General features: G+C 37.4%; 2 protein-coding genes across 2 annotated transcripts; one reads left to right on the top strand and one right to left on the bottom strand.

The window, feature by feature from the left end:
* Window positions 1-13,908: 13,908 nt before the first annotated feature.
* On the bottom strand, window positions 13,909-53,563 carry LOC141292131 (tripartite motif-containing protein 16-like). Its single transcript, XM_073824084.1, has 6 exons — window positions 53,334-53,563; window positions 49,344-49,495; window positions 17,623-19,525; window positions 15,314-15,379; window positions 15,081-15,223; window positions 13,909-14,256 (listed from the first exon to the last, which is right to left on the bottom strand). Exons 1-3 carry the CDS (start codon window positions 53,561-53,563, stop codon window positions 18,906-18,908), a joined length of 1,002 nt encoding a protein of 333 aa, XP_073680185.1. The 3' UTR covers window positions 13,909-14,256; window positions 15,081-15,223; window positions 15,314-15,379; window positions 17,623-18,905.
* LOC141292659 (uncharacterized) lies at window positions 37,840-48,112 on the top strand. The gene is made up of 26 exons (XM_073824693.1): window positions 37,840-38,496; window positions 40,573-40,725; window positions 40,870-40,995; window positions 41,096-41,122; window positions 41,214-42,230; window positions 42,352-42,491; window positions 42,604-42,805; window positions 42,932-43,048; window positions 43,217-43,419; window positions 43,537-43,684; window positions 43,816-44,499; window positions 44,600-44,733; window positions 44,833-44,994; window positions 45,148-45,192; window positions 45,315-45,407; window positions 45,497-45,577; window positions 45,736-45,824; window positions 45,925-46,027; window positions 46,177-46,293; window positions 46,399-46,487; window positions 46,570-46,728; window positions 46,817-46,880; window positions 47,096-47,224; window positions 47,432-47,527; window positions 47,639-47,721; window positions 47,845-48,112. Exons 1-26 carry the CDS (start codon window positions 38,490-38,492, stop codon window positions 47,876-47,878), a joined length of 4,302 nt encoding a protein of 1,433 aa, XP_073680794.1. The 5' UTR covers window positions 37,840-38,489; the 3' UTR covers window positions 47,879-48,112.
* Window positions 53,564-59,266: the final 5,703 nt, after the last annotated feature.

Raw genomic sequence — 59,266 nt, 5'->3', positions numbered from 1 at the left:
GTGACCGCTCTCTCTTTTCCGGATGCGGCGGTGACCGCTCTCTCTGTTCCGGACGCGGCGGTGACCGCTCTCTCTGTTCCGGACGCGGCGGTGACCGCGCTCTCTGTTCCGGACGCGGCGGTGACCGCTCTCTCTGTTCCGGACGCGGCGGTGACCGCGCTCTCTGTTCCGGACGCGGCGGTGACCGCGCTCTCTGTTCCGGACGCGGCGGTGACCGCGCTCTCTGTTCCTGACGCGGCGGTGACCGCGCTCTCTGTTCCTGACGCGGCGGTGACCGCGCTCTCTGTTCCGGACGCGGCGGTGACCGCGCTCTCTGTTCCGGACGCGGCGGTGACCGCGCTCTCTGTTCCTGACGCGGCGGTGACCGCGCTCTCTGTTCCGGACGCGGCGGTGACCGCGCTCTCTGTTCCGGACGCGGCGGTGACCGCGCTCTCTGTTCCGGACGCGGCGGTGACCACTCTCTCTTTTCCGGACGCGGCGGTGACCGCTCTCTCTTTTCCGGACGCGGCGGTGACCGCGCTCTCTGTTCCTGACGCGGCGGTGACCGCTGACGTTCCTCTGGCGGCGAGGCCAGTTCGCGTTCCTCTGGCTGCGGTGCCCACGGACGTTCCACTGGCGGCGAGGCCAGCTCACGTTCCACTCGCGGCGAGGCCAGCTCACGTTCCTCTGGCGGCGGTGTCCGCTCACGTTCCTCCGCTGCACGGGCCTGGCCCGCCATCCCTCCCCCTGATGCACCTTCCACCGTTCCTCCTCCCTCCAGAATTTTTGTTTTGGGAACGTCTGGTAGCCGTTCCCTAGAGAGGGGGTACTGTCATGATCGGGGCTGTGGGTTTTCCCTCAGCCACCTGAGGTCGCTGTTTGCACTGCACTCTGATTCTTCACGTCTGTTTTGTCATTTGCACTGATTACACTCACATCTGTTCACTATTATCCGGTCTTTAAATACTCTCACATTTCTCTCCTGCTTCATGTCTGCATTGTCTTTTGTCCTGGATGTTATTTTGTGTGTTGCTGATCCTGACCTAGACCTTGTTTCTTGTTTTGTTCAGTTTATGTTTTAGTTTATGTTGGATTGTGCCGTGTTGGCCTTTTGGTTTTGTTTTGTTTTGTTTGTTATTATATCATTAAAAATACTTACCTGCATCTGGACCCAGACCTCCATTATTCACGTGACAAAAACGAAGTTTTTATAGATAAATTCAGGAATTATGAATATGACAAAATAATATTATTTTATATATATTTATTGTATAGCTATAATAGTTGTATCAAATGAATAAGGAAATTATAGTGCCTTGAATTTATTAAGTAATGTTTAATTTCGTTCGTTTCGCTCTCTGGAAATGTAAAGAAAAAAAATACAGTTTTTACTTGGAATTCGTTTTTTTAATCCCTGGTTTTAAACAAGCATATACATGAGATCATTTATATGTTATTGCTTGAATAAACGTTTAAAATAGTGCTAGAAATTTTATAATTAAGGAAATTAAACAGACCTAGGCATTTGAAAAGACATAGTGAAATGTGTCTAATAATTCCAAGAAAGAGAAGCATTGGACATAATCAAAATATTCGAGACATTAGGAATACCATTTTCTTAACAATTTAAGATGCTGCATCTGCATGTGTTTATCAGTCTAATCGAAGTGTGCGTCTCTCCTGCGACTTTCCAAACAAAAATCCCACCCCCTCTCAGAAAATACATAAAACTGACATTACTATATGCGTTTAAAAGTAGCCTATTAAAATGGTACAATGGCATTGATCAGTTCAACGTGTTGGGAAATCGGGCATTTTGTCCCGCGTCAGCATTTATTCAACAGTTAATAGCGCTCAACATTCAAAAGGTAAATATTATTCAGCCAATAAAGTGTAGGTCTATGTATTTCATAGAAATAGTCTAGTACTATACAAACTACAAAGGTTTAATTGTCATCTTTATTTCAAACAACCATTATTTTGGATGACTCGTAACTGGGGGTAACTGTTTTGGATTTTGGATCAACCCGCGCATCACTGATGTAAATGCCTGGCGACAGGGGCGTAGCAACTTTTAGAAACAGGTGATTCTGTCCCCGCACTTTTTTTTGACCTAGCGCCAATATTTCCGCCCCTGGTCTCTGATTTGTTACTTAGATTTGAGTGAAGTAACATTTAGCCAATCACGTGGCCGATTTGTCCAATCACAGACGAGTTAATGAACGTGACGTGGTCGTTCTGTCCAATCACAGACGAGGTCATGAATCAAAGAGCGGAATCCAAAACATTTAGATGAAGACCGAAATAAGGAAATCTCAGGTCAATGGAGAGTCAGTGGTGGCAGTTTTTCTGGACGTTGAGAAGGCATATGATATGATGTGGAGAGAGGGGTTGATGATTAAATTACATATGTTGGGAATAGGAGGTAGGGCCTTTAACTGGATAAAGGATTTCCTGAGTGGGCGCTCCATTCGAGTGAAAATTGGGAAAGAACTATCTAATAGCTATACTGTAGAAAATGGGACCCCGCAGGGTAGTGTCATCAGTCCCTTGCTCTTTAATGTCATGATAAATGATATATTTTCAGAAGTGGACATTGGAATTGGTAGATCGCTGTTTGCAGATGATGGGGCACTGTGGAAGAGGGGAAGGAACATAAAATACACCGTAAGTAAGGTCCAGGAAGCAATAAGACAGGTGGAACAATGGTCAATAAGATGGGGTTTTAGATTTTCAAAAGAAAAATCTCAAGTGGTTTGCTTTACTAGAAAAAGGGTGGGGGTAGAAATAAATCTTAAATTATATGGTCATGTATTAGAGAAGGTGGAGTCCTTTAAGTTTTTGGGAATGGTTTTGGACTCTAGGTTAACATGGGGAGATCACATAAAGAAAGTTGTAGGAAAAGTTAAAAAGGTTTTAAATGTGATGAGATGTCTGACAGGCGTGGACTGGGGGGGCGAGCAGGCAGTCACTGAAGGAGATATATGTCGCATTGATTAAATCTGTGATAGATTATGGCTGTATAGCTTATAGAGACGCGGCAAGAACAACCCTGGACAAGCTAGAAGTAGTGCAAACCCAAGCACTAAGAATTTGTAGTGGAGCTTTTCGGACATCTCCAGCAGTTGCATTGCAAGTAGAGATGGGTGAGATGCCACTATGTTTAAGGAGGGAACAGTTGACAGCAAACTATTGGGCTAACATGCAGGGGCATGATAGGTACCACCCTACTAGGAATGTAATGCAGGAATGCTGGGAACATGAAAGTAGTAAAAGCCAAAGTTTTGGATGGGTATGTAAAGATGTTGGGAGGGTGATGGGATTAGAGGGAATGGAATTTAGTCCGACAGTTCCGATGCCAGTCAGGCCTTTGTGGTTATTTGAACAACCTACTGTAGATTTGACGATATTAAATAGTCACTTAAAGGGGAGAGAGGAGATTAATCTATGTGAAGTGTTTTGTAAATATTTGAAGGAAGAATTTTTGGGGTGTCTAGTCATTTACACAGATGGGTCAAAGAACCCTCAAAATGGACAAACTGGGGTTGCATTTGGAGTACCAGATTTGGGAATCAAGGTACAAAAAAGACTGTCTGATTATTTATCTGTATTTACAGTAGAACTAACGGGTATATGGCTGGCCCTACAATGGGTAGAAGAATGTAGACCTGACAATGTTGTAATTTGTTCTGACTCTAGCGCTGTTCTAAAAAGTTTACAAACATTTAAATCTCAGTCAAGACAAGACTTGGTATATGAGGTACTTGAATGTTATACACGAATCTGTCAGTTGGGGGTGAAGGTAAAATTTACTTGGGTACCAGCACATGTTGGGGTTAAAGGAAATGAAATGGTAGATAATTTGGCAAAGCAAGCTAGTAATAAGGAATATGTTGACACAATAAGTAAAGCGGAAGCTAAATCAATAATTTGGTCAAAAGTTATGGGAAAATGGCAGGAAAATTGGGATGGAGGGAAGAAAGGGAGGCATTTATATAGTATTCAACAGAAGGTTGGAACAGGGAGGATTGCTGGAAGAAGTCGAAGAGAAGAAGTTATAACTAGGATAAGGATTGGACACTGTAGATTAAACAAGTACTTGCATATAATAGGTAAACATATATCTGGAAGATGTGAATTTTGTAATAGGGATGAAACTGTGGAACACGTGGTGCTTGAGTGTAAAAAATATGAGAGAGAAAGAATAAAGTTGAAAGAAAACTTGAGGGAAATGGGGGTGCAAGGGCACTCTCTTAAGGATATTCTGGGAAAATCATCAACAGACATTAATACACATTTACTGCACTTCCTAAAAGACACTGGTATAGCAAATAGAATATAGAGTGAGAATTCTGTAAAGTTAATTAAATAAATAAATAAAGTAGATTTAAAAATAAATAAATAAATAAATAAATAAAAAGGGTGAGGGAAGAAGGAAAGTATTACGGGGTACAGTAATTATCTCTGTCTAAATCCGGTCCACACTCCAGTACAGAAGGGGGCGGTAATGCACCATTAAAGTTGGATGCCAACCGCCGTTAAACACCAAAGAAGAAGAAGAAGAAGATTTAGATGAAGACGTTCTGCTTTCTTGTAATTTGCTTGCTGCTTTCATTTTTACGTCGCTGTTTAGATTTTATTCGCTGCTTACAATGGCGATATCAATACACAGCATAATGTCTCCCTGTTGAGCGCATTGCTGGACGATGTGTGTCAAATACATCCACGGTGAAATTAAGTAAAACAACAGAAAAAGTTACTATAGTCATGCCACTATGTACAGTGGTTGAGGTCTAAAATGTTCTAATATTTTTTAAGTGATCATTGCTTTATTATTTGTAAATTGTATACAATAAAAATATTTTTTGTTCTGTAATTTGCTTGGCCTGACTTGGCTTTCATTAATGAAAAGAAAATATAGTTGTTGGTATATTTGTCTAGAAAATATCAATATACCAACAACTATATTTTCTCTATATTTTCATCTATATATGTGTGCGTGCGTGTATATAAATAGATAGATGGATGAAAATAGAGAAAATATAGTTGTTATATATATCTAAATAGATATTTTTTAAAGTGCATATTAACATTTGTGTGTACTCATTTTGGTAAACAGCTAAAATAAGGAAAATCCACATTTGTACAAACTATTTTTATATACAGTTTGGTCTATAAAATTAGGCCATAGGCACATTTTGATATTTTAGCCATTTACCAAAATGTTTTCTAGTTAGATTTACAGGCTTAAAGTACACCCTTACAGCTTTATTTACAGGATTAAGATATGTATTTATTTAAGGACTAAGATATCAGGATTAAATGATATCTGTTTAAAAAACTGTTTAACATGAAAAATATAATTTTATTGCATGTCAACAAGTAAGCCAACTCTAGATCAGAGAGTCTCAAGCCACCCCCCTTCCCCTGGTTTGCTTTTGTATAGCTCCAGTAATCATTTACATATAAAAGCTACACCGAGGCCAAGGTGACATGAATCATGGGGGGTGTCAGGTTCTAAGCCTTCCACATCAATTTTTGGCAGTTCCCGACAATTATCTGTTCTAACTCCACATTCCTGTGAACAGCCGTAAACCTGAAACTTCTGCAACAATTCACAGTGTCGTTAACTGACGAAAACCCCCTTTTTCATGCAGTGGAGTCAGTGCACAGGGCCCAGAATTCCCAGCGACGCCCCTGGTGGCAAGCCTCGTCTTTTCATTTTGCATCTTCCTACAAGTGTTGCTTACAAATAAATATAAACTTACCCTAATAGGTGACATAAGGATGATATTTGTCAGTTATATGTACAGTCATCTGAAGTCTTCACAAGTGAGGCTGGATGCAATCTGCAGCTGGCTCTAGTAATATCTCTAATAACCTTGGAATAGGCATCCTGAGACAGAAACAAGAAACTAAAAGGAGAATGTTTAGCATAGCTGCTGTTTATATTATTTCACACAAAAGATAATAACACTGGAGTGCAATGTGTTGTGTGTTTGTGTTAAACTTGGCTAAAAATATGTATTTTAATCTAATTTAAACCCGCATTTAAACCACACGGTCAGACAGAGCTCTCTTCTAACGAGCTGGTGATCTGAATCAGGTGTGTTAACTAAGAGAGACATGCAAAATATAGGACTGGAATTGACAACCGCTGGTAGTTCAGAGCGCATTGAGCGATCCAGTCATTATATAGATCAGTCACAGTGTGTCTGATTATTCCTCCTCTTGCACTGTTTGAACGCGCTCCTCCCGAACTCTGTAATAAAACATCATAAAGCGAGCGCCATACTTTGTCTGCTTTTACAAACCCCTTATCGGATTAGGAAGTGATTTCCTTGTGAAAAATCCTAGCGTGATTTTTTCACATCACTACAGTAACTTTTTTTAATGAAACTAACACTTTTAGTTGTTTCATGAAGATGTTCAGCTGATGTTTCATCTCATTCTTTCTTTCTTTTTTTTATTTACGTTAATGTTATTGATACACGCCCTCTTTTCACAAAAACGAAAGTAGATGTGAAGTTCTCACCAGCTTCAGTTCGTGTGGAGAACATGTGTGTGATGTGAACTGATCATCTGTCAGATAAACCGAGATCTGACTCCTTCTCTGGGTAAGAAACAACCATCTGAGTGTGTTCAGCTTTGCTTTGTTGTTTGATGTGAAACTTTACTGATAAAATATATTTATTTGAGACAGAATATGACATTATGGTGTCGATAGATATGAGCTGAGAACGTTTCATGTGTTAAATAAGTTAAAAGATTTAGACCAGTCATATCTATATCTATATATACGGCTGATGCAGATCAGTTCATTAGACTCAATAACCGGAAATGGGTGTGTCAGGCAAAGCAGGAAGGCAAATGTAAATGTAAGAGAACAAAAGCAAACAAATAAATCCACTTTTTAAATGTATTATCTCTTAATTCACACCTGGATTGTATTTTGTGTGTTTTTTTGTTGTTTCATTTATCTTTTTAATTCCATGTCCTGTATCCTTTGTCTCAAACTCATTGTCTGCTATGAAACCGTATGCTCATTTCTAGATGAAAACACAAAGGTGTCTTTTCACTGTGTTTGGGATTGTTGGTATGTTCAAAACCAAGAGAGGGATTACTGTATAATTGTTATAGCACATGACTTTGCTTTTATTAATCTTCATCAACACCAGTATCATAAAATACATAAATTATTAAACATTAAACACTTAAATGTACTAATCATAATAATCTCAATCAGTCTGTGATATTGGCGTGTTCACTGCATAACGCATACATTATTTTAACATTAACTTTAAGTTTTTTAAAGTTAAACACAAAGGACAAAACGGAAGCATTTAAACTAGTGCCCTAAGACCATTGGGTCTTAAACAGGTGAAGTGTTTGCTCTTTGCTCTTTATTGACAGCATAAATCTGTATTTACTGATCCAGAGTTCTGCAGACATTGGTTTATAAGTAAGCAGAAACTGAAATCAATATGGTGTTCTTAAAATCATGTGATCATTTGTGTGGTATAGAACAAAGGGTACATTTCCTCTCCTCATTATCTGCTCTCTGCAGGCATCATCTCAGAATGAAGTGCCCTAAATGCAACAGTGTGTCTCCAGAAACGGCTAAATTCTGCTGTGAGTGTGGCCAACCACTGTCATTTCTCTCAACAGAGACAGCAGCAGGTAGGTGTTTGAGTCTTCATAGATCACATTACTCTCCTTATGGTTTTCCATTTTGTTGTTAGTTCTTTTACTTGGTTCTAACAAATGTAACCCATGAGTTGGGATGCACACTGTCTAATTCTGAGCTACAGGTAAAAAGAAGTGAAAAATGTCAGTTTTGGTCGAATTTGAGGTTTTCACAAAAATGAGTTCATTAAGTCTTTTTCTAGCAACCCCAATGCTCCAAATAGTAATTAAACATCTAAAATGATCTATATTTGTGCTTCTTTCTGAGCTGTAAGTTTTTCTCTGCTTACTTCTGGACGACTGCTGCTGTTTCTCACCACAGGTCAGAGGTCAGGGTTCCTCAATATGGCCACATCTGGCCCGTGAGAGAAAAATATTTGGCCCGAGCTAATTTCAAATAATCTGGCATGAGAATTGACATGCAGTGTGTCAACGAGCTGCGCTGTGCGACGCGACAAAGTACAATAGACCCCGTTATAATCAGTGACGCTGCCAATAACGGATACGGCGTATGAAGTACTCTATTTCTGATGTACTGACACAAAGTTCAAATGCTTTGCAGCGGCCGCCTTGTCGCGTGTCCTAATCCTTCAAATATAAAAAAGTTTATAATCTGATAAATATTAAACATTTTTACCATTATTAAAACTACATACTGACTGATACCTTCTTTGTCATGGTAAACATCTTGAGTTCACAGTTTTAATGTAGGCTACATGCTTCCTTTAATTTATTTTCAAGATCTGATGTAAACTATCTGTTGCTGCTTTCAGTATGGCTATAAATGTCACGCAATATGATATTCAAACTCATATTAGACCAATTTAACAATAAATAAAGCACATGATCATTGCCATAGTTTGTATGTTGTTCCAGCCGTGACATTGCAGAATCCCTTTCGCTTGGTTGGGACAAAAACTATGCAGAAAAGATACCTTTTATCGCGTCAGGTCTGTTTGGGACACAGTGATACAGTTTGATCCCCCCAAAAATCTAGGTATAAAAATATTAATGCTGACAGATCTAATAACTGAACAGTTGATTTGGCCCAGAGGTTGCTTTAGACTTCAACGTTGTCCGTCATTTTGACAGGTATAGGGTCATACAAATTCCATCATAATCTATTATTATAATGCTCTGAAATGGTTCTTAATAGATTGCTGTAGTTAAATTACACTAGATCTACCTCAGTTTAATTGTGTAAAGTTATGGCGAGCCTCCAGATTTTTCCGTCATGGACTAAAGCTTTATGAATATTCATATCGAAATCTCAATGAGTCCAAACCAGTCAAATATGATTTCAAAACCCATGCTGAATGAAACAACACGATCGCACTGACTGACATTTGCAAATCACGTGCACAAGACGCGCCTCGCGAGAGTACATTGTTACAAAATATGTCTTAGTGGGATTCACACAAAAACAATCTTTAATGTCTTACAACTTTTAGTTAACGGTGGGGGGATAAAAATCTAATATAATTGTCTCAATGTTAATCAAACATTAAAAGAAAAGATGGAATCACTTGCTGCACTTTATCAAACTACTGTTTGTTTGCTTATTAGTTCTTTTTAATAACAAAGATACAATAAAAAAGCTATATTTACACACTTGGGATCCCAAACTAGGTGTGAAATTGGGTGTGCAGAATTTGCATAGATGGCTACGCCCCGGACAACCGGGTATAAAAAGACCAGTAGAGCATATTTCCTCCTAAAAGAGCAATTTCTCCGAAAGAGCTGACACTGATGGACTGTGTGTTTGCCAAATGACTTTCCTATGTTCTGCTCATGAGTTGTGTTCTTTTCAAAGAAGGCGTTGCTCACCTCTACTGCTTCCCATTCCGGTCCTTCTACTTTCCAGCATAGATGACTTACAACTGTACCTTCCTTTTTCAGTTTGATGATCATGTTAGTCTGAGGTAAAGGAATGGTTGTCAAATAATTTTCTACAATTAAATGAGGACCAAACAACAAGCATGGTTTTGTGATTCTAAAATGTGTTTTGATCGTCAGGTAAATAGTGTTGTGAAACCATCCTTCTTTCAGTTGAGGACGTTGTCTAAATTGAAACCTATCCTTTCAGCTAAGGATCTGAGTAGGGTTGCACCAGCCATTCGTAAGTTCTTGCTTAAATTGGAACGTAAAGTTCACTAGATGTTAATGGCGTTGAAATTCTGCAGCTAAGCGATGATATCTCAGATCATTATATAGTCTCTTGTATACTCCAGATATCTAAAACTGTTAATTCAACTCCTTGCTACAAGTACGGTACCACTAAACTATGGACTCTCTCTTTACTTGTCGTGCCGTGAATGTAACTTATCTTATAGAAAAACATTAAAACCTGCCAGATCGGATTACTTTTCGTCTCTCTTAGAAGAAAACAAACTTAACCCTAGGTATTTGTTCAATACTGTGGTTAAATTAACGAAAAATATAGCAGAAACAGGTGCAGACATTTCCCAACAGCACAGCAGTAATGACTTTATGAAGTACTTTACCTCCAAGATGGACGCTATTAGAGATAAAATTGTAACCATACAGCCGCCCGCTACAGTATCAGATAATGCGTTGTAGATCTCCTGAGGAACAATTCCACTCATTCTCTAACAGTGTACACATGGCTGTAAGTCCTTTCCCACCCCAGCTCTTATAAATGTGGTCACTAACGCTTGGTTTAAACTCATCGTCATATGTGAACCAACTCAGTAATTTGAATTCCCTCCCTAATTTGTGTTGTTTGATCAAATCGAACCAGATGTTTAGTGTGTGTAGAGTTATTGGGTCAATTGTGTCTTGTTTTGACTTCATTAATGTAGCATTACCAATCAAGGACTGTCTTCTCAATGTCTTTCCATCTCGCAGTATAGCCTCCGTCACACCACTTTATCGCTGGTCTAAGCTGTGCCGCACAGTAATAGTCTTTCAAATTAGGAAGTGCCATACCTCCTTTGTCTTTTCCTAATTGTAGGGTGCTATATCTTATCCGTGGTCTTCTTCCATTCCATATGAACCTAGAGAACATCTTATCCCAGGTTCTGAACATTTCTTGTGGAATCTTAATAGGTAGACACTGAAAATATAACAGTCTAGGGAGAATGTTAATTTGAATTACTTCAATTCTGGAATTCAGCCCATCTTTCTATGTCTCTACTGCTTTGAAGATGGATCCGATCATAATTTACTTTGTAGAGGTGAGTGATCTGTTTTGTTAGGGTCACACCGAGAAATTTCATAGTTTTTGATCGCCATTTTAAATGATAGATTTTGGTGGGTGGGGTATAGTTAAAGGTTAAGATCTGCGTTTTGTTCACGTTTATTTTGTATCCTGAGTGTTCGCCGCATTTGTTTATAAGATGCATCAGTTGTGTAAGAGTCGTACTAGGGCTGTCTAAGTATATTATAATATCGTCCGCAAATAGGCTTATTATGTTTCTCTCCATTGATAGTAATCCCTTTTATTTCCTCACTCTGCCTTATGGCTTGTGCTAATGGCTCAATATATATGGCAAAGAGGAGCGGTGATAGGCAGCATCCCTGGCGCGTTCCTCTTCCTAATATTATTCTTTCTGTTAGGCTCCCATTAACTTTTATTCTGGCTATAGGGTTTTGATAGATCGTTTAGATACAATTGATGGAGTCTTTATTAAATCCAAATCGTTCTAATGCTAAATACAGGAAATTCCAATTTACACAATTGTCAAGCGCTTTTTCAGCATCGAGACTTAGCAGAGCAGCACTGTTTTTATTCATTTGTATTGTGTTAATTATCTGAATGGTTCTTCTAATGCTGTCTTGTGTCTGACGCCCTACAATGAAGCCGGTTTGGTCTTCGTCAATTAGCTCATCTATAGGTTTCTCGTATCTTTGTGCTATAAGAGATGTATATATTTTATAATCTACATTTAGTATTGATATTGGTCTAAAGTTATTACAATATTCTATGTCTTTACCTTCTTTCGGGATTATGGGAATGATCGCCTCTTTCCAGGATGGTGGTAAGTGGCCTTCTTTAAGAGTACAATTAAAAGAATCTGCAAGGAGAGGTACCAGTTCCTCTTTAAAATCGAGTGAGTTGAGAAACTGTCTTTTCGCCTCCTCACTTGATGAGGGCATTTGTGTATATAGGTTTTTATAGTAGTCTTTAAATATTTCTACATCATTGTATTTTAGTTGGTCTGACTGAGGATCTCTTATTGTATATATTGTGTTTAATGCCTGTTGTTTTTTAATACGTCTTGCCAGTAATCTGGTAGCTATAGGGCCAGTTTCATAATATTCCTGGTTTGCAAACCTAAACCTTTTCTCTATCTCTTCCTCCAGGATTTTGTTTATTCCCTCTTTTATAGTCTTCATTTCCTGCAGGAGTTGAGTTTTTTTGGGTGTTTTGGTATTTTATTTCTAAGTTTTTTAGTTTTTCTGTCAGGTCTAGATAAGCCGCTTGATTTAGTTTCTCTTGGTTTGATGTGATAGCTATTAATTTTCCTCTAATTACGGCCCTTAAGGTATCCCATATAATGGTCGGGCTTAATTCATCCGTAGCATTTCCTTCGATGTATCTTTTTATTTCTATCTTAATTTGTTCAACTATTATTTTATTGTTCATTTTGCCACAGTTAAGTCTCCAAGTTGTATTTTTGTGTCTATTATTAATATGCATGGTTAAGTGCATTGTGTTGTGATCTGAAATATCAGCTATTCCAATTTTACATTCTTTAACGTTGTGTATATCCTAATTCTTCATAAATATTTAGTCTATTCTGGAGTAAGTGTTGTGGGTTTTGGAGTAGTGTGTCTAGTCATTCTCTGCTGGTGGAGTTCTCTCCATACATCTATCATGCCCTGTTCCTTTAGTGCTATATTCATCAATTTTGATAAGTGGGTCTTGTTTCTTTTTTTGCTTGTCGTATCTATTCTATGGTTCAAAATTACATTAAAATCCCCAGCACACATCATAGTACCTTCTGATTCTGCTGCTATAATTGTAAATAGGGTTTTAAAGAAATGTTTGTCACTTTCTGGCGGGGCGTATACATTGATTAGTGTGACTATTTCGTTCTCTAATTTTCCTTTAACAAGAATAAATCGTCCCTCTTCATCGTTAACTTCTTTCAGACACTCAAATTTGATTGCATTTTGTATCATTATCACAACCCCTCTTTTGCGACTATGTTTACGTGTGCTATAGAATGTGTTTCTATAACCAAATCTCTTCAGTTTCTCATGCTCTTCTTGGACAAATATAATTTGTGCTTTTAGTTTCCTCATTTTCAGAATCATCGTACTTCTCTTAATTGGATGATTCAGCCCGTTTACATTTAATGACGCCAGTGAAATGTTATTCATTTTGTTTTTGTAGAAGCTTGTACTTTTCTTTGATTTGTATCGTGTCCATGGTAACCAGCAATAACATTGTAAGAACACAAAACAGGAAACAATTTAACTTCCAAAAAAGGGCACGTGTCCATGTGTGTGCCACCCACGTTACCTCCGTGGGTTGAGGGGGAAATCCCGTAATATATGGGGGCCCCTCTCTAGGGAGGTTTGGTCTAATTGTCCAATACAGTCTCTGTATTAACCTCCTAGTATGAGGTAGGCTCTTAGTTACCGATCAGATATAACAAAAAAAGACAATCAATTAGACTCCATTTCACGGAGTGCATTTACTTTTGATCCGTTCGTTCATGTCCTTGTTTGAGTCTTTTGAATGCACTCACATACCTCTATGTTCATCATTTCCTTTGATATTCCTGGAGCCTCAGCTTTGCTCGTACAGCTGTATCTTCTGCACTGTAAAACATTTACTGTAAAAATTAAAGCAAGTTACTGGCAACTTTGGTTGCCAGCAATACTGTAAATTTTTACAAGTGCACTGTAAATATATAATATACAAGCAACGATATATAAATTTTTTTAGAGCTGCTACTGTGAAATTGCAGCAATAGTTTGCAATTTTACAAGTGCACTGGAAATCATTAAATAACATTTCACTGTTAAAATACTGTACTACTTTAATTTTTGTATTTATTTGCAGTATTTATTTTCCAGATTGCTGAATAATAATGACTAGCAATTTAAACAATATTAACTGCATAAGCTTTAAACAATATTTAACTGCATAAAGTGTTGTATAGTATGAAACTCAGTGCACCTATTATTTAATTAAAACAAAAATAATAATTTGACACATCTTAATCTTGAAAAACACATCCAATTTTATTGAACAACTCTCGTATTTAATAACTCTCAAATTTGCATTAAAGAGATGTCATAGAACAGTGTATTTAGTATTATTCTGAATTCCACAATAAATTGGGCATGAAAATATTTACTTGAAACATATATTACCCTGCTAAATTTAAAGGTTAACCAATATTTAGCCAAAGTTTAACCAACATCAAGTTAACCAACAGGGTCATAATTAAATGGTTCGAAATACCACAAAGACAGTGATGAATTTGCACAACTTCACGAACAGTCCAACATGGCCAAACAACAAGGCCTCAAGTGAGTCCAACAAAACTTCTGATCGGAAAAGGAGAACAGTTCAGCTCCAGATGCTGTTCCATCCCAGGATGCAAAGAGTGGCTAAAAAATATAGAAAAGAACAAAAAGGGCAATACATTAGATATCTTACAAATCAATGATACAGTCAGATACAGACAGAGGGATGACAGACACAGTCAAAGGCAGAGAGACTGATGATGATTGTAACAGATCAGTATGATATTAAACAGTAAAACTGTGAACAATTATTACAAGTTTTATATTTTACTATACTTTCAAATATAATGTATGTCTGAGATGCAAAGCTGCATGTTCAGTATCATTACACCAGTGTTACATGATCTTTCAGAGATCATTCTCATTAATTATCAATATCCTGATTTATTGTCGTTGTTATTGTCAATGTTGTCAGTGTATGTTTTGGAGCCTTTGATACTTTTTCAGGATTCTTTGATGAATAAATTTAAAAGATACATTTTGTATATAAGTCTTTACAATCAATTTCAATGTAACATTGAAATCCATGAAAGAATCCTGAAAAAAGTATCACAGGTTATTAAAAACATTAAGCAGCACAATTGCTTCTAACATTGATAATAAATCAGCATATAATTTCTAAAGGATCATGTGACACTGGAGTAATCAGAAGACTAGAGTATTGATGCTGAAAATTAAGAAATAAAGCATATATTTAAGTATATTAAAATGGATAAAACATTTTACATTTTAATACTATTTCACATATTTTTTTCTGTACTTTTGATCAATTAAATGCAGCCTTGATGAGCAGAAGATACTTATTTCAAAACATAAAACCTACTGATCACAAACCTTTGAACGCTAGTGTAGATAAAGGATAAAATAACATAATAAAAGGAAAAAGATCTTGGTGTATGTGTACTTACATGTCAGTAATTCTGCTGAAAATCCTTCACATTGCAAAGAAGACTGGTAACTTGGGCTCACTTGAACTGGTTTCTTCTGTGTCCTGTCGTTTTAGATGGGTCTTTGCCTTTCAACTTCTTTGTTTCTCTCTCAGGATAAATATCTACAAATCAGTCAGGAAGCAGACAATATGTAATTCACATTAGTTTTAGCTTTTGTACATCTGAATTATTCTCCCTAAAAAAACTTTTACCTCTGAATGAACTCCAAAGCTCCGTCTGTCTCCTCTTGATAACGTTAGTCCAGAATATGTTAAATGCTGCAAATAGGACAGGACAAAGGGCTGTATTAACTCATTATTTAAATCAAAGTTAGCAAACAGCATTAACGTTACATTCAAATAATAAGCGAATAAGCAAGTTATCAAAAGGTCCTAGCAGGGCTGGACTGGGACAAAAAATCGGGCCGGGCATTTTGACTAGAGACCGGCCCACTAGGTATTGTTGCCCAAGCAAGGGGGCGGGGTCATCCGACCTCCTCGGCTGTAATTGGTCCAGCCCAGAGTCGATCATGACCAATTGGCCAATCCACCACCTTTTAATATTTTATACCAGGGCTATTCAATTAGATTCATTTGACAGCCGGATCGAACTGAAAATTTGAAGGGGGCCAAGGGGGTGGGGGCCGTCCCGATCTCTTTCTGGGGGAGCCTATACAATTAAATTGAAATGCATATTCACTAAATTGAACTAATATTACCAACACCAACATCTATAAAAGGTTAACATTAGTGCTGTCTGTCAATCAATTAAAATTTTTTTTTTTTGAAAAAAATCACACATTTTTCCGTAATTAATCATGATTAATCGCATATTTACATATACATATTGTCATAATTTCACACTGAACCTCCAAATTAAGGTAGAAACAACAAAGTATATTTTAAATATGTCACCTTTTTTTTTTTTACCAAGTAACCTATTATTAATAAAATATTGATATCAATACTGCTACTAGTGTCTCTATTAAATGAATTTGACATATTATGTCAATTCAACATTACAGTAGTATTGAAAGCCAATATTTTCACCATTTTAATAGGCTCTGAAATATATAACAACTTTTAATTTAGGTGATTTTAAAACAATCTTCACATAAACTACAAATTGTATATGCATAAACTATATAGATTATGATTGCCATACACTGATTATAATTGTGATTTGATGTATTTTTAATTTTACACAAGTCTTTGTTTACCACAAAGTATATTTTGGCCATCAAAATAACATTCAAATTGGATTATAAGAGCTTTAAAGTGCTAGAAATGTTTGTGCAAAATGCTTGAATATCATTGAAAAGTGCTTGAATTTCTCTCTCAAAAGGTTGTACAAACCCTGAAATGAATACTGTATTAAGTTGGCGTTGGCGTCTGACATAGCCTATCTCAGCGAGGTTTATAACAGACTTCTGAGCAGAATTGAGCTGAATGATTCTCACTGGATCTCGCAGCAACCTTAATTCATTCTGTGCGGATTTAAACACTTCTCACTGGATCTCGAAGCACTGTACAGTAATAGTGTCACAAAATTAACTTTGGTTCCCGAGTAATGGCTGTTCTGAGCTCGGACAAGTGTGTTTGCATTGCGCTCCGAGCTGATAAACGTTTGGTTTCTCTTTCGTTTTGTTTGCCGTTTTATTTTTCTCATATGAAATAGAAATAACAGCGCTTATGAGTTGAGTATCTCAGTGGCAGCGCCAGTGCAACCCCTCACAAAATTTAGTCGCACCGGCAGAAAAAATGCGACCATTTGGTCACAGTCTGGAGCCTTACAAGCGCTTGTCAAATCTCCCGTCTATTGATGTTGCGGTCTCCGGTAGATTGTTGATGTTTTTAGCTCTCTTGCTTTTCTTTTTTGGCTGGCCCGGGCCAGTGTCGCCGCCTAGTGGACAAACTAATTAATCCAAAAACAATTCAAGCCACCTGCGCGTTCTTCTCCCTCGGGCCGGACGAAGATGATTGGCGGGCCGCCAATTGAATAGCCCTGGTTTATACCGTTTAAAAAAAAAAAACATCGGCCCACAAAATCACCATCGGCCCACCGGGAAAATGCCCGGTATGCCCGATGGCCAGTCCAGCCATGGGTCCTAGTACATCTCACTGCTTACGTTAACCGCTTTAACAGCACCGTTAATAGTTTACGTGACACACATATCCTCCGTGAGCGGCTGACCGCGAATGAATCACAAGCCCTAAATATAGATTTGTTTTACAGCATAAAATAATCAGGAGAAAGTGTGCTGATCAGCACGACGTCGCCGTGAATCACATCTTTTGCTAATGAAGCTTGTAATTTTTAACGTAGGAACCCAGAGATGTTACGCCTATAGCCGATATAAGGCTGGGGAATGTGTGAAATCCTCCCGATCCCGCACAAGTCTCTCTCGTGCTCCGCGGACGGAGGATTCATTAATCTGCGGTTACCGCCAATGTTTATGACACCTTAATATACTAATACAGTTAGGAAATATGAGAAAATAAAACAGAAATAAGACACTTACCACAGTTGTGAATCGTTCTTCTTGCTGGTCCCGATCGTCGACCGTTGAAGATAATCCCACCTCTTAGATTTGAAATTTACCAGAATGCATTGCGGTTTACAGCAGTATGTTGTATTATAAGAACCCACTGCTGTGAAAGATTGCTGTCATTTTTACAGCAATTCGTTAGTGTGTGTGTTTCCGACTCGTTGTCATTGTAATGCCCGTTGGAGTCGTTCTTCTATTCCGCTCCTAAATGCGCCTCCGCCTGATACTTCTGCGGTGGTTCAGCTCTTTCGCAGCCTCTTGTGCGCTCTCGTACGAATGTGGGCCAGCTTCCCAATGAATCCTGATTTTCGTTAGGGGTGTCTGGAAACGTATTCCTCTCTCCTTCAGGGCCTTTCTCATACTATTGTATTCTTTTCTTTTCTGGTTAACTTCAGTGGCGTAGTCATGATCAAAGAAGAGTGCGCGGTTTTGATAGTGGATTTTTTCCCCCAGGCTTCCCTCAGCACCGTCTCTTTCACTGTGTATTGTTGAAGTTCACCACAATAGATCTCGGGGGTTTACCAGCGCCTGGCTTCGGCAGTAAAGCTCGGTGTGCCCGTTGTGTTTGTAGATCCATGTTTGTTGGTAGGGGTAGCTCATTTCAGAAGTTGTTCAATGAATCGTGTTGCTCCCTCTTTTAAGCCGAAGATCCGGATATTATTCCGTCGGCTTCTTCCTTCTTGATCTGTCAGCTTGTCCTGTAGTATTCTCTGCTGCTTAATAGATTGGAGCAGAGCTTATTTTGCCTCTATGTTCCAGTTTTCTAGCTCCTCAAATCTCTGTTCAGTTTCTGTGATTCTCGCATTTTGCGTGGCTAGTTCTGTCGTTGTTTCTGTTAGCCGCTGGTTAATGTCTTCCTCGAGTTCTTTTTTAAAATCCTTTTTAATTTCCCTGAACGTAGTAAATTCCGCTTTTAGTTGGGTTTTGAAGTCCTGGATTTCTTTAACAATATCTTCCAGTCCCATACGGATCGCCACGGCTGCCTCGGCCTCCAGGGGTTCGTCTTCACCCTCTATTTTATCCGCTACTTCGCCTTCGTCTTCATCGCTCAGTTCTGGTTGTTTCTTCGAGTTTTTTTGGTTTATTTGTCTTCTTGATTTTCCTCCCCTTTCCATCTCTGCTGCAGTTGTAATTATTTCTATCAAAACTATCGAATTCGGGGTTTTTTATCGAGTACTGATCGGGAACCAAACACCTATGCTGCCATCTTGGGTTGCGTCAGCCGAAAGTCCTCCTCATCAGTCTATTCTGATTCATCAACACAGTTTGACTGATGATTTATAACTAACCCCAAACCCAGGATAGAGCGTCTGAGTGAATGTGGTGTGTTCTGTGTGGATGAGGCTCATTGTGTCAGAGACGCTGTAGAAGGACAGACTTCCTGCTCCGTGATCCACATACACTCCTACTCTATAGACACCATCCTCAACATCATCATCAATCTCTCCTAGTCTATAGACATTATCCTCATCATCATCCTCATCATCATCAATCACTCCTGTTCTACAGCTGATGGGCTTCACAGGGCGAACAGTCTCTATGTTATTGTGTCTGAATGTGTAACTGGAGGAAGAGCAGTTCAAACTCCAGGACTGATCATTACATCCAAACCCACACTCATTACCCGATCCATTCCTGCTGATGCTCTTATATGACACTGATACAGACACATCATAATCACGTCCACTCCACTCCAGCTCCCAGTAACAGCGTCCACACACACTCTCTCTACACAACACCTGAGAACGCACATCAAATCTGTCTGGATGATCAGGATAATGTTGATCTGTGCGAGTGTCAGTAATCACTCTGTTGTTCTCAGACAGACGGAGGTATTTATGTGCTGTGTTCGGATCCAGAGTGAGCCGCTGGGAATCTGATGGAGATAAAACACATCAGAATCAGGAATGAATTATAGACCTTTTTCACAGAAACCGGAAATACGCAATCGCAGGGTATGCAGACTTCCTGTGTAATGTCAACACAGCAGAAAGCCGGGTAATTTAAAATTAAAATGGAGAGAGTCTACACAACTTCCCTCGCTGGTTTGCCAAAAATAACTTTTGCCAACCTGATAAGAGTCGTGGAGGAAAACTCCGTCACAAAGAGGAACAAACTGGATAAAGGATATACATTTTTCCACTAAGAGTTTATCCGGGACGTTCTAAAACGCTTAACGTACGTAAAAAACGACCAGGAAACCCCAAATTTCTGTCATACCTTACTTGGAACAAACACTAACTACTATCAAAAGAACGAGCCCTTATCCCACAGATAAAGTGAATAATATCACGTTAAGCGTTTTCTCCCCCATGGACGCCCATTATAAGGAAACAGCTTGGTTTAACTTACCTTAACAGCGACCAGGGAAGACCAAACTTCTGTTAAATTTCACTTATAATAAACACTTTCTGCTGTCAAAAGAATGAGCTCTTATTCAGCATATAAAGTGAATAATATAAAGTGAATAATATCTCGCTTTTCTCCCTGTAGAACTCCATTATGGAAAAAGCTTAACATGGTTTGTTATAATGGACTTCTATGGGGGGCGATCACTTTATATGCTGAATAAGAGCTCGTTCTTTTGACAGCAGCAAGTATTTATTATAAAGTAAAATTTAACATAAGTTTGATTTTTCCCTGGTCGCTGTTGAGGTACGTAAACCACGTTAAGCTGTTTATAATGGGCTTCTATGGGGGAGAAAATGCTTAATGTGATATTATTCACTTTATCTGTGGAATAAGGGCTCGTTCTTTTGATAGTAGTTAATGTTTGTTCCACGTAAGGTTTGACAGAAACTTGGGGTTTCCTGGTCGTTTTTTACATACATTAAGCCACGTTAAGCGTTTTTCATGTTGTTTAACTACCGGCATACCGGGGCGGAAATAGGTTTACACACCAATTACGTATTTCCGGTGCAAAATACGGAAGTTGTGAGAAAGGTCTATTAAATCAGACACACAAACACATCCTCTTTAATACAAGAATATAAATCACTATGTAACCCACTAGAATGTAATTCTAGTATGTTGTGGGTTATATTGTGTTTTATTCTCTGTGTTTGTTTAATTTAGCCTCTAATTCAGAGCTAATATGTAAATGGAGTCTAACGCTTCATATTTCAGTCACAAAATATGTGTGCTTGTCCCTTTAAGAATACCGTGCTTTGTAGCAAGGTAGATGGGTGTGTACATGGGGAAAAACGTGGTTTTGCGCCACAAGTTAGGTTGTTTGTATTTTCATTGGGTTAATATTGTTAAGACCCTCCCTCCCGGGAAAACGGAGAATTTTGAGTGGTTAATAGGGAGGAGGAGAGTTCGGGTGCAAGAGAGAGAGAGAGAGAGAGAGAGAGAGAGAGAGAGAGAGAGAGAGAGAGAGAGAGAGAGAGAGAGAGAGCGCGCCGAGAGGAGAACGAGAGACTCATGGTGCGTTCACACCGGACGCGACTTGCGCGGAAAAAACGCGCTATTCGCGCGTAGTTGAACGCTTGAACATTTGAGTTTACTCGCGCCATTCGCGCGGTAAAATTCGCGTCATTCGCGCGTGACATTTTCTTCACAACAGACGCGAATTCGCGTCAAGGGAGGGGCTTCTGCCACTCGTCAGCGGGAAAGTAGTTGTGAAATAGGTGAATGAGCTCAATTTGCCAGCTTTAGCTTGCTTGTAGTCTCAATATGTATGTATATGTAGGTTAAATTGAGTAAAGAGCGTTTTTTAAAACTAACCAGATTGTCCGACCTCTTCACTCACTTTATTCCTAGCAAGATCCCTTTTATTTCTGTTTCTACAAAAGTCCAAAGATGTATCGTACAGCTCCGAGGAACCACAGACAGCAACGGTGATTTTGTCCGCCATTGTTGTTTCGGATTTCTGCCTCCGTCACTACTAGAGCAAGCTCCTGATTGGTTACCGCGGCGCGGAATTCCGCCGAAGTTCAGATTTTTGAACTCGCGCGTTTCGCGCGATTCGCGCGAATGGCGCGGCAGTCGCTTGAAACGCTCAATGCGCGCCGCGCCATTCGCGCTATTCGCGCGTTTCGCGCCGCCTCATTCGCGCGTTTCGCGCCGCAGGATGGCTATTCGCGTCTTTGCATTGACTTAACATGTAAATCACTCGCGCTTGCCGCTTCATTCGCGTCCGGTGTGAACGCACCATCAGAGCTGATCAGACCGATCTGAGCTAACGAATGCAGTAATTGGAGTTTATTAATCGATAAACCATGGTATTAATCATTTGAAGTGTATATAGTGTGTGTGTTAATACAGTTTGTTGAGTTTGTTACATCGTTCATTTTCGTATTCTATGTTTTTCCGTCACCGCGGTTACGTCATTTCGCTCGTAAACGGCCGAGTGGAGATTTCGTGTTTTCAAACGATCTGTGGTGAGGGATAACTCAGTTTTTGAAATGTAACCGCTATTTTGGTGTTTTTATTTTCAAGTGTTACTTGCTCATTTAATTGTGTTGACATTTTGGTCAACTAAGTATCTCAGACGTCTGTAACATTTTTCTGTTTGAGCTAAAATTTGTATCAATTTGATATTTATTTTATTGTTTAACTACTGCTTTATTTTGTTCATCCATTTTCACACTTTCCAAAACTTATATTCAAAATGTAAGTAAATTCTTTACATTTTCTATTTATTCTACGTGTTTTATTTACTCAAAAGAGTTTTATAAGAGACGGTAAAGGTGAAGTTTAGCCATTTATTCAGAGTAACATTTTATTATACATTAGTTCAGTCAGAGACTCCAGAGGGGCCCATAATCCAACATCTCTTAGGGCACTAGATTATTGAACCTGGTGCTGCCCCTTACTCATCTACTAAAAAAGGAGGTAGGGGGCGCCACAACTACATATACTCATATCACACAAACCTGCACTAACCATTAACCTGTCTGAACCTCACTGAACACATGTGTGTTTATACTCTTATATCTCTCATATGTGTGTTTGTAACCCACTCAAAGAATTGAGAATGGACTGATAGAAGATTTCTGTCAATATTTATGATAACTGAGATTAATCATTTCTTTATTCACATTTTTATTTTTACTTGATGGATAGCATGTTCTGGTATGTATCCCCAGCTTTGTCTTGTTACAGATTTCATAAAGAACATGTTGCAGTAGTTTTCACTGTCAAAAGTGATGCAGAAGTAACTATTGATATTAAAATATAGCTTACAAAACCTTCCAAAGAGTGTCCTGCATTACTGCCCCCTAGAGGAACATACTGCTGTATTGACTGAGTTTGACATTCAAACTATATTAATTTAAAATCAATACAGTCTTCTATCCTAACTTCAAAGAGTGTGTTTTGTTACTGGTTTCTAGAAAAACATACGGTAACACTTTCTATGAAGCCCATATTTATAATACATTATAAGGGTATTCTTAAGGCATTATAATTAATTTATGATGCATTATAAAAAACCTTATAATATGTTATATCATCTCATGAGTATTCATAAGAACAGTTTTAATGTATTATAATTTGTACTTTTTTGTGGTTAAAGCTTTTAAAAATATGATTACCTCCTCCATAGTTATAACATATTATAAGTCTCATATCTTGCCATGTTTCTCATGTCACTTTACTTAAAGCATACAAAGACCACTTATAAGTCATTATAATAATATTTCTCAAAGAGCCATAGGATCAGGTATTAGATGAGATAAATGTGTAATATGACACATTAGTATTATCAGTTTATTTTGATAGTCCCCTTTAGACAGCTTTTGATAAGTAACTCTGCAACTGCATGTCAGCTAGCAGTAATTATTATTAGTAGTGTGCTAAATATATGCTAACACTGTATTTCGATGGTTCCCCAAAAGACAAACTATTATATTATAAGTAACTTTGCAAGTACATGAACCTTCTACCGAGCCCAACCATAACCTAAGTCTACTGATACTCTAAGGAGAGTTAGTTGGCATGTAGTTGGAAAGTGTAAGCTTATAGTCAATAGACTAAGGGGACCATCAAAATAAAAGATAATGTAAAAAATAAATGTAATATGATATAGTCCATCATAAATTAGGTAGATTAAATATGCGTCCATTGTGTGTTATAAATAATCATAATTTTAAAAGTTACAACCTCAAATACTCAAGTGTTATAATGTCTTATAATTGTTGTGATGGGTATTCATGAAATGATATAACATATTATAAGGTTTATTATAATGCATTATGCAGTCATTATAATGCCTTAGAAATACCCTCATAATGTGTTATAAATAGGGGCTTCATAGAAAGTGTTACCCATTCGGGTTTTACTGTCATACCTCATTCAGGACACATGCTATTAACATAATTCAGCTATTACTTTGTGTTGTGGGCTATATGTAAACACCTTTGATGCAAAATGTCTTACTTTAGGACTTTAGAACAGTTCTAAACAATAAAATGCATTTTGTGTGATCTCTCTTATTTGGGTTCCACTCTGCAAGGGTGATGTAAACTTTTGACCACATCTGTGTACATTCATAGAACTGTCAGTCAGACTAAGTCCTAGTAGTGAAGTCAAATGAACCCTTTGTGCTCTACGACAGCCAGCATATGTTTATATTTATTTATTTTTACCAACTGTTACTTATAATCAAAAAAATGTAAATGTTACCCTCCAAAATAAAAATAAATAAATAGGCAAATAAATACATTAATTAATTAATTAATTTAAAAAAATCAGTAATTCTCATTTTTCACATTTGTCAGTTGCACTCATCAAATAATTGTAATTATTGAACATGATTTTTGCTGTTTAAATGCCTTCTGTAATGGCTTAGTATTATTATTATTATTATTATTAATTAATTTCTTAATATCAGTGTTTATTGAGCAGTATAATTTCCTGTTTGAATAAATTATCTATATTACATATTGAAAATAACATATTGGGACCATCCTCAATATTTTACTCAAAAGTATAGTAACTTTCAAAAAAAAAAAAAAAAATAGAATAATATACTGCGTCTGTTAAGAGTGCTAGACTGTACTATTTAGGTGGTGGTAATGCATAATGAAATATTTATGTATGTTTATTTATATCTAGAGCTACATTGTAATTTGTATTGTCCCATACTCATATGATAATTTATGTATTATGTATCAATAAAATAATATACTATATATGGACTTTTTTTTTTCAAACAGAAAGAAAAAGTGTTTTTAAGAAACAAAACAGACCCTTTTAGTTTAAACTAGGGCCGGGACTTTAACGCGTTAATTTAGATTAATTAATTACACAAAAATAACGCGTTAATTTTTTTTAACGCATTTTAATCGCACTTAATTTTGCCCCGCGGAACGTTTCTCACTGGATGAGTTTCAGCGGCGGACCGATTATACTGGAGCACCAACTAGCGTTCAGACAAAGGAATGCGCTTATCACCGCAGCACATCGAGCCTCAGGAATCACCTCAATGCTTTTACAGAAGGTCTACCTACCTATAGGGTACCTGAATTTCTGAAATGTAGGCTAGTATATTTCTAAATATCCCAGTGTTTCCCCTACCATTATCTTAGGGGGGCGCGTTTACAATGTCTCCTCCAAGAAAACACGGACTGGATCGCGGAATGCCACGTAAATTCGTCGATTTTTGGATTCATAAATCAAAGGTTGGTCTGTCACTTAATTCAAATCGCGATATGGACTAGTATCTGTGAAAACGGTGAAAACTGAAATGCAAAAAGACCGTTTTAATATGAATCCTGCATGTACCGTTTGCCTCTGTATGTTAGAATGGCAGAGACGCGTTTTTTTACACTGCACGCGTGTAACAAGATTAGCAACAAGATTACCCACTTAATTGTAGAAAAAAATACTATGATTATTATTATTATTTATTGATTTTAACAGCAAACCTCTGTTTGTTTGCCAAAAATTAAAAAGGTTTATTTTTCATTTGATTAAAAATAAATAAATGTTTATGCTTTCATTTGATTAAAAATTAAAACACAAGAATTTATATATTAAAAAAAAAAAAAAAAAAAATAGCAAAAGATTGTAAAGCCCTATTGTTCAAAATGTTAAAATAGAGAGTTTTGGATTTATTTTTTCACTGAAATAAATGTTTTCGTTATGGGAAACACTGTATCCTATTGCTACAGTTAATGGCAATATTGCACTGGTCTGTTGGACTTGGTTGAACAAAAATAAACAATATTTTGTTGCTTAAGTTTATGTATTCAGTCATTATTCAATGGTGTACTAAAAATCCATATGAAAAAACATACTTCTCACTGTTCTCAGGTCAAATATTTATATGCGATTAAAATGCGATTAATTTCGATTAATTAATTACAAAGCCTCTAATTAATTAGATTATTTTTTTTAATCGAGTCCCGGCCCTAGTTTAAACCCTTTTGTGCTCAATTTTCTTTTTTCTAATTGATGTATTGAATTGGGAATTCAGCTTCATTTGCATGTGTTCACTTATAATTCTGTGACTAAAACCAACATTAAAATATTATTCTAGAAACCAGTGACAAGCTTTTGAAGTTGTGATGAAAAACTGCATGCAATTAATAAATTAATAAATTTCCAAAATAGTTTGAATGTCAAACTCAGTCAAAACAGCAGCATGTTCCTCTAGGGGGCAGTAATACAGGACACTCTTTAGCTCTGCTAGCTACTTCTTAAATGACTTCTGCATCACTTTTGACAATGAAAACTACTGCAACGTGTTCTTTATCAAATCTGTAACACCATTACTGGTTTATCATACATGTATGCCATATGTACATCGACCTGACATACAGTAGTCAACACTAGTAAGATACTAAACATATTGCAGAAACCTAAATTTTCTGTTCAGCTGCTTTGCAACGATTTGTATCGTGAAAAGCGCTATACAAATAAACTTGGATTGAATTGAATAATCTGGAAATGTTTTCATTAGACTTTCATATATTTTAGATTCATTACACACAACTGAAGTAGTTCAAGCCTTTGGTTGTTTTAATACTGATGATTCCCGACCCAAAAACACTTGAGGCTGTAAAGCTGCTTCAACTATGGACTGAGTTAAGGGTGTGAATACTTATGCAATATACTTATTTCATTGTTTTATTTTTAATACATTTGTCAAATGTGCAAACCTGGTTTGTGCTTTGTCATTATTATGGTGTATGGAGTGTAAACTGATGTGGGGGAAAAACTAATTTAAAGCAGTTTAACACAATGCTGCAACAAAACGTGGAAAAAATGAAGGGGTGTGAATACTTTTGCAAGGCACTGTATATTTCTATTAGACTTCTCTCAGATTTGACTAGCTTTGAATTAGACTTAGATCTTTAATTTGACTTTGATTTTAATTCTATTTTGATTCTATTTAATTAGACTTGATTTGATCAGACTAACAAATGATTTAATCATTGACAACTTGGAATTGGGAATGAATGTTTATTTCTTTTAATCACAATTACATTCATGGAATTAACAGTCATTAATAATGTGATTCTTGTTATTCAGGGTTTCTGCAGATATGCACAAGTGAAATTTAAGACTTTTTAAGACCTTTTTAATACCACCTTATATGAAATTTAAGACCTAAACCTGTAATGGAAATAGATATTATATTACATGCATATATGTAATATTTAATGTGTTTAATGTAAAAAGTAAACGCAACTTAATGGCTGTCATAAATTAAATTTATTACTACGATATACAGTGAACTTTTCATATCAGCAGATACTATTCCACACAAAATATCCCCATAAAAGCACCACTAGAAATATCTGATGTAAAAAAAAATCTGACGCAATATTTTCATCAGTGCTCTATTAGCTTTTACATCTTAAATCTGCATATTTGATTTACCTTTATAAAGGCCTTTTTTTAACTTTTGAAATGTATGCATTACCTTTGAAATTTATTTTATGAATTTATCAATAAATTCTAAATGGCTGTTAGCAGTGAGATTACATCATTTACACTGCAAAATTAAAAGTGAGATTAATGTTTTAAATACATTTATTTATTTATAAATATATGCATTAGAAATGTTGGGTGTGGAGGCATACTTTTAAACACTAAACTACCAGCAGGTGGCGGTAAGTCTCTTCATGAGCGAGTTATTTCAACTGATTCCAGCAAACGCTGAATTATAGCAAAATGTTGCCAGGAGAATGCTTCTGCTAATGTTGCATATTGTCTAATAAGTAAGTAACTACTTGACTAACTACTTTTTTATTGAGCTAAAATTAATGTAACATTTGTAATTGTGAGAATTTTCAGCAAAAAGCTCACTTGGTATATTACTGAACTATATCATGTTATAAATAAACTATACATTTGAAATTTTTACCTCAGTGTGTTTCTTTAGAGTGCTGTTACATTCATTTGTTTTAAAGTATGTCACAAATAGACCAGAAATACACACATATCCATTATCAATTTCTGTTTACGTTGAATGTATTAAAATATGAATCTTTCTTGCCTTTCAATGCTTCGCTAGTGGTTTTTGTCACTTCAGTTTTAATCAGGCGGTTTGTTCGGTCGGGCAAGTAAAAAAAAAAAAAAAACATTTTAAAAGTATTTCGAAGGCTGGTGGTCAGCTAGCTCGACCTATATAACATTATATACAGAAAAAGGTCGTTTGACCTGTATTCTGCTACTTCGATTCTGACGCAGTAACTTCCACAGAGGGAGAAAAAAAATCCAGTTGTTAGCAACTGGCCTTAGCCAAGCCCTATATTCAGTTTTATTCAAGCCAAGTATCGCTAAACTTGCACTTCCTCATAGCTAAAAAGTTAAATCCATTTTGCTTCTGCGGTACAATCCGAGAGAGACTCGCGCCAATAACAGAAAGCTGATTGGCTATTGCATGCTGGTCTCTTTTGTAGTTTAAATACAGCAAATTATATTTGGAATAGTGAAATAAAGAACTACAACACCACGGAAACAACAAAAAGAGAATTTAAATGAGCTTTAGAGCTAGCGTTACATGGACATCGGAAAAATAAGACCTGTGTAAAATTATTTAAGACCTAGAACAGCGAATTTAAGACTTTTTAAGACTCTAAAATATCTTTTGAAAGCTTTAAATAAATTTATAACCTTTTTTGTTAATCATAATAGGGATATTAAAGGGGTCACGGATGCCCACTTTCCACAAGTGGATATGATTCTTTAGGGTCTTAATGCAAAGTCTATAACATACTTTGGTTAACTTTTCTCAATGGTACTGTGTAAAAACAACAACAACACCCTTTTTACCTTGTCAAAATCAGCCCTTTGAGTGACTGGTTCTGTTACATATTCCCTCATTAATGCTAATGAGCTCTGCTCGCCCCGCCCCTCTCTTCTGTGGGGTGATGACCCGTAATGTTTACTTTAGCCGCAAAACTGGCTAACTAGCCCATTATTAACCCTTTCACTGGTGAGTTTAAAATGTTCTAGCGGACCCCCCAGAGTGAGTTTTTGTAAAAGCGACTGTTATTTTAAAACGTTCCCCCTCATTGTTTCCATGGCGACGCGTCAAGCTTGTCACGTGACACAGCACAGTCACAGTAACACTGGCATGAACTATCAGATACTCCGATTCACAAATATTGAACATTTAAAACCCTATATAAATGATCTGGATCTGATCTGGTTTATGTGTATTTAAATGTCTGAAAATAAGCGTCATGTGGTTGAAACATAGTATAGCTGTGATTATATGACAAGCGCAGAGCTCGCCTGTCTCTGGCCCAGTTTGAATCTGGCAGTTGTGTGATGTTACAGAACGTTCTAAATCCCATATTTGCAAAGATGCATAAAAACCCTTCTTCTCTCTTCTGCTGTGGGTGAAGCTGGATCATGAAAGATTCACACCAACATAGACGCATATGTAGATCAGGATCGATAAATGACGACTGCTATGCTCATTATTAACAGAACACCTCAATCGCTCAACTAGAGTCATATCTACATACATCATGCATCTACAGAAGCTCTTATTGAGGTTGAACTTTGTAAAACACCACTAGGCTGCTCAGTGTAACTTTTAGTTGTGCTGTTAGTCAGATGAAGTGGTGTGAAACTGTGAATCAATGATCAGTCATTTACAGCAGTCTTTTCACAATATATACATCAAAGATTTTGACTACAGCATCAGAAGGACAAGAAGAACACACAGATACATCAACAATCCACAAATGAATCTCCACAATGGTGACGCTCAACTAAAAAGCTTTGATTAATCGTTATTTAAATGCATCGATTCGATATTGATTCTCAAAAGCCGCAAGTTGATCTTTTCCTGTTGGCCTATTTATTTAAGCAAACATTTAAAACAAGATCTGATTAATGTGAATCTTCTCCACTAGATGTCACTCTCTTATTTACCTTGAGCGAATACAACACAGAGCCTCTCATTCATTCAGTGCTTATGGTGGAGATACTGTCGACAAGAACCAAGGAGAATGTGTGATTTGCAATGCTCAGGTGAAATACAGACTATAGTAATACTACAAATCTGCAGAAGCATTTGACATCACGCTAAAGGTGTCATGATTTCCACAATGAATGAATGAATGAATGAACGAACGGTGGATAAGGCGACACACTGTTACACAGAAGTTACTAAAGCGTGGATGACAGATATCTCCAGCTGCTCTGAGAGTCACTTTATTACCATTTTACCATTTAATTTGAGAAAACTAAACGGTTCTTTGAATGTGTTGAACATGTTTATGGGACTGCTGGCTTCTCCTCTTAGGAGCATGCTTATGATAAATTGGTAAAGTGTGTAGAAGTGTTTATAGATGTTTGGGGGATAAATGAGGTTTTATGTTATGAGCTAATAAGGATGGGGATTTGTTGATTGCTTTCTAAAAAAAATATTTTTTGTATGGTTTAATTTTTTTTTAAGGTTTTTACTATGAGTGAAAATATAGTCCTGCAATAAAGGTACTTTGCACATTTAATTTTGCTCTTTTTCTAGATTGATAATTCAAATAAATGTGATTTTACCGCACTGTTTCATCTCTGTGTTTGATTTAAAGCGGGCAGAATGAGCTAAGGAGCCGTAACAGATGAAATAACCATCATTTATACTGTTCTAGTCAAATATTGTGCTGCAAACATCAGTAACAGCTTTAAGCTTGTTACTGCCGACAAAGAGGGATGCACAGATTGGCTGCTCGAACCTCATCTCTTATGAATGTAATAAAATAAAAAAATAAAATTTCTTCTAAACCATCGGGAAAAAAAAGTATGCCTATAGAAATAAATGATGCTATTGGGACGCTATTTAAAGCCTTACTTTCCACAAAATCCATTGAATGACTTTTAATGCTTTTTAACGCCCCGCAGGACCCTGGTTTAAGATCCAGGACTCTTTAATCACCTCAGTCTTGCTAAGGCAGTGTTTTGCCAGGTTTGTGTGATGTTTATGGTCATGTACCTGTATAATCACAACGGTCCCTGCTGTAAAATAAGTGTCCTCATAAACCAGACCGGTCCCTAAAAATCCCAGTCACGTCATGCACATTACTGTCTGATCAATATAGTCGCACACTATGGTCTTTTAGTTTCATTCTCTCTGAAAATCCTGCATCAAACTGTGTCTTGTTTAAAACAAATATGTGATAAAATGAAGCGAACAAACGACCAGATTCTTACAGACGCGGTCAGAAACTTTATTAAAGATAAAGCAGCTTGCCTTCAATATAAGCTGCTTTTAGACTCTGGGTTTTGAGAACGTTTCATTTCTTAAAAGTACAGTGACCTCTTATGTCAAAAGGTCAAGGAAATTTGATTTCTCAGCTCATATACCACCTGTTTTACTACTGGTTTGATCAGTCACTACAGTCCTTCTGAAGCAGAGTCAAAAGTGAGAGTGAGAGAGTGAGTGTGTGTGTGTGTGTGTGAGAGAGAGAGAGAGAGAGAGAGAGAGAGAGTGAGAGAGAGAGAGAGAGAGAGAGAGAGAGAGAGGTGGCCAAAAATTAAAGTGGGGAGCACGGTCTAGAAATGTACATAATCATATAGTAGACGCTTTTATCCAAAGCGACTCACACACATATAGGGTGAGTAATGTTCTTATTAAGTATTTATGTAAGTGTTTACAGTGGGACTACACGTTATATTTGGTTGACAATAAAAAAAGTATTTACGTAATTCCGTTTGTTACAGAAACGACACTATGCTTAAAATAACCAATCATAATCATGACGAATATTAGAAAAAAAATAATTATCTATGCCAGTATCTTGCGCATCAGATCAAAACAAGCATTGAACTCACACTAACATTAACATCCACTTGGTGGCGCTTGATAGCACGTCAAGCCCCGCCCACTAGATCCAGAGGGGCAGCTGGAGCTCTAGCTCCTCCCATTTGGCTCTGCCGCGAGCAGGGGTGGACCAGCCCACATTACCACACCGACACAGCATAGATATATTACACTATTGCCTGTAATAGAAGTCTATGTTCCACCCTAGCAAAGGATCAATTACATACTGTATGCATGCATTTAATGTTTTGCTTTAAAGACTAGCTATGTATTCAGAGTTCATTACAAATGCCTACAGTACTATGGCTAAAGCCAGGGGTGCCGCTCGCAATTTTGGGCCCTATGACAAAATATGAGGTCGGTGAATAAAAGCTTTGTGAATAAGCATATACCTTTCTTTTGGAAAAACTTAGTGAGTAATTGTGGGCCCATTTTCTCTCTCTCTGCTCTCTGTAACCTCGCTTGTGGTTTCTGATGACTGGACTTGTGCTTCTTTGTTGAACTTGAGGACATATCTGCTTTGAGCGTTCAACACCTGCTCTCACTCAGCAGCGACACTCTACACTAGGTAGGATGGGCTGAACCACCAGAGAGGGGTGCAATTTCACTGGAGATGCACAAATAAGCCCTAATTTGGTTTTATTTTTATTTATTTTTTTACTTTATTGCTATTAGTGTTATTACTAATAAAGCAGATGGGCCCTTAGAATTGTCCTAACTTTCCAGCAGTCTGTATACCCAAAATCCCACGTTATCTGCTGATAATGACATTTTAAAATGTACAGGAGCTCTACGTTAAGCTTACAGCTGTTAAACACAGTGTAGGTTACTGTCAAAAACTGTCAGAAGTAGCGTGAAAATTACTAAGCATATTTTAGTATAATGACTGAAGTATAGGCCCTATTTTCTGTTTTCTTCTTACCTACTCTGCGCTACTGTCCTCCGATGTAACAGACCAATTTAAACCTTTCGAGAATATTTCAGTTAATTTTTATGCATTTGACAGCGTCTGATTTTAGATTTTTTTGCTTTCTCTGAGTTTTTCGGCACTGCCTTTCCTTTTTTACGGCCCATCTCTGACAATTAGCTTGTGTTGCACTTACTGTTTGACATTCTTGCCAGATTTTGATTTACGTCCGCGTTACCTCCGATTGGGCCAAATGCTTAACATTTTGATGTTACTATTATTACTATCACCATCATCATCATCATGTTCACATCTTGCAAGATATAAAAGCTGCCTGCATGTAAAAACAAAACATACTAAAAAAAAAATGGTCCGGCCCTTCTGGCATTTACCAGAATTGCCAGATGGCCAATCCACCCCTGGCCGCGAGCACCACTTGGAAAAAGTAAAGCCCAACTCTGGCTCTGTCTATAGTCCATTTCCACGTCACACACTCTGACTTCAGCACAATGTACTTTTTAAACCAGGAAGATGAAAATAGCGCAAAAAAGCTTAAAAAAAATAATAGTAATAATAATAATAATAATAATAATTAACCAGTTGTCTCTAACAATCAATATTAACAGATGCTAACGTTGTTGTCTATGACGTGCAACACAAACAATTGCGTGTAGAGCTTTAAAACACTAGCTGTGTTTCCATCCACCTATTTTTATGCGCATTTTGGAATATGCGTATAAAAATCTCTGAATGGAAACGCGAAAATGCGCATAAATTCTGAAAATGCGCATAAAAAACTTATGCGCACAACTGAGTAGGATACATTTTTTTAAGCGATAAGAAAAAATGCGCATAAACTACGATGGAAACACTTTACCGAATAAATTCCTCCATGCGCATTAAAAAAGTCATGTGAGTTTGCACGCTGGAACGGGATAACTCGACTAACCAGCGGACCCATTTTGTTGCACAGCATCAGAAATATTGTTTTGGTCATTCTGAAATGTTTCCTTCAGCGGTTTCGTCACTTGCCCACCACGGCTCCGGCCCTGCGGTCGTCCTACTGATTATTTTATAGAAATAGAAATCATTTAGTTCAGTTAGAGAACAAACATACAATTAAAAACTGAACGCGGCTGCTCAATGCAGTGTGCCTAACAACAGTCACATCCGTGGCATGAGTCCGATTTCATTTATCACATTAGGAGTAAGGTGAGAAAGGCAAGACGTTGCCGAAAGATTTAGTTTTAAAAGTATTTTGGATTTTAAAAAGGCCTGTTGACTGTTTTCGTTCATCTATGGTAATTTTGGAAGCTCATTGGATAAAGAAAACTGGATAATTTAACCCAGTGGGGTAGCCGGTGGGGGACCAGTTCACCACAGACGTCCGATCAGAGACATGAAGATGCAACTTAAAGTTCTTTGATGCCTTTTATTTCTCTTTGCATGTGGTCTGAAACAACTATATAAATGAATGGAATTAAAATAAACAACTCGTATTTACACAAAGAAATGTAACAAACAAATTTCCGACAATAAATCAACAATCACATGAGAATTCTATAAGCATATTTAAGCCAATACTTCCAAACTGAATGTGTTCAAACAGATCACAATTAACATAAACAGGATGCATAAATTAACTTACTTCGTTCATCCATTATACGCACATAACACCAAAGCAAGCATCAAGTCCCCCTTTCTCACCCATTCCATGCAGGTCTATATCTACCAAACACTAATCATTATCACCTGCTGGAAATAGGCGGAGCTGGTTTACATTGTTGGTGCATTCACACCCTGGCTGATCGCCAGAAACCTTCAAAATAAAAGTCCATATACAGCAGGCCTTTTTAACATTGGAAGAACATTAGTTTCTTATTTATTTTTTTCCACCGTGTTTGCCAATTTTCAGTAGGTCTATTTTTCATAATTAAACTTCGTGGAAGTTATTTAACAGTTGTATACTTGTTTTTGTTAATAAATTAATAATTCTATGTTTAAAATAGACTGAGTGAGTTGTCGTACTGATTGTTGTTGTCCATTCAATCAATTGACGCCGAACCGCCGCTAAATCGAAAGTGAAAGTAAAATGCTTACGGACATTCACAAGCCTTCAAAAGCGAAACGAGACAAAACTATCCCTCAACCTTTCCCTCGGTGATACCGCTACTGGCCGTGTTGTCACATGTCAATTAACCGCTGGGGAAATCTGAAAATTATTATTTTCATGACTATATATATATATATATATATATATATATGTACTGCAAGTTTATCAGGAAGTGACGATTTTGTTCTCTTTGTCTTGTTGGATGGAAACCCAGCAGGGGTAAAATCTTTGCGAGGCAGGGGCAGCTGCCACAATAACCTGCCACCATAATGTGCGCCTGCCACCCTACCTGCCACTGTTATGTGCGCCTGCCACTTGACCTGCCACCTCTATGTGCGCCTGTCACAGTACCTGCCACTGTTATGTGCGCCTGCCAGACCACCTGCCACCGCGAAATGCGCCTGTCACACTACCTGCCAATGTTATGTGCGCATGCCACACCACCTGCCACCTCCCAATGCGCCTGCCACGTTACCCATAACTGCTGAATGCGCTTGCTTCACGACCCAACAGCACTATAACAAACAGTGGCGCGACGTTAGGTGCTGAGCACTCCATTATGGATTTAAAGAGATTATTAAACATGAGATAATGTGGCAAATAAATGTAGAATTGCAAGGTCTGGTCAATCGGGAGTGTAAACAGTCAGAGATGATCAGGCAGGCGCGACACTTCAGTGCTGAACGCGCCATTATGGATTTAAAGAGAGAAATAAAGCTTAAGGTAACATCATGAAAACAAATGTAGAATTGCACTGTCTGCTTGTTTATTTGCATTAATCGGAGTGTAAACAGTAACAGATGCTGAGGCAGGCGCGACGCTTAGTTGTGGCTGGCGCGACGCTTCTGTGCTGCGTGCGCCATCGTGAATTTAAAGGGAGAAATAAAGTATAAGTTACGGTGTCATATATGAAAACAAATGTTGAATTGCACTTTCTGCTTGTTTATTTGCATTAATCGGAGTGTAAACAGTAACAGATGCTGAGGCAGGCGCGACGCTTAGTTGTGGCTGGCGCGACGCTTCTGTGCTGCGTGCGCCATCGTGAATTTAAAGGGAGAAATAAAGTATAAGTTACGGTGTCATATATGAAAACAAATGTAGAATTGCACTGTCTGCTTGTTTATTTGCATTAATCGGAGTGTAAACATTATCAGATGCTGAGGCAGGCGCGACGCTTAGTTGTGGCTGGCGCGACGCTTCTGTGCTGCGTGCGCCATCATGAATTTAAAGGGAGAAATAAAGTATAAGTTACGGTGTCATATATGAAAACAAATGTTGAATTGCACTGTCTGCTTGTTTATTTGCATTAATCGGAGTGTAAACATTATCAGATGCTGAGGCAGGCGCGACGCTTAGTTGTGGCTGGCGCGACGCTTCTGTGCTGCGTGCGCCATCGTGAATTTAAAGGGAGAAATAAAGTATAAGTTACGGTGTCATATATGAAAACAAATGTTGAATTGCACTTTCTGCTTGTTTATTTGCATTAATCGGAGTGTAAACAGTAACAGATGCTGAGGCAGGCGCGACGCTTAGTTGTGGCTGGCGCGACGCTTCTGTGCTGCGTGCGCCATCGTGAATTTAAAGGGAGAAATAAAGTATAAGTTACGGTGTCATATATGAAAACAAATGTAGAATTGCACTGTCTGCTTGTTTATTTGCATTAATCGGAGTGTAAACATTATCAGATGCTGAGGCAGGCGCGACGCTTAGTTGTGGCTGGCGCGACGCTTCTGTGCTGCGTGCGCCATCGTGAATTTAAAGGGAGAAATAAAGTATAAGTTACGGTGTCATATATGAAAACAAATGTTGAATTGCACTGTCTGCTTGTTTATTTTCATTAATCGGAGTGTAAACATTATCAGATGCTGAGGCAGGCGCGACGCTTCTGTGCTGCGTGCGCCATCATGAATTTAAAGGGAGAAATAAAGTATAAGTTACGGTGTCATATATGAAAACAAATGTAGAATTGCACTGTCTGCTTGTTTATTTGCATTAATCGGAGTGTAAACATTATCAGATGCTGAGGCAGGCGCGACGCTTAGTTGTGGCTGGCGCGACGCTTCTGTGCTGCGTGCGCCATCGTGAATTTAAAGGGAGAAATAAAGTATAAGTTACGGTGTCATATATGAAAACAAATGTTGAATTGCACTGTCTGCTTGTTTATTTGCATTAATCGGAGTGTAAACATTATCAGATGCTGAGGCAGGCGCGACGCTTAGTTGTGGCTGGCGCGACGCTTCTGTGCTGCGTGCGCCATCATGAATTTAAAGGGAGAAATAAAGTATAAGTTACGGTGTCATATATGAAAACAAATGTTGAATTGCACTGTCTGCTTGTTTATTTGCATTAATCGGAGTGTAAACATTATCAGATGCTGAGGCAGGCGCGACGCTTAGTTGTGGCTGGCGCGACGCTTCTGTGCTGCGTGCGCCATCGTGAATTTAAAGGGAGAAATAAAGTATAAGTTACGGTGTCATATATGAAAACAAATGTTGAATTGCACTGTCTGCTTGTTTATTTGCATTAATCGGAGTGTAAACATTATCAGATGCTGAGGCAGGCGCGACGCTTAGTTGTGGCTGGCGCGACGCTTCTGTGCTGCGTGCGCCATCGTGAATTTAAAGGGAGAAATAAAGTATAAGTTACGGTGTCATATATGAAAACAAATGTTGAATTGCACTTTCTGCTTGTTTATTTGCATTAATCGGAGTGTAAACAGTAACAGATGCTGAGGCAGGCGCGACGCTTAGTTGTGGCTGGCGCGACGCTTCTGTGCTGCGTGCGCCATCGTGAATTTAAAGGGAGAAATAAAGTATAAGTTACGGTGTCATATATGAAAACAAATGTAGAATTGCACTGTCTGCTTGTTTATTTGCAATAATCGGAGTGTAAACATTATCAGATGCTGAGGCAGGCGCGACGCTTAGTTGTGGCTGGCGCGACGCTTCTGTGCTGCGTGCGCCATCATGAATTTAAAGGGAGAAATAAAGTATAAGTTACGGTGTCATTTATGTCAATAAATGTAGAATTGCACTGTCTGCTTGTTTATTTGCATCGGAGGGAAGACAGTTAGAGATGTTTAAGCGGGCGTACTTTGAAGCTGCGCCTGTCATTTAAAGGGAGAAATAAAATACATAAATACATTTGTTTAAGCAATGTTCAAACATGACATTTCAAGGCAGTAGACATCATATGTGCAGACGTGTATTTAAAAAAGCCACAATAATCTTAAAAGTAGTCAAGTTCCATCAGGTTTTTGGTGGCCTGTCCTCGACCGGGGACATTTATTACTTTGAAATCAGCCACCCCCGCCCCCACCCGCAAACACAGGCACAACATCGACGACCCCCAGCCTTCACACCTAGGATACAACACAGCAGTTTTGATTGGTTGAACTACATTTGAACTGCGTTCAACCAATACAATTTTGACCCGAGAGATCATTACCTGTACATCTTTTTTGGGTAAGTACTTTTCTTTGATAGCTACAACTATGTTCTGCATGGAAAAGCGCTAAAAAAATTTATATAGTCGCTATATTTACTTTTACTTTCTCTCAAAGTGTTGACAACTTTTGGAGAGTTTACAGAATGGAAGGTAAGCAAATTAATTAAGCATTTTCTTAAAAGACATTTCTTGTGACAGTAGTAGTGATATGACGCACTTTAAATCCATTTAAAGGGAGAAATAATGCATAATTTAAGGTGGTTAATTTGTAAATGAATGTAGAATTGCACTTTCTGTTTGTTTATGTGATTAATCGGAGTGTAAACCGTGGTAGATCCTGAGGCAGGCGCGACGCTTATTTGTGGCTGGCGCGACGCTTCGAGGTTGCGCGTGCCATTATTGATTTAAAGGGAGAAATAAAGTATAAGTTACGGTAGCAAATATGTAAATGAATGTAGAATTGCACTGTCTGGTTGTTTATAGGCATTTATCGAAGTGTAAACAGTGATAGATGCTGAGGCAGGCGCGACGTTTATTTGTTGCTGGCGGGACGCTTCGGTGCTGCGTGTGCCATTATGAATTTAAAGGTGCATATGGACCCAGGGAGATAATGGGCCCGCTGAGCTGAGGGGGAACTAATAGGGTGCTGCAGGAGCCCAGCTATGGCCCGTGACTCAGGCCTGAGTCCCGCACTTTTCCGACAATTAACTTATCAGAACTGAGCCCCTTTTGTAGCCATTAAAATAGTTCAGTTTTGGATTGTAATGGCAAAGCGGCTAGATTTCGTTTAGTTTCTTTATTAAGTTAAATAAGAAATATGTTTGGAACATTTTATGTTTGTTAAATTAAAACAGTTTGTTTTTTAAAGTAACGACCAAGCGGCCAGCGGCAATGACTTGAGCATGTTTGATCAATTTAGCCTTCTCAAATCAACACGACTTGCCTACAATATTAACAATTTTAATTAAAACATTTAACCTAGATAAATGTGCGCTGTTAGCATATCTAATCGTTTGTGCGGAGAGTGAAAACTATAAAGCACCCTTTGCAGAACATGAAAGCGCCAGGGCAATCGCCTGCATTTTTTTGTTTTTTTTTTTCATAATAACAGTGAAAACTGAAATTACTGCATCATTTTTGCTCATAAAAGTAAGTGTAATACATAATTCGGAACTGCAAAAGTGCAATTTTTATTTATGTGCACTCACAATACCAACAAAACGTTATGCTTTGGTAAAATCAACCATACGCTTTCTGCTTCTCTGTCTTGAGGAGGTGCGCTTCACAAAAATTATCCGATTTAACATAAAAAAAAAAAACACCAATAAAAACATTTGATACCATCCAAGGAAATACATTTTTTGGTGGGTTATAGGTGGGGAGTATAGGTGGAATTTTTACATTAACTTTACTCAATATAACATGACTTTATTACATTAATTATTTTGTTTTAACATAGTAATGTAAAGCATTTTTTAAGAAAGAGACGGCTGAAAGCGCATGTTTGTTTTCTTTAGCCATTTTACAAAAGCATAACATTTTGTTGATATTGTGAGTGCACACAAATAAAAATAGACCCTTTGCAGTTCCGAATGATGTATTACTCTTAACTTTATGAGCAAAATGCACTTTAGCTTCCACTCTTGGCACAAACGATTTAATATGCGTCTAACAGCGCATATTTATATAGGTTAAATGTTTAAATTAATATAGTGAAATGCATCAAGTGCTTTAGGTCTATAGATTTTATTTTAGACAAGTCGTGAAAGGGCGAAATAAAGCATAAGTTATGTTGTAAAATATGAAAAATAAATTTAGAATTGCACTGTCTGTTTATGATTTATCGGAGTGTAAACGGTAAGAGATGCTGAGACAGGTGCGACACATAGGTGTGGCATTAAGGATTTTAAGTTGTAAATACAGGCTGTAGTGATATTTTTGGAAAGTATGTTTAAAAAAAAGAACACTTTAGATTAAAATCGGTCTTTCATTGACTTTGTTAAAAAATAATAAAATGAAATTGCACAGTTAGCACACTAGAATTACTGTTTTTGTGATTAAAAAAAGGTTGGGGGCTTTGCAGTGATTCAGAGAGGAAGGGGACCTTGGACTAAAACATATTTACAACCACTGATTTAGGATATGGAGTGATATGGTTGCATATATTCTGTGTCATCCTAATGGTATTTTGGTCTGCTTATTTATAAATTGTTATTTCTTTTTCAGCTAGGAAGTTTGAGTTTGTCAATGAAGAGGAGCTTTTAAGCATTGGAGGAGATCAGGACTGCTGTTACTGCAGAACATCTGTTACTGCATCCAGTGATCACATGTCCAAACGGCATCTAACATTTGCCATTCACTTTACAGATGGTGACACAAGTAAGTAATTGTTAAAAAGTGTATTTTTTGTTAATAATCTGCAGTATAATATTTTGTAAAATCACTATAATATATATTTTGTAATATCTATAATATCCAAGATCCATTACTTGTCATGATAATTGCATAATCTCTCTTTTATAGGCAAGTTCTCAATACCATGTTTCTGTCCTGACCGACAGAGTGGTAGAAGGAGCCACTGGCATTGTTCAAAGTGCGAGAAAATAATTCAAAGGTCTTTTGATTTCAAATGCCACTTAAAAAAACATGGTACGTGTATTGTCAGTTTTGAAATTTGTACTTTTGTTCTTTAAATATTTAATAATACAATACGTTTTGTTTGTTTGTCTTTGTGGTGTGCCAACAACAGGTCTAATTTTCCCAGAAAAATCCTCAGGTCAGCACATAATGCAATTTCATCCTACACAGTAAATTAAATAAGGTGCAACATGTCATAATGTGATTATGTGTTTTATAATATTTCATAGATGACAGAAAACACTGCCTGGACACCATCCATGTTGACCCAGTTCAGAAGGAGAACTTGTTCTGCAAGAAATGTGGGATTCATTTCACCAACACATCCAACTACCAAAGACATGAAAGACAGCAGCATGGCAAACAGGAACCAATGATATGCATTGATTCTGTAAATGGAATATACGTGACAACAAAGGAATCTCACGGATTGAGACTACCAATACATGTGCAAAAGTCTTCTGTTTTAAGATATTTTGCCTGTGAAGTGCAGGCATGCACAGACTTCATGAGCATTGCTGCAAACAGTGGAAACCCTGGAAAAGAATGTTTTCACTTAGAAAGGACCAGGACAGCAATATCATACAGTCCTCCACCAGCACTACGTGATGAGTCCCTGCAGGAGATGCAAGAAAAAGGACTTTGTTCAAAATCAAGACATGAGGAGTGCACTGCAGTAAACCAGAAAGCTTGTTCTGAGGATGTAGACTGTGTCTTTCCTATTTTTTGGGGTGAGCATGGCCTTTCTGAGCGATATATTTACTTTTCTGTGTATACAGACCAAAAGGACAATTGGTGCAAGTTTGGAAGAACAATCTGCACATTTGATAGTAAGACTGGTAAGTGGCATTGCCAGTGCAGAAGTTCGAAAATTCGGATCAGTTGTGTCCATAGATACTTATCCATGTGGTGGCTTTTTCAAGAGCACCCCCAGCTGTTACAAAATGCAGTGGATACCTCAAATGAGGATATTGAAGATGTTGAGGAGATGATCAGTGCTGCTGATGACATCCACCAACAGTCACATAGCAGTATCATCATGGAAACCAACTACTTCTGGAGTTCAAAAAGAATACCAGAGTACCTTCCAGTGGATTTAACCACAGTAGAGAAGCCAATTCCTGAAAACTTTGAACCACTAGAAGTACAGTGCCCATACTGTCCTGGTCCATGTCCTCCGGATCTTGGGAACAATATTCTCATCACCAAAAAAGCAACTGTTTATGGAATATTTAAACAGTTTAAAGGTAAATTACTTCTGTAATGGTTAATGAACAACTTTCTTTTTTACTAAAACTTTCTTTTCTTACTTAAATAATGTTCATAAACAAATGGCATCATCTGGAATTGATTTATTTTTTTATCTAGGTGTTTCTGTCTATGCCAAGGAGTGTCCTGTCTGCAGAAACATGGTCAGGTTTCAGGAATATGAGAGTGGGTTTCACAACTACAATAACAGAATTTTTCTGTCAATCCCTTTATGCTCTTTTTTAACGGCCGGTATTTCAGTAAGTATACACAAAATTGAAATACTTAGAGGGCATGTTTCAAGATATCTCACTAGTCATGCAAAACTGTTAGGCAATTTAGTAAAACCTTTATTATATTTACTTTCCACAGAATCATATTGCTGTGGGTCGGCTGTTTAAAACAATCGAATCCCATTCAAGAACTGCTTTGCCGATCAACATGCTAAGAAAGGCATTCTACCATTTCAGTGCTTTAAGGCTGTACTCATACACTTATTCTTGTTACCGATGTGGTTATCATCCATCCATCGTCATAGCAGACACTAACTGGAAAGTTGCATTTGATATACCAGGTAAGTGTAAAATTTGGATTGAACCCTCTGATCTGTAAATGTTCTTAACCAAAAAAAATTAAGCATTCAGCATAACACACATTCACATACATCTTGTCACAACCCCTTTTACCCTATAATTTCCAGTCAATCTCATGAGACGCCCGGACATTCAGAACATTAACCCCCAGGACACCCTTGTTAATGTGGCAGCAAGATGGGAAAACCTGGAAAAGGAAATCATTGCCACAGGATTTTGTGACGGTATCAATGAACATACTCTGTTTTAGTTGTTTAATAGTACTATTGACATTAATATTAATTATGTGTCCTAATAATATATTACATTTCAACATTAAGGGTAAGCCTTGGGTCTTTTAGCAGTAGCAAGAAAATAAACTGATGTTAATTAAAAAAAAATCTATTCTTCAGACTCATCTAACAATCCGTTCTCAAGTCCCCTGACATATTCGGCATTTGCTCCTTGGATTGGACAACACACAAGACTAAGTGACAAGCTTCCAAAAACTGAAGTTTTCAAAGGTCTCTCTGAAAGAGAAAGGGTGAGCTCTGTCTCCCGGGAAAGCCAGGAGGTTGATGAAGACCAGATTTTACAAATACTGGACTCTAAGTCGGTAAGTATTTTTACTTATAGTGTAAGCCATTTGTATGTCATTTGTGTAAGCACTCAATGTTTCGCTATGAACCTTTTTCCCCATTAACAACACTAATACATAGTAATTTTTTCACAGCACAAAAGAGACGACCTGGTAAAGGCATGCAACTCTCTTGGAGTGTCAGCAGCTGGCTCACAAACAGACCTTATAAACAGGCTGGAGGAACTTCTACTTTATAAGGAGGTTTACCCCAAAATGTTTGTGAAGCTGAAAAAAGCTGGAGGTAAGATATTGTTTTTCATTATCATTAATATAATTATTTTGTGTGGGGTAAATTTGTTTCTTTACTTGTTGAAGTACCATCATATGCAGAAAACATGTTTGTAATTTGTCATTCTTGTTATTTTTACACAGGTGGAGTATTGCACATGGGCTGCACCCATGGTGTTGTATACTATGCATCACCATTATGGTGGCAGGAATCTGCACGAGACCACGGGGATGCTCTGCTAAGTTTTAAATATCCCCCTACTGTGTACATCTCTGACGTGGCTGGACGTGTTGCCAGGCATGTTAATAATCGTACGGAACAGAGATTTTTTCAGCCAAATGACGGAAGGGTATGTGCACCAACGGACACAAACATATCACTGGCAGCTGCAGGACAGTTAACAGTAAACCTTGAGTGGATGGAAAAAATCAGGAGGAAAGCAAGACATGTAGAAGAACCCAAAGAAATGGACCGATTTTCACGTCCACACCTTGAGACTGGGACATCAGACCGGTACTCATTGTATGACCGATTTCACCAAAAAAACCAAAAGCGCCCTGAAGAGAGACTGCGTAGCCTGAAAGTGATTCCAGATCTGGCTTGTCTGATTAATTCTTCAGCAGCAGAACAAATAAACAGAGAGCTTTCCTCAAGTCGGTATTCACTGTGCCAAATGAAGGACATCCACTATATGTTCTCACTACGTTTGTTTTTTCACCTGCACAGTGAAAGACTCAACAGCTTGTTCATGAAGGAAATGGAAAAACAGAGCACATCAGAGGCCATACGAATTGGAGTAGATGGCAAACTGAAATGTGGCCAAACAGGTCAGAATGTGAAGATTAAAAATTACAATGTGACATGAAATGTATTAATTTTGCCATTTTATTTATTAATATTATGTTACTATTTCCCAATTAATTACAGAAACACACACAAGAAAAACTGAGAACAGTCAAAAACAGTCCAAAAGTCCACAGGCTCCAGCAAAGGCGGACAGTCCTATTGTGGATAGCTTCCATTTTTCAGTGGCAATGTTTCCGATTGATGAGAAAAATAAGGTAATCATTGGGCTGCATAGCACTACTGACACGTATCAGCATTACTATAATTTAATATTAATAGAAATATAAAATCATTAACCTCTTCTGCATCATTAGGACAAAATCAGACAGCTGTATGCGGTTGAGAAGAGGGAGCATGATGTTATTGCTAGAATCTCTCGTTACGCTTCGTTGGAGCTACGTGATCTGAAATGTCTGTGCCCACCTGATCTCTTGAAAGATGGCAGCAGCCAATTGATGCCATGGCTTTATGATAATGTAAGTACCAATTATGGTTAGCTTATGATTTCAATATTTAATTCTGATTAAATTTACTTGATTACCCAACTGTCACCAAAAGGAGATATTGAAATACACAACATATATTTGAACATACTTTAATACTATGTATCATCATATTTTGCTTTAAAGACAGTAAATTGTCGGACTGCACAAATCGCCTCAAAAACCGAGAATGTAAGTAACTGCTTCACAATCTATAGTTATCTCTAGTTTTAATCATTTTCATAAACATGCAAACAGTCATTATGAGCAGATGAAAGAAGTGCAATTTACATGTAATTTTATTCAATCCTCAGGTTGTAGCCTTGACAACTGATACATTCATTTTGTGGTACAGGGACTGGCTGGCTTCAAGAAAAATTTCAGATTCACATCTGAAAATTCTTGAGGTACAATACAATTTCTAAAACAAAATACATTAAAGCAAGAATGTCATAAATGCCTCTGGAACATGTGTTTCCTATTTCTTTTATTTCAGAATGATGCACAGAAAATACTTCTACCAAGAATTGTTGGCATGGATAGGACACAGGAGACAGGATGCCACTTCATTCTTTGGGTTGTACAACTCTAGCAATTTTCATTACACGTTAAAAAATTAGATTATACAGTATATAGATGTGATTTGTTAATGTTATTATAGACAAGCCAAAAGAAGTTTAAACAAATCTATTTGTTTAAGCTTTAAAATGGCTCTTTATTGAATTTCTTCTACAGGTTTTTGACAAGACGGAGAAACAAATAAGGATTTATGACAACACAGGACATTACATTAACATTTCACCCTCCGATATGGACATTCTGAAGTAACAAATTTTATAATTTATATAATTTTTTTACACAGTTATTTTAAAAACATTTGATAACTTGGGTACAGTCTGATTTATGTCCATTTCCTTCTTCCAGAGATGCCTTTAGAAATCTAGACTCCCTGGATGGGTGGACTATGTGCAATCCACAGCAATGGCGTAGAAATGATGGAAACAACTGTGGTGTTTTTGTTTGCACAGTGAGTGGATAGAGTTTTATGAGTTTATGACTTTATGTATGCTACTTTATATATACATTAACATTTATGTAATGCATGCTATGGGAAAGTAAACAAATACTTTAAAAATAATTACAGTAAATTCTTTAAAGCACTTTACATTTTCGTAGATGGCCGAGATGGAAGCAAAAGGTCTCAAAATGTCTCCAGAGTTGCTTCACACTGACCAGCTAATTCATCTTCGGGTTTACCATGCCTCCTGTTTGGTTGAAAATCTACAAACAGAGGTAAAGCAGACAGTTAAGCTTTAACGATGACTTTCTCTATAACACAGACATATGTACAATATACAATAAATATGATACACTGCTTTGCTCATCTTCTGTTCTTAGGACCCACCTAGGATTACATCGTCTACAGTTAAAAACAGATGTATGGCCCAGGACCTTGGTGTTTGCATATTTCAAAAAATCCGAACAAAGTAAGTGACCTTCCTGCATTTTAACATGTTATACTGTATTTATTGAGCAGTTATATAAAATCACATTTAATTTTTTCTGCAGAACCATGCATCCAGATGTCAAAACACTTGAATGGATTCAGTGTGACCGTTGTAACAAATGGTTGCACAGTGACTGTACTGGCATTGATCCAGAAATGGTCACAGAGGAAATGCCATTCAACTGTGGATGTGACATTGATAAGTCATATTCTTTTGATAAGTATGTACTTTACATTTGCAAACAAACTTCAGTTACTACATTACAAGTACATTCAGTGTTTATAAAACCTTCCAATTTCTTTTTACAGAACACTATCAGTGTTAAAGCAGGGATTGGTGGTGGACTCTGTAATGACAGACCAGGACATTATGGTAAACAAGACGAATATTTAATCTTACCAATAACAGAATAAATGTGACTTTCCTTTTGTATTGTGCTAATTTGCATATGCAGTGCCTCTTTGGAATTTACAATCTGTCAGAACTTTCTAGAAGTTTACAGTTTGAAAAATATCCTTATTTTACACCTGTTTTGAACAAATAGTGTGGTTTTGTTTAAAATAACCATTTCTTTTGGAAAATTGTAGGAACTACACATTGGCTTGACAAGTGGTACAGTGAGATCAAACAGGATGTTTTTGCATAACCATCCAACATTTTCTCCTAAGCTAATGATGAAACTTAATGAAAAGATTACTTTTTTTGATGAACAGCAGGTAAAAAAAGGTTACATTTTTTATTTAAAAAAAAATGGTGTGTGTGTGTGTGTGTGTGTGTGTGTGTGTGTGTGTGTGTGTGTGTGTGACAAAATACAAACTAGTAATTGCAACTACTGCAAAATAATATTAATAATACTTTGGAGATAAGCTAACTTCAGATATAATTAATATAATAAAGCTGAATTTACTGTCTTTTGCCAACAGACTACAGGGATAATTGAGAGAATTAAAAGAGTCATACAGATAGACATGGAAAAATTAAGTAATGCAACCTACATTGTGGACGTTCTCAGTCCGGAGGTAATCATTATTACTTTAAAATGTTTTAATGCATTAGTAATTCATATAGGACAATTTAATTAAATGCATTTTAAACTGTTGTCTTCTCGTTCTGCTCTTGGTCATTCAAAGGTAACCATCTTAATCCTAAAAAAGACAGAGGGCTTCCACAGGTTCCAGGCAGAAGTAGCTTTCCGAACAAGGAGACATTTAAAGTAAATGTGTTAAAGTTTTTTTTTTTTTTTTATTAGATTTTTCTTGATTTTAATGTTCCCTTTAGTCTTGTTAATTCTGTATTTTTTAAACATTAAAATAATTAAATTCTTTCTCTTTTACAGACTATCCTCAGATTCAGATACAGAGATGCTTTGATGGCAACAGGGTGCCTCTGTTGTATTACATCACATTACTGACTTTCTTCTTTTTTATTTCTTTATTTGGCTTTCTTCTCTGTGTGCCATTTCCTCTTATCTTTATCATGTTTGTTGTATGGTTAAGTAAAAAAAATAAACAAATACAAATATATTTTTATATAACATATGCTGCCTTTAGGTTTGCTTCAAAGTTAAAATGTGTAGCCTGTAATTTAAAACTCACCTTACCTTCCAATCATATTTTTGCCAGTGTTGTTGTGAAATGGCATCTGAACCCTGCATACATTCATATGTACAAAAAAATAAACACAATTGTTGTTTCAATATTGCTGAATAAAACAAACATTTAAACAAAATGTTTTTTTTTTATATAAAGACTGTATAAAGCACTGTATTATCCAATAATGTTAATATAAATAATTACTTAAACTAATAAACTCACCAGAGTACTACTTACAAAGGTCCTTGAACAATGTTTAACAAAAAAGGTTTTAAATATTAAGTGAACTCACCTTGGCTGTAGCATGTTCTGTGACAGCTGTGACTAGATATGACTGGTGAAGTGTCATTTGGGGCAGAGATGTGGTTGCATTCCGGTTCCTCACGCGCATCAGTCGGACTAAAAGCGTCGCGCCTGCCACAACACCTTAACTTCCATATGAATGAATTGAAAACGCTCGCTCCGCCGCGCTTGCTACTTGCCAGTGGAAACGCACAGTCACACTCCGGTTGATCCACGTAAGCAAAAATACCTTGCAATTTTACACTTAGTTGCCACATGATCTAATGTTTAATCCTCTCTTTAAAGCCATAATAGAGCGCACAGCACCTAAGCGTCGCGCCACCTGTTTGCTATAGCGGTGACGGGTCGCGAGGCAAGCGCATTCAAAGGTGGCAGGTTGAGTGCCTGGCGCAAATAGCGCGGACGGGTCAAGTGACAGGCGCACATAACGGTGGCAGGTCGAGTGGCAGGCGCAAATAGCGGTGGCAGGACTTTGTGGCAGCTGCCCCAGCCACGCAAAGATTTTACTCGCTCTCTGGAAACGGTGCTTTAAGCGCAAATGTTTTATGCGATGTTTCAGTTTTGTTTCATAAGTTAAATTCGCATTTTTGGATGGAAACATAGCTACTGAATGCCGACTGTAGAAAGCAAAAGCCGAATCTCTAAAGTTACACACGACATTGGTATACACTTTTCTAACTTAAATAGCACTTACAGTCACACAACCAACTGTGTTCATGCAGGTGTCAGGAATGATGCACACCTTTTCTATTCACCACATTCAATGCGAACTGAACTACAATAATAGACAGCAATCAGACATGCAGCGGCTCGGTTTGCCACGTTCAACACGGAAGCTCCGACACAACTGTGTTCAACACTTCGCTGTTTCAGAACGCTTCACTATCAGAGGCAACATTATCACAATATATGACAGATGAATAAAGATCTCGGAACTTACATTCACATTCTCGCGCAAAATCAAACGTAAACTGAAACCTCTCTGCTGAACTTCTTCTTCTTCTTCTGGTGTTTTTTGGCGGTTTTGGCAAACCAACGAAAGGTGCATATCCGCCACCTACTGATCTGGAGTGTGGACTGAACAGAGATTTGCTAGTAGAGCCAAAAATAAATAAATAAATAAAAACACAAATAAATAAATAAATCCTTTTTCTGATGAATTACTACAGATTTAAATTCTATCCATATTTCCTGTCTTTTTTAAATAGCTAAACAATTCCTCATTGATTTTTGATGGCTTTTGTTCCTTCCCTAACAGTGTTTTTATTTAAATTTCATACCTAATCAATCAAGTTGGTGTCTTTCTCTTTCATAAGCATCACATTCTATAAGTATGCGTTTTACAGTTTCTGGAATCCCACATTTATCACATCTGCCATCTTCATGTTTCCCTATTTTGTGTCAATTATAATTTAATGCTGAATGTCCTATTCTCATTCTTGTAATAATGACATCTTTCTTCCTATTACCCCATCTCATTCTCTCCTCTCCTACACGAATCTGTTGAAGATGCCTTCCTTTTGTTCCACTATCCCATGATTTTTGCCATAACTTTCTTACTTCAGCTGAGATTAATTTCTTAAATTCAGTTTTGCTAATTGCTGTTACTATTTCACTATATGAATGCTTTAAAGCCACCTTTGCCAGGGAATCCACTTCCTCATTTCCGTCCACCCCAACATGAGCCGGAACCCATTAGAAATATCCCAAATATTCCCAAGAAAAGGTATTGTAATACCTGTGCTGTAGATTTTCCACTCAGCAGACTTGTTAGAGCCGACACTGAATCCGTACAAATGACTGTATTAGTAGATTGTACTTCTTCAATTCATTGCAGTGCTAAAAAGATTGCTAACATTTCTGTTGTATATACTGATATATGATCTGAGACTCTTTTGGCTATTTTTTTAATTTTTAAAAATATAATAATTAACTTTAAATGCAGGAATATATACCGCTGCTGCTGCTCTTCCAGATTCAGGATACTTAGAGAATTGTCTTACAGGATTTTCTTATGGGAAAAGGACAATTTCTACAGGATTTTAATGGAATCCTGTTTTCTAAAAAAAACCTAATCCTAACACTATTCCTATCAAAATCCTTTAGGAACGGTTCCAAAATAAAATTCCTATTGGAATGTACATCGAGGTGAGTTAAAGTAAACTGCAAGACACTAAACTATTAGTTAGTTTTATAAAAAATAAAAAAAAAGTGTAAGGTTAGGATTCTTCAAAATTCTTGAAAGATGCTTTAAAATAAAACCCATTAAAACCATGTCGAAATTATGCTACAGGATTATTATGTAGGCTATTGTATAAGAAAATCCTATAAGACAATTCCTAATGGAATCCTTTAGGAACGGTTCCAAAATATGATAGAAATTCTAACTGGAATCCTGTAGAGAATTCCTATTGGAATCCTATAGGATTTTTTGACAAAGGTTACTATAGTATTACTACAATATAACCGTAGTAAAACCGGTTAACTACAGTTTTACTATAGTAAAACCATGGTTTATTTTCGTAAGGGTTTAGCACTGACTGAAGTTGCCCTGAATGTGGTGACTGACCAATCAGAATCAAGCATTCCACAGTACCGCGTAATAATATAATTTAAAGCACAGCCACCACAAATTCAGACTTTTTTTATGCCTTTATTGTGATAGGACAGTAGAAAGATGACAGGAAACAGCTGGGAGGAGAGAGGGAAGCGGGATCGGCAAAGGACCTCGAGACGGGAATCAAACTAGGGTCACCATGAGCGCAGTTGCACTATTGTTTATTGTGTTTGAATAACAGGCGCGCATTCACCGAAACACTCGGCATTTTCAGCCAAAAACTTAAACTCTACACAGAATGAGTGCGCTTTTGAAGAAAGTCCGAAAACAGAAAAAGAAACATGAAGCTGAAGTCACACATACAGTATATAGGCCACAACAAAAGAAGGATGAAACTGAAGTCACACAGATCGAAGCAGGTGCAGCAGCGCAGATGGATCCAGATGTGAATAAAGAGATGATGAAAGAGTAGCTAGTGTTTCATGCTCAGCAGGTTTCAGTTCAGTAATGCTCAAATGAGCAAGAACCCGTGGATTACTGGATTAACATCATGATTGTGTTCGTGTGTGGAGATGATCTGCAGGATCAGACTGTTGATCAATCTGGACAGCTTTATTGTTTGAGAACCTCTGCAGAAGAATGAAGGAAACAGTGGAGATGGTGGACGTTTATGATGGAACACAATGAGAGTCAGCAGCAGCAGAGGCGTTCATGTCGACTGTGAGTTGTTTTCTTGTGCTTGTTGTAAAACTATATGTCCGTTTGTTCGCTGGCAGACGTAGTGCGTCGCATATTCGAACCGGAAAACCAATCAAAAGCATCAGATTAGTACCGATTTATTAAATGGCCTTAGCAGAAGGCATTGTGCGTATCAAAAACAGGCAAAGCAACAGATTAATATTGTTCAACATATGCCAGATTTTTAAAGAACATTTTTAAATGTAACCCCATTTGTAATCTTTAACATTTTCATAAGTAACTGTAATTTAATTACACCTTTTTCCCAGTAACTGTAACAAATTACTGTTACATTTATTTTGTAATTAAATTACGTAACGCCGTTACATGTAACTAGTTCCTCCCCAACACTGGATCTAATACATTTTGTCACTGAAAACCACATCCTCTGGTGTGACACCATATCTTGATTTTAAATCGGGCAATTCGACAGACAACTTTATTAGATGAAGGACCCCTTTGAAGGTCATGTTACTTAAGTTACATCAAATATGTTTAAATATGTAATGTTTTTGGAACGAATTTTCAAAAATAGAAACTATGTTAAACTGTATAATCATGGACAATTATGCAAATGTTTCTTTCGTACCGCTAATATGCTTTTGCAGAAGTCTTGTACTGTTATAGTGTTAGTAAAATAAGTCTAAAATGCGATGCTTTGTTTGTGAGGGAGAGACATGAGTAAGTGATAGAGAACACGAAAATACAGAAATGAACAGAATCCGGAACGATGCAGAAAGTAAATAGAATCAAAATGATGCTTTAAAAAGAATAGCCATATACTTGCGTAATTAATATTTTAACGAATATAGTTTGAATATCATTCTGATTTGTCGCGCAATGGATGAAGATTAAGCTCTCTCTTGATATTTTTATATTAAGAGGGTTTTTTCTTACTTTTTGCTATGTCACACCATAGAACAAATTTGCTGTACATTTCAGTAAAAATGTAGCCTAAAAAAGAAAGAAAGAATTGACCAAGTTAGTGACCCATTTAGGCTTTATTTTCTCAAGTTATTTGCACTTCAAGAGTTATTTGCACTTCTTAATTAGTTTTAAAATAATTAAAGGTAACACTATAATCTTAGCAAGTAGGCTATTGCTAAATCGGTCAGACAAACCTCTCTTTGAATTAAACTCATTCATACTGTGTCTTTCATAAGCGGTAATCTCGCTAAAACTGCCGGATGCTGATTTTAATACGAGGATCTACACATTCATCCTATAAAACAGTGGAGTTCCTCGAGATGTGCCAAGTCTCCTTTAATTATAGCAATACATGTGTAACGCAGATGTCTTCAAAGCAGCTTCACAGAAATGAGATAAGATTAGATTTTATTTTCCTCTTCTGATCGCAAGAGGTCGCTGTCGTTTCTATAAAGATGGCGCCGATGTTCCTGGCATGCCGTCTGCGGTCCTCCCTGCTGCTATGTTTTGCATCTGCCTTGTTTTTAGTTATGTATTTTTCGGTTTTAAACTGCGATGCTACACTTGTCTATGACCGTTTGACACTACTGGACATTCGCAGTATGGCCACTGATGCCCTGCTCACATGTAATGTGTGCAGACCGCATGCTAGCCTTCCACCTTTATCTTCTCCCTATGGATACCCGTGTCGGATTCAAGTCGACTTACCTCGCCGGAGACGTCGGAGAAGGCGTGGCAAGCGCGGGGGCATTGCCGTTCGACGCAGAGCTGCCTTGCTTCGGATCTATTACCCACAACATGCTTCTCGCCCGTGGGGGCAGTTCATGCATCAATCTACCGCTGGTCGGTGTTCCTTGGATGGTCCATATCGCTGTCTTCGCCCTATTCTCCCGGGGTTCTTCTTTTTTATACCTGCTCGGATTCTCTCCCGTCCTCATCGCGGTGGTGCGAATCTTCACAACCTCCGTCCGGTGTGCCGTGAAACACAGCCGGAGAAAACTACATCGCAGCTGAAGATTGCTCTCATTAACGCCCGGTCACTGGTAAATAAAACTTTCATCTTAAATGACTTTTTTACTTCGCAAGAGCTGGATTTTTTATGTATCACGGAGACTTGGTTAAAGGCTGGCGAGTTATTTCCATTTTCAGAACTGGTGCCTCACAGCTGTAGTTTTTTAAATTCCCCGCGTATGACGGGCCGCGGTGGTGGCCTTGCTTCTGTTTTTAAAGATACTTTTCACTGCCGTTTTTTATCCACTGGCTCATACAATAGTTTTGAAGTGCAACTTTTACAATTAGTTCTAGCAAACCCTGTTACAATTGCTCTAATATACCGTCCTCCTTATCATAATAAGGACTTTATAAGTGAACTTGCTGTGTTATTGGGGGACTTGGTCATCAGGCATGAAAAAAATACTGCTGTTGGGTGATTTTAATATTCACATTTGCTGCCCTACAAAACCATTCACTGCAGAGTTTTTAAATATGATTGAGTCTTTTGACTTTACCCAATGGGTTTCTGGTCCAACTCACGTCCAGGGACATACTCTTGATTTGATTTTAACTCATGGTTTTTCTATTTCAAGTATTGAAATCAGTAGTGCCTCCTTTTCTGATCACAGGCCAGTTCTTTGTACAGTCCCTCTTACGGGCCGAATCCTAAAAAATCCACCGCTGGCACGTCTTACTCGTTGTCTTAGTCAACATTCTAGTCGAGATTTCTCTGTAGCCTACCGTGAGATTTGTAACTCACTGGAGTCAGACTCTTCTCTGCTAAATTTGGATGCTGACGCACATTTGAATCTTTTTAATTCCACCTGTGCTGATATTATGAACACTATTGCACCCTTGAAGTATAAAAATCATAAGCCTGTATCTGTGCCTTGGCACACTGAAACTACACGTGTATTGAGACGGACTTGTCGGCAGGCTGAACGCAAATGGAAGAAGGACAGATTGCAGGTTTCTTATGAAGTTTTGAGGAACTCTTACAACATGTTCCAGAAAGCCGCAAAGGCTGCAAAATGCAAATGTCTGTCTGAACTTATCACAAAAAATTGTCACAAACCTCAAGTTCTCTTTTCTACTATTAATTCTGTTTTAAATCCTTCTGTGCAATCAATTCTAGAGTCCTCTGTTTCTCTCTGCAATAATTTTGGAAAGTTTTTTGTTGAGAAAACTACAACATTAAGATCGCAGTTGTCTAGCTCTCCCTACATTTTGCATGATGTACCGTTATGCTCTTCTACCTGGTTTGAGTTTGAGCCTATCGATTTGATTTCATGTAATGAAATTGTTAGTCATCTAAAACCAACTATTTGTCCTCAGGATATTATCCCTCCTCGGTTCCTTAAACAAATCTTGGATATAGTTGGTCCTGGTTTGTTGTTAGTTATCAACAAATGCTTGTCTACTGGTTCTTTCCCTAATGGTCTCAAATGTGCTGTAGTGACGCCATATCTTAAAAAATCAAACCTGGATCCTTCTTCTCTTTCCAATTTTCGTCCTATTTCTAATTTACCCTTTATTTCAAAAATTCTTGAGAAAGTAGTGTTGACTCAACTACAATCTTATTTGACTGTAAATTCTGTTCATGAGATGTTTCAATCTGGTTTTAAGGCTTTACACAGCACTGAATCTGCCCTTTTGAGAGTCTCTAGTGACATTTTTACAGAAACTGATTCTGGTAAATCTATGGCCTTAGTTTTATTAGATCTGAGTGCTGCTTTTGATTTGGTTGATCACGAGGTCCTGTTGACACGCTTAGAGACATCTGTGGGCCTTCGTGGCACAGTTTTAAAGTGGTTTCGTTCTTATTTGACCAACAGATGTTTTAGTGTTAGGATTGGTAAACAGACCTCTTCTAGAATGCCTCTTAATTGTGGAGTTCCACAGGGATCAATTCTTGGGCCGGTATTGTTCACCTTGTATATGCTCCCCCTGGCTTCCATTTTTAATAAACATAAAGTATCTTTTCACGTATACGCTGACGACACCCAGATCTATTTTCCTTTAAAGCATAATGATATAAATGGCTTACAACCAATGTTGGCCTGCTTAGATGAACTAAAGCATTGGCTCTCAAGCAATTTTCTAAATTTAAACGAAAATAAAACTGAAATAATTCTATTTGGGGACAAAGAAAATTCTGTTTTAGATGTTGATCGTGGTTGTCTGGCCCCTTATGAAACTCAGTGTGCTAGAAACTTGGGTGTTCTGTTTGATCAAAACCTGAAGTTTGATAATCAGATCAGTGCTGTTGTAAAATCTTGCTTTTTCCATCTTCGTCTACTTTCTAAAGTAAAACCTTTCTTATCACAGAGTAATTTTCAGACAGTGATCCATGCTTTTGTAACAACTCGATTAGATTATTGTAATTCTCTCTATTATGGTGTTTCTCAGTCCTCTCTTTCTCGTTTACAGCTAGTGCAAAATGCTGCTGCTAGACTGCTCTCTGGCACCCACAGGTATGAGTCAGTAACTCCTATTTTATTCTCACTGCACTGGCTACCCATTAAATATAGAATTGATTTTAAAATTCTATTATTTGTTTATAAAGCCCTTAATAATCTTGCCCCTCAGTACCTTACGGATCTGCTCCGTCCATACACCCCTTCTAGAACTCTGAGATCCAGTGATCTTGGCTTACTTGTGGTACCTAGATCTAGACTCAAAAAACGCGGAGATCGAGCTTTTGCAACTGCTGGTCCGAAACTTTGGAACAGTCTACCACTCCATGTTAGATTAGCTCCCTCTATCGCTGCTTTCAAGTCTGCTCTGAAGACATATCTTTTCTCTCTGGCCTTTAATACTCCGTGACCTCAATGACATCGTTGTTTTATTACTCTTTTATTTTGATACCTTGGTGTGTGTTAATTTTATGTTCGCGAGTTTATTAGTCTACAATGTTCAGCACTTTGGTCAACTCTGGTTGTTTTTAAATGTGCTTTATAAATAAATATTGTATTGTATTGTATTGTATTGTATTGTATAAATCATAATCACACGCTGGTTTCGTGTTGCATGTCCACTGGAGTGGCAAACAGACTGAGCATGCGTCCTAAAGTGGATGGACTGTTCAAAGTCATACACCAAATGTACTCCATTAAATTGTGGCAACGGATTACAAGAAATATTAATTAAATTGAACACATAAAAATTAATTAGAATTAATCAACTGAGATGCTTACAAAAATTTAAGCAAAAATATTGGTTTCATTGGAAACAAAAAAAGCACTATGCTAATGAAAACTGTTATGCATGCCCTTTAAAAACATAATGCACATGACAATCTTTTTTCACAAATTCACGTTTTTTGTTGTTTACATGGAGATGATACAGGCAGCATGTTCCAAACAGGTCCCTAAAACAGTTGTTGAAGACAGACACCTGATGTTAACAAACACAATCACTGTAGGAGAAAATCATTTTAGGTTGGGACTTTAGTCTAGCCAGTGCTCGTGGATATGTACAGTCACGACACAAAAATATAATACAACTTAGTTTTGAAAAAATGCATTGCATTACACACATTATTTGGCTTTCTAATAAAGAAATAACTATTACATCAATAGAAAGCCAAAAAAAATAATGATATGGAAAACAACGTATCATTGAATATTATTAAGTAGCTGTCTCCCAGTGGCTTACATCAATGGCAGTTTAGCGTTAAATGAGTAATTTACACACAAACAAAAGATTGTTATTTTTGTATTACTTTTCGTAATAAATTCATACAAGCTCAGGACTTTTTCGTGGGTTTATTTAAATTAAATAAAGCGTGTTAAAGGGTCCTGCTTCAACACAGCTGTCTGTAATTATCATGTGCTCCCTCAGAGATGAATTAGCTGGTTCAGGGGTGTTTGATCAGGGTTGGAGATGAACTTTGTGGGATGGTAGATCTCCAGGAACAGGATTGGGCAGCCCTGATCTAGACCTACATACCCACAGGGGATAATCTGTGTGAGGAGATGAGCCTCATCAGGGTCTGATTTACCTGAGGTTTGTCAGGTTTTTAGTGGCCTAATTAAGTCACAATGGGATGTTCAGAAAAAAATAGCATAATTGACACAGCATTTTGTTGACAGACAGCGTTTTAATGATTCACAAATATCATATATTGTGTATTTGAGTTTTTTTTGTGTGTGTTTTCCAAAAAAGTAGCAAATATGACATTCCACTAGTTTAATAGATAACGATATCTAAATGAATCTTAAATGAGTAATTTTGTATTGAATTTATCTTGATTTTATATAGCATTACAGTTCATGACATAAAAATGTTCTTTTTTACTTAAATAACCACTGGCACAATTTACCCCGATCTATTCTCCCCAAAGGCACAACTAACCCCGCACCGGGAACAAGTTTGTTTTAGATCCAAAGTTATTGTTCCCAGAGATGCACCACATCCTGAAATATATGTACATACTTAAATTGGAGGGATTACTGTCATGGCTTCACTATAGAGTCACTTTGAGTAAAAACTGGCACAACTCACCCCTAATGCTTAACCCACTCTCTCCAAAAGTGCACTGCACGCAAAACATATTTAGTGAGCAGCGGGATGTTTAGAGACGGAGTGTGTGATATCAGAAATAATAGCAAATCAAGCCAAATATTATAATGTATAAACACTGTCAACACTATAGCTATAAGCTAGTTACCCTGACTCCGAAACAAATCATTTAAATGTAATGGTATTCAGAACAAGAATGAAACAAAATATATAAAACTAAGAAACCAAAACAAAGCGAAACTAAAAATACCTCTGTAATTCGGCACAAATCCAAGTGTTTCCATATTCGCAATGTATTTGAATGATAAACTATTATTTTAACCTGTTCTCATCATTTTGCGTATAAATAGCACGACTTCACAAAAGCATGCATACTCACTAATACACTGCGGTCAAGCCAGCCGCGCTTTTTTTTCTTGCGCGTGTAATCGTGCACTTACGGTACGGGTCCTGAGAGCAGACAAAATGCATGCAAAGAAGCTGTCAAACCGGCGTTTCCTATATACTTTATATTTGTATGTTTATAAATACTTTACATTAGTCCATAAACGTTTGTATTGTATATTAATTATTCTAAATAATTTATTAATGTAAAAAAATAATACTAATAATGTGTTTTATTCCGTTTTTTTATTTTGATGTTTGTGTGTGTGTGTGTGTGTGTGTGTGTGTGTGTGTGCGTGTGTATATATGTTTGTAAATACTTTTACTTTGATCCTGGCTATCAATGTATTAATTTCAAGTCATTTTACTGTACAGTTTCAGTGAAAATTAAAGGCAAAATCATCCCAAACATACTTGCACTTGTATAATTTCCTTATATAGGTTAGCTCATACAAAACAACATATGCGTCCTAGCACTTGGATTATTTCCATATATTTAAACACTCATAAAAAAGATGTCCTCTATAGGTTAGCTTATTCTTTCACTGCATCTGTATTCAGAGTGACCCTGACTATCAGTGCAATTATTTTAAAGACATTTTACTGTATACAAAAAAAAAAACAATAACAAAATCAAACTAAACAACAAAATGAGTCCTATAGCAGTTGCACTGTATCCCATTTTCCAACATTCATAAAAAATGTTCATAAAGCATTTTGTTGTTTATAGTGATTTTGTT

This window comes from Garra rufa, chromosome 19 (assembly GCF_049309525.1).
Source record: "Garra rufa chromosome 19, GarRuf1.0, whole genome shotgun sequence".
Lineage (NCBI taxonomy): Eukaryota > Metazoa > Chordata > Actinopteri > Cypriniformes > Cyprinidae > Garra > Garra rufa.
The sequence above is the reverse complement of the archived record's forward strand: the minus strand, read 5'-3'. Positions and strand labels throughout refer to the sequence as shown.

Bases quoted from the DNA above. Each gene is read 5' to 3' on its own strand.
- LOC141292659 (XM_073824693.1), top strand. The intron at 43,049-43,216 runs GTATCAATGAAC...TCTATTCTTCAG, and splicing joins TGCCACAGGATTTTGTGACG to ACTCATCTAACAATCCGTTC. The intron at 45,578-45,735 runs GTTGTACAACTC...TTTCTTCTACAG, and splicing joins GATGCCACTTCATTCTTTGG to GTTTTTGACAAGACGGAGAA.
- LOC141292131 (XM_073824084.1), bottom strand. From the start codon at position 53,563: ATGAGGACGGGAGAGAATCCGAGCAGGTATAAAAAAGAAGAACCCCGG. The intron at 49,496-53,333 runs GTAAGTCGACTT...TGGCTCTACTAG, and splicing joins TCTCCGACGTCTCCGGCGAG to CAAATCTCTGTTCAGTCCAC. The intron at 19,526-49,343 runs GTAAGTTCCGAG...TATCTCCATCAG, and splicing joins TTTTGCGCGAGAATGTGAAT to ATTCCCAGCGGCTCACTCTG.